We start from the raw sequence: 65,147 nt of genomic DNA, 5'->3' as shown, positions 1-65,147 counted from the left end.
CCTAAATAAGCCCGTTAAACTGCTCCTGTCTGCCCAATGCTGTGTTCCCAGCGCAGGGAAGTCAGATGTCTTGTGTCTGTAGGCGAGTTGCTTGATTTGGGTGAGCATGTGAGCGAGAGGAAGGTATTCACCCCACTGCTTCCCCAATTTTTGCCGTCTCCCCTCTCAGATGCTGAAAGTCAGGGTCTGCTTGATAAAACGAACAGCAGGCTTTCGTGGCAAGCATCATGGTATTTTTGCAACAAGTCTGAAGTTCTAATCCCTCCAGTCAGATACAACCATGACCGTTTCGAAATAATATTCTCTGTTAGAAAGTTGCGGACACCGTGAGCCTGCTCTACGTAAGTGAGACGTGGAAACAGAACACAGCCTACCTTTGTCTACCGTGTATTTTTAGCATCGTAAAGCCCCAGTATCATAATTAACCTTGTTTTTTTGTTTCTCACTGCCGCCCCCCCCCAAAAAAAAACACTAAAATATGTAGTGCCTCTCTGCTTAATCCTGTAAGTTTCATTTCACCTGGAAATGAAAGTGTTCTGAAGACGTCCTTGACAGGATATGCAAATTCATATAACAAAACCCTTCTTTCGTTTTTGAACTCTAATCCCCATGTATGTATTAGAGTTCGCCAGACGAGTCCAAAGGGGCGGGTGCTTTGAAAAAAGGCCCCGGATGCAAATAATGGAGGAGATGATGTGGTTAAAAAGAGAAAAGGCTATTTATGGAAGTTCTGTCTGCTGCCTTGGAAAATCAGCCCTAGTGGATTCGTTAGTAGCGAGGGACAGCAGAAAGACACTCGCTTGGCATTGGAGGGACAGCGCTAGCTCATAAAAATGCCAAGTCCCATCTGTACGTTCCTTCATCCTACTGATGATTCTGTTGGGTTAGGAGCACCGTCATTCACAACGCTTGAGAATAAAACCCCTGCGAGGTATGATTTGCCCACAAGGAAACTGACACCCGGGGGACGCGTACGTCTAGTAAGATGCGAAACTGGGTTACAATTCACATTTTGTGACTCTGCTGCCCATGTTCTGTCATCTGATCAGCCAGCATCTCATCAATTTAACCCAGATAACAACAAAACGTCCTTTTGGAGTTTATGATTCTAAAGATTTGTTTACCGTATCGATGATGATATTCATATTGATATTCATAGGAGATGCTGTCCCGTTTCGATTCTCTATTCCTGATAACAAACCGCTCCATAATGTGTTGGCTTACAAGAGCAACCGTTTCATTTGTTTACAGGTCTGTGCATTGGATGGGGCTCTGCTGGGCTATTCTGTCGGTCTCTATTGGGTCTCCCATGAGGTTGCAGTCAGATGGCTTTGTTCACATGTCTGGTGTCCCAGTGGGGAAGGTCGGGAGGCTGTGACCTTTGTCTCTCTCTCTCTCTCTCTTTTTTTTTTTTTTTCCACGTAGCTAGCTAGCATGGGCTTCTATTCATAGGGTTAGATCCTAAGAGTAGCATTTCAATAGAGCCAAGCTCTATTTTGGGGATGCCTGGGTGGCTCAGTCGGTTAAGTGTCCAACTCTTGAGTTGGGCTCAGATCATGATCTCACGATTTTGTGGGTTTGAGCCCCACATCGGGGTCTGTGCTGACAGTGCGGAGCCTGCTTGGGATTCCCTCTCTCTCCGCCCCTCCCTGGTCTCTCTCCCTCTCTCTCTGCCCTTTCCCCACTTGCACCATCTCTGGCTGTCTCAAAAATAAATAAATCAACTTTAAAACAAAAACAAAAAAACACACCCCATGCTCCATTCTAAGGCTGGAACTGTAAGAGGAAACTGACAAAGCCAATAACTTAGCGACCTACCCAAATCTCACCCAGCTCATGGCAGATGTAGGGGATCAGTGTTAATTTCATGTCCTACCAAAACACTGCCGCACAATTTTGGTGATTGCCATTGCCTTGTTCCCCTTGTTCCAGAACGCTTTTCTACTTGAAATTGGTCCAGAAGTCAGGAAAGAGGGTGAAGGAAGAAGGTCCTGGTTAGAATCAATCAGCGGTTCTCAACCAGGGATGACTTTCCCCCCAGGGACTATGTGGCAATGTTTGGAGACCCTTTTTTTGATTGTTACAACACATGCACAACACAGCCCCCGCCACAAAGAATGATTCAGCCCAAAATATCAATAGTGCTGAGGTGGAGAAACTCTGACATCGGTTCTCCTGGGGGAGCAAAAGAAAATGGCCAGAGGGACAAAAAGGAGGGAGCAGAGGGGTTGTGTCCCTGGGGAGAGGTGTGCGAGCCCAGGGACAGGCTGGTCCTCGATAGCTCAGAGAGCTTCCCTCCCCTCCCCTCGGCAACCCCCACCCTCTCCCTGCTTTCCTTCCTCACCTGTGGCCTTCCGTGCCCCATTCCAAAATGCCTCCATCAGGGACCTTGAGACACTTCTTGGGGATAAAACTGGCTCTGAGGAAAATATGTGATAAACAGAAGAAGCTAGTCATTGTAGGGAAAAAAGATTGCTTAACAGCAGAAGCACACCAGAAATGGCTACTAAAATAATCAAGTATATATTTTTAAGTTTATTTATTTATTTTGAGAGAGAGTGAGCAGGGGAGGGACAGAGAGAGGAAGACAGAATCCCAAGCAGGGTCCACACTGCCAGTGCAGAGCCCTACACCAGGCTCAAACCCACGAACCATGAGATCATGACCTAAGCTGAAATCAAGAGTCAGACACTTAAGCAACTGAGCCACTCGAATGTCCCTAAAACAATAAAGGATCCTAACACCTTCAGAGACTGCTCGGCAGCCCTGGTCCTAAACAGAGGCTATTCTGGGGCTTAAAGAAACTTGGGGTTTGTTCCTTGGTCACTCAGATGAGTGAGTACATATTGGTGGCACTTCCTGAGTTCATTCTATAGCAAATATACATCAAAATGTGCCCCCGACATCAGGGTAAGAGCATTTGACTGCAAAATGTGCCCCCAACGAATCACCCTGATGATTTTAAAGAGGAACACAAATTCAGTTTCAGTCCTTAATTTTTTTTTTTGTGATTCATAGTCTTGGTGTCAGTACAAGAAGATACTGAATCTAGGGGCGCCTGGGTGGCTCAGACGGTTAGGCGTCCGACTTCAGCTCAGGTCGTGATCTCATGGTTCATGAGTTCGAGCCCCGTGTCGGGCTCTGTGCTGACAGCTCGGAGCCTGGAGCCTGCTTCGGAATCTTGTGACTCCCCCTCTCTCTGTCCCCTCCCCAGCTCATGCTCTGTCTCTGTTTCTCAAAAAATAAATAAATGTTAAAAAAAAAAAAGATACTGAATCTATCGCTCCCTTGTCTAGGGACAACCAGAGAAGACTATCTTCAGACACGGCCAAGCGCTTACAGATCTCTGACCCCCTCCTCAATGCTCAGAAGGGCAATGTCCATCAACGAATGCTCAGGACACTCTGTCTTCTGCTTGGACTGTGCCCTGGGGTCTCTAAAGACCACTTAAAACAGCATTGAGGGCAGCTGTGCTAAAGGACTGGCCGTCAAGCCAGGTCTCGAATGCATTTTCTCAAAATGTCTCCCTATTTCCTCCTACAAGCCTTCAGCTTCTACAGTTCAGTGACAGCGTATTTAATAAGAACCATGATGCCACAGGTCACTCACTGGCACGTTGTTGGGCTTGTCACATAGCCTGCTTTCTGTTGCAGCACGAAATCAGAGCCATGCCCATGGGATACCTTAGCTAAGGCAGTGCTGGGGATCCAGAACCATCTACTTAGAAGACACAACGAGGGTGACCCAGCATCCTGGTCTGCTCAGGACTTGAGGGGCTTCCTGGAATGTAGGGCTTTCAGTGCTAAAATGGAGAAACTTCCGGCAAGCCAAAACAAGTGGTTCACCTGATGGGGCTGTAAACATCTTTGCCTCTTTGGAAGCACAACCTTCAGTTACTAGATACTCCAACTAAATCTAGAAGGGATAGCATAGCCTATTAAAACTGCTGGGGACTTCAGCAATCAGCTACCCTCTCATTTTTGTAGAGATACTCAGACCCAGAGTGGTGTAGACATTTTCCCAAGGTCACACAGCTTGCTAGTGGCATGTCAGGAACCAGACTCTAGGTTGCCACACTCCCGATTTAGGATTCTGTCCACTGCATGCCATCGTTCGTTTTCCCAGTCTCTTTTTATCGCCCCTTTAAAGTGCAAAATGCGTGAATCAGTCTCAGCAGCAGGAGCATTGGGCTTCACGTACCCACACTCCAGGTTTCGCAACCGACATCTCTTCAAAGACGAGGTGGTGCTGGACGTGGGCTCGGGCACAAGGACAAGTGGCTGGCATCTGACGTTCTCATCTTCCCGCACCGAGCCACACTGTACGTGACGACCACCGAAGATCGGCAGTACAAAGACTACAAGACCCACCGGTGGAAGAACGTGTACGGCTTTCACATGCTCGCATCAAAGACACGGCCATCAAGGAGCCCCTGGTGGAGGTGGTCATCCACACCGTCAAAGTGGCAGACTTGACCTTCACCCCTCCCTTCTGCCTGCAAGTGAAGCGGAATGACCACGTGCACGCTCTGGTGACCTACTTCCATACTGGCTCCCTCTCGGCCACAAGAGGACGGGCTTCTCCACCAGCCCCGAGTCCCAGTACCTGCTGAAGGGGCACCTGCCTCCTCCCACCTGGGCCAAACCGGCCCTGCACGGGCCCAGGGGCTGCGGTGTTCTTGGGCACTGTTGGGGCTCTCCCTTCTCCTCCTTCCCCCACTCAGAAGGGGGTCTTAGGGCCTGGGTTGGGGATGGCATTTACACCAATAAATCCTTAGCTGGGGGGAAAAAGTGTAGATGGCCCTCACGGTTTTGTTGTCGTTGCTGTTGTTTTTGCTGGGGGGGAGGGGAGAATCTTAAGCAGGCCCCACGCTTAGCACAGAGCCAGACCCAGGGCTCAATCTCGCGACTCTGGGATCATGACCTGAGCTGAAATCAAGAGTCAGACCCTCAACCGACCGAGCCACCCAGGGTCCCCGTGCCCTTACTGCTTGTATCGGGCACCACTTTTGGTTGTCGTTATGCTGAGGAGGTGAATCGAATCAGGTTGTTGTGAATGGCCTCGACTGATCCCTGTCTCCGTTATTGTATGGCATTCTTCCCCAGTTCACAGTGCCTTGGGTGAGGGGGTCACACTTATGACCAGATCACAGGCACGTGGCTTCACAGCTAGAAAATGCATGACAATCTTGCTTCTTCCCATCTACTTATATTCTTTCAAAGGGAACATGCAAGATGCCTGCTCTAAAAGTTGAAATTAATGTACAAAACGATCAGTTCTTTTTAATTTTTTTTAGTGTTTATTTATTTTTGAGAGAGAGACAGAGCATGAGTGGGGGAGGAGCAGAGAGAGAGAGGGAGATACAGAATCCGAAGCAGGCTCCAGGCTCCGAGCTGTCAGCACAGAGCCCGACGCGGGGCTCGAACTCATGAATCGTGAGATCAAGACCTGAGCCGAAGTCAGACACTTAAGTGACTGAGCCACCCAGGCGCCCCCAAAACAATCAGTTCTAAGCATGTCAGAGGCCTCATTTAATCCTCATCCCATACCTACGAGAGGCACTATTGTCCCATTTTGTGTCTGTGGAAACTGAGGCACAAGGGAGGTGAAGCAACCCTCCCAAAGAGCTTTTGTTGTTTTAACTCTACTAAGTGGTGAAGTCTGTTTCTGAGCATCACACGCTTTCAGGGGAGAAAATACAGCTCAGAGACTGCGGTACAGCCAACCGATTTACAATGCATCTCTGAGAAGCAAGGGCAAGGAGAAGGTGGAGGGATGCATTCCCAAGATACAGGGAAATAAATCATAAGGTGAAGATCTGTAGTGAAAAGGAGGGTTCTGTTGACTTCTCTGTGCAATATACGTGACGGATATGGGGATACGTTTCAGCCCTCACCTTCCCATCTTCGTTGGCCATCTTCACTCCAACATGTGGTGTACCAAATGCCCGATGCTGTCCTGCTTCAGCCCCTGCTGAAATACAGTGTAAGTTTGGTCTGCTCCAATCTATGGACACTGAACATGACTCCTTTAACATGTAAGCACACTGTGCGATCTCCAATTTTACAGGCAACATCTAGAATTATCAACTTGGATGCCTTACGTGGCACAGCTGTTAAACTATGGGACAAGGAGACTGCTGGTCAGCCCTGAAAGAAATACCTTCAACAGGGAGACAAGCTGAACTCCACCGAACTTCTGGCTTTACTGTAAGTTTAGACGCCAGGCTATCATCGTGAAGTAGCAAACACGTTGAGGTATCCCCATCGAAACACATCCCTCCTTCAAAACACAGCACTCCGCAATGACAATACAAACTACGGCAGAAAGTAGTAGCATGATTTTATTGATGTGGTTTAGTACAGTGTTGGGACAATCTTAAAACCCTATATTCTAAAAAAATACAAGCACTGCAAATGATCTTTTCTTGAATCTAGTTGACATCTAACAGAGGCAAGTTCTAATACGAGCATCCGTAAGCTGATTAATATAATTTAAGTTGGAAGATGAGCAGCTTTGGTATTTCTGTATTTCTCTGACTCCCCTTTTGGCTGGATATATGGGAGTCCAGCCCCGTTCAGCAGAGTTGGACAGAACCAATCTACTGGACTCATTCATTCATCACTTCAATTCATCCATCACTTCAATTCATCATCACTTCAATTCATCATCACTTCAATTCATCATCACTTCGATGTTTCCAGGCAAGCAGCAGGGGATACCCAAGTTCTGGGATCGGGCCACTCCTGAGGTCACCTTCGTCATCCTTCTTGAAGTGAAACCATCAAACAGTTAAGGACTACATTGCCACTGTGTGTGGCCAAGTCTAGCCTAATCAGTTAATGTACCAGAAGTACTTGAAAACAAAAAGTGAGGCTAAATGAGAGAAACAATCAGTTCATGATAATGACCATGCAGATTTTTTTTTTATGTGAAGATTTTAAAACTAGTTCTAGATCTTAGAGTCCATCTTAAGATGAAATGATTACCTTTGAATCAACTTTCTGCTGTCACGTCAACACGTCTACACTAGTATCCCAAGGCCGTCTACCCACGTGCACTCGTGGCTACATTTTCAGTTGCCTGTGCGTAGAAATTCCAAGAGACAGCACTCGTTTATTGAAACTAAAAGTCACATACATCGAAATAGGCTCTTTCCAGATCTCCAGTCAACTCTTCCTAGATAGAGCCAGTCCATATCGTAGGGCTGATGCTGTTTTCTCAGAAGCCATTTCAAGGTACAGCACAACGCAATGACCGAAATGATCCTTCTAAATCTCGACCTCTGCTGCAGTGAAGTCTGAAAGCTTAAAGACTGTGCTTCAAGTCTCTCGATGACTTAAAGATTGGATTTTCTCACCTGCAGAATTTAGAGCAGAGGGTCTCCTCTCTTTGAGTTTTGAGACTGAGCAGAGGGAGAGACTGTTACTATAACCAGGGCTTTGTCTCTGAGGCAGATTCTCCTCTTTCGGGGCTGAAAAATTCAGGTGGTTGTGCACCAAGGTGCATCTAGCAAAAGTCACAACATGCTCCGCGAGGCATCTGCCACCGCGTTGACATGATCTTAATAGGGCAACTAATGCTTACTTATTTGTGCTTTTTGTCGTCAGCCTTACCCACGTTTTTCATTTAACAGTTTTAGTTAAAATAATCAGTTGACTAGGAGACTTGCTACTTTTGAGGCAAAGGCATATGAAATTCAAACGAAGGATGGAATGTTCAACTACTCATTTGGTGGCTGTCACAAAAATTCACCTTTTTATTATGTTAAAAACGAAATAACAATCAGACTAGTGCGTGGGAGGGGGCTTAGGGGAGGCTGTGCTTTGGTGGAACCCCACAACATGAGATTCTCGCAAAAAAGGCAACGTGAAAGCCAGAGCTAACAACAGGCCGTAAAATAAGACGGCGGGACAGGAGCCACTCAAAGAGCTGTCCCCCTGGGATGGCCAGAGCACAGCGTGAGGGCCACCAGTCAGCCCACAGGGTCTATCTCGACACTTTCTCAATCAGATCTGTTGCCAAACACAAATTTTGCAATTTCAGAACGTGACACTGCAGGTAAGTGATAGTTATACCATGTTTTTCAGAAGTGGCAATCACAAAAAAGACACCAAACTACATTGCCTCTGATACGGCTAACGTTTATCAGAAGGTAAACGTGTCCGTGGCCATCTTAAGGCACATAAAATTTGGTCAAATTAAGCACAATAACCACAATGGTTCATCTGACATCTGGTTACTTAAAAAAAAAAAATCAAAATTCAGGGTATTATAAATTTTCTAAGATTCACTCCGAAGTAAAAGGCTAATTCTGTATACAGGGTTTTACCCAAATGTCCATAGGCATTATCATTATTTACACAGAAGGCTTTAATCTGAAGTCACCTTTGGCAACCTCAAAATATATAAACTATGAACTTACACAGTGGAATTATATATATTTTGAGTTGTGGCCTCAAAATACTGAAAAAAAAAAAAACAAAAAAAAACAAAGAAAGAGGTCACCTACTAGAACAAGTCGGGATGACAAAACATAGCTCACTAACGACAGTTCACTTAACAAGATGAAATAACCACCACCCTTACCCCAAACTGGAAATAAATGGTCTTGAGCTTGAGGAGGAGAAAAACCATGGCTCCTGCGGTATACAAAGATCGAATGCTTTTTGCATTATCCTATAATTGCTGAGTCCTAAAACTAAGAAGAGACAAATGCACACAAGCCAGCAGCCAGAACAGGCCTGCTCCGTACCCCACATCCGGGATCTATAGCGGGACGTGGCTGAACAGGTAAGACACAGATTCACCGTTGTGTGTTCTTCGGATCGCCTCTGCCAAGATCATCGAGATATCAATAACCTAAACGCCAAGAGAAAAGGGGAGAGGACAGTGGGACATCTCAGTCATATTTAATTAAAAACTTAAAAGCCAGAGAGCTGAGAAAGGATTTCTCCAGGCCACCAAGACATGCTACCATCAGTCTTCTATACCCATTTCTTCTGAGAGACAGTTTGGGTCTATCTTCAAATTACAAACACATATGGGATCCCAGAAGCGAGATTTTCAGTACAGATACTCAGAGGCTTTTCAGAGTCGCTGTAAATCAGAGACATCCTTTTCTTGGGGTGTTGATTGTTTTTAGATTCATTTTACTCAATCGTTACATGGATGGTTCTTTTGTCTCTTGGTTTCCAAAAGCACAGTGACTGTGTCCCTTAACAGCACGGCTGGGATCACCTAACTCGGGTCAGCGATCGGTAAAGGGCCCAGTAGTAAGTATTTTCAGCTTTGCGGGCCACACTGAACTCAGTCACTGTAGCGTGACGACAGCCACAGACCATCCACAGATGGATAAGTGTGGGTGTGTCCCAAAACGGGGACCCAAATCCTTTCAACTTCGCTCAGGGCAGTTGGTAGAACATGATTATCACCAATTCTCTAATGGCCTCCCAAGTCAGGAAGGACAGGAAGGAGGAAAGCTCTAAAGATCCTTAGCGCCGTGTGTTTTTTTCCCTCCATTTTTAAAAACTGTGGGGGCGCCTGGGTGGCTCAGTCGGTTAAGTGCCCGACTTCAGCTCGGGTCGTGATCTCACGGTTCGTGGGTTCGAGCCCCGCCTCGGGGTCTGTGCCGACAGCTCGGAGCCTGGAGCCTGTTTCAGATTCTGTGTCTCCCTCTCTCTGACCCTCCCCTGTTCATGCTCTGTCTTTCTCTCTCTCAATAATAAATACACATTAAAAAAAGTTGCGGTAAAATATATATAACCTAGAAATTGCCATTTTAACCACAGTGGCTTGAAGTGCATTCTCAATGTTGTGTAGCCATGGCTATTACCCATTTCCAAGCTGTTTTCATCATCCCCAACAGAAACCGTGCCCAGTAAACACTATATCCCCAGCCCCACCCCCCAGTCCTTGGCACCCACCACCCTAGTTTCTGCCTCCACACTGGACTGCTCTAGGCCCCTCAGAGAGGCGGGATCACACGACGTGTGTCCTGGTGAGTCTGGTCGCTTTCACTTAGCATAACGTTTTCCAAGTTCATCCACGTTGTCCCAACGTGTCAGAACGTCCCTCCTTTTTAAGGGAGAATACTATTCCACTGGACGGATGGACCACGCCTCGGTTGCCCATTCACCCGTGGATGGACATTTATTTGGCTGCTTCTAGCTTTCGGCTACTGCGAATAGCGTGGTTTATGAACGTGTGTGCACATGTTTCTGGATGCACGCCCATTTTCAAGTTTGGGGCTCCGGAGCCAGAGGCAGACTTACTGGGTCAGACGGTCATTCTGCTTAGCTTTGGCACGGCCCGTTTTTTACTGCTTTTCCAGGGTGGTCTGGCTGCCTGCCTACTTCTGACCTCGACCCCCGCCGGCCCCAGCCTTTCCCAGACCTCGCGTGAATCGCGCCCTGTGTTACAGGCAGCCGTGACCTCTGCCGGCTCCCCCTGCGCTCGCCGTCACACGCAGAAGGACTCAAAGCTATCTCGGGGGATCGGATGTAGGTTCCTCGCGGCTTCGTTCTGCCTACACTGTAGAAGTACCTGAATCTTGGGACAGTGTCTCATTTTGTCCTCTTGCGGAATGGTGTTTGTGACCACAACAGCTTCAAAGGCGGCATTATTTATTCTGGAAATAGCTGGCCCAGAGAAGATCCCGTGCGTCAGGATAGCATAAACTTTGGTGGCTCCAGCTGAGAGTAGCCTGTAGAACAGGAAACAGAAAAATTAAGGGTACACACATATTCTTGAAACATCCTCCGCTTAGGGTGAGTTAAGAAGCAAGAGGTGTGGGGCGCCTGGGTGGCTCAGTCAGTTAAGCGTCTGACTTTGGCTCAGGTCATGATCTCACGGTTCATGAGTTCGAGCCCCCCCATCAGGCTCTCTGGTGTCAGCACGGAGCCTGCTTCGGATCCTCTGGCCCCCGTCCCTCTCTGCTCCTTCCCCGCTTGCGCTCTCTTGCTCTCAAAAATAAACAAACATTAAACAAACAAACAAACAAAAAGCAAAAAGCGTGGGGGTGCCTGTGTAGCTCAGTCGGTTACATATCCGACTCTTGATTTCGGCTCAGGTCATGATCTCACGGTGGTGGGATCGAGCTGCATCGGGTTCCATGCTGGGTGCGGAGACTGCTTGAGATTCTCTCTCTCCCTCTCTCTCCCTGCCCCTCCTCTGCTTGCTCAAGCTCGCTCACTCTCTCTTTCTCTCTCAAAAAAAAAAAAAAAAGCAACAAGTGCGTTCCACAAAAACCAAAAACGAATTTCACTCACGTGTATTAGCCTAAAAAAGAATCTTTTAAGCTGTGTACTAGCAAGACACTTTGTATTCCATTAAATGAGGGATAATCAACCTTGGCCTTGGGCCCACACAATTCTTCACTGAGCAGCATCCCCGGCCTCACCCCACTAGCCACGCCCTCCCCTCAATTGTGACAACCAAAAAAGTCTGCTGACACCGTCGAATGTCCCCCAGAGAGCACAGATGCCCTTGGTTGAGAACCGCAGGTTTAACCTAATCAAGCCAGAATACCATCATTTTGACACACGTCACTATAAAATGATAACTGTGACAGTCTGCATTCTTTGTTTCGTGCTGTCTTTGAAACCTGGTGTGCACGCTGGCCGCACCCCAAGTGTTCCAGGGCCACACGTGGCTGGGGGGTGGGGTGGCCCCCACTCCCCACAACGCTGCTCTCAATCCTTCCGGAGCCAGCAGCTGAGGCAGCTGGAACGAAGGCGGAACAGAAGGGGCCAAGGCCCGGAGACGCCCGCAACACGGTCTCTTTTCTTCTGTGCTCGGTTTCAGGGGCAGCGCCCTCTCTGACCCTTTTTCAAATACACTGAAAGCGCATCCTTAAAAGTGAAAACCGGGCCATAAAGGCCTGTACTTTTTTTTTTTTTCCCACCAAGAAACAAAATAATAAATGGGCCTAGAACATCCTTTGGTCTGAAAGGCCACGCCCAAGCCACCGCAGCAAGAATTAGTAGAAACAGGCCCCCTTTTATCTTTTTTAAAGCTGCCACGTTTCCTTTCTTAATGACACGTTCTCCCGTTTGCTCAAACCATCCACGTACTTGTCCGCAGCGTGGCAGATGGTGCCACACGTGTCGGCCATGTCGTCCACGAGGATGGCCACGCGGTCCTTCACATCGCCCACCAGAACCATCCGGTCCACTTCATTTGCTTTCTTCCTCTCTTTGTGAATCAGGGCAAATTCCACATTCAGCCTGTCCGCAATCGAGGTGACCCTGCTCCGAGACACCGAGACGCCGACAGAGGACAGACGAGTTAAACCCTGTCAGTGTTAACAAAAGCTCTTACGGTTTCAAGCTGTAGTTTAGGAACCAACCACACCCAAGATCCGGAGATAATCAGCTCTCAGTAGAAAAGCCAGGCCCGGCCTGGGATGCACAGTAGGCAAACCACGGCGACAAGTGGGCCTTGTGTTTGTGGCAGCTGGGGATGAATGCCAGGTGCCTGGACCACTGGATAAAAGTACCAGATGAGAAAGTGGTGTGCCATTTGTTAGCGTTTGTGCGTACTTTTTAAAAATCACGCGCACAAGACTCTTCCGCCTTTTTTTTTCTTTTTTTTAATTTTTTTTTTTTTAACATTTATTTATTTTTCAGACAGAGAGAGAGACAGCATGAACAGGGGAGGGTCAGAGAGAGAGGGAGACACAGAATCGGAAGCAGGCTCCAGGCTCCACGCTGTCAGCACAGAGCCCGAGGCGGGGCTCGAACCCACAGACCACGAGATCATGACCTGAGCCGAAGTCGGACACTTAACCGACTGAGCCACCCAGGCGCCCCTCTTCCGCCTTTTAAAAATCAGCGTCCGACTCTTAATCTCGGTCCAGGTCAGGATCTCATGGGTCCGGAGTTCGAGCCCCACATCAGGCTCTGTGCTGATGGTGTGGAGCCTGCTTGGGGTTCTGCCTCTCCTTCTGACCCTCCCCTACTTGTGCTCTCTCGCTCTCTCTCTCTCTCTCAAATTAAGTCAATAAACTTTAAAAAAGAAAAAAGAGATCACGGGCATGTGTTGAATTACAAGGCTGTACACCTGAAACTAACATGACGCTGTATGTTAACTAACTGGAATTCAAATAACAACTTCAAAAAAAAAAAAAGGCCTAAGACAACAGCCGTGTGTTTACCAGCATGAAAACACAGTGTATGTGAAAACAAGAAATTACGGGCACAACGAAAATGCAGTTATTCAGAAACTGCCGTTTGCTCAGTCTGGGGTGCAGCCAGGGGGCTCACAAATCCGTGTTAACACGTCAGCTTATGCAAATGGCTTTCACTACACTCGGGGCCTTGAGATTTGTAAACCAGGAGTTTCTCTGCTCATCTATGGCAAATGCTCCAAAGTCATCCCCTCAGAAAGGGCAGAGCGGGCAAGAGAAAGGCAAGGTGGCAGGCCAGGCTTATCGGTGAGGCACCTGCTATACAACTCTTCTTTGCCTTGTATACGAGAGTTAAGACTTACTCCTAACAAATGATGTGGAGACAATGTATCGTGCAGAAATCTTAGGCAGAAAAAGCTAGAACAAAAATAACATACATATTTTCATTTCCACTTCTTCTAAACCCGTCTTTCCCTTCTTTCCCCCCAAATCTCAATTATTTCGTTTCACCAACATCCCACAGCAGTGTCAGGTGAACGCAGACTATCTCAGCGGCGGTGTTACCTTCTAAGGTTTCTTTTTCCTTAGCTGTCCGCCCAATCGAGCTTCAAAGACAATCCAAGAGTGACCTCTTGTGGCAATATTAAGTTTTACCTGCAACAAGTCAGGCTTTAAAGCTTTTACTAAGGCATTAAGTTCTAATTGATCAGATAATCAATTAGATTATTTTCTTCGATGAAATGGCTTTTTTGCATCACGCAAAGATGATGCCAGGTGGAGAACAGCTTAGTCCAGAATGGGAAGAAGAAAAGGAGAGGAGGTGGCAAAAAAATCTACAATGTGTGCCCCCCAAAAGCTGGACTTTTCCTGGCAGAGGTAAGAGGGGTGGTTTAAAGGGGATCTGAAAAAAACAGCTGGCCATGAACTCTGGTTAGTTGATTCTGGATTTTGAAAAGCAAGGGTTGGCAAGTGGATGGGGGGATTTGGTATATAAAATGGTGTCTCAAATCAACAGGGATTCTTCTTCACTCTTAGTTCCAAAACAAATACCAGATGGAAGAAAAACTGGAACGTTAAAAAGGAAAAGGGCAATTTACTTTCAAATATATGAATTCGTGGGAGAAGAAAGATCGACAGAAGGGTGAATTCTTCCTAAACCCAGAAGCCATAACGTGAAAAGGAGATAAATGAGTACAGAAGAATGTTCTAAAAGTGCTGCAGGGAATAAAAATGCACCAAGGCAAGAAATCCTGCCTCCACAAAACTCCTAATGAGTCAAAGGAAAAGGCCCTCAGCCAATAAGACAACACAGGAAGGTACGAATAGGCCGAATAGGCCATCTTGGAAAATAAACATGCCAGAAAGCGTGCTTGACCTTATCCACAGCAACCAGAATTAACAGGAAAAGAGACCATATTATCACTATCTGGTTAATAAAGTCACCGGCATTCATACTTGGGACTGTCGACCGGTCTATCTTTTGTGAAAGACTTGGCAACTGCCCTCGGAACATACCCTGCTTGCAAATGCGTACCCAAGGTAGGAAGTTCGTGCTGTAGGAGCGCGTGTCACAGTACAAAACAACAGTCCCTACGAGTGGGGGGGGGGGGGGGTCATGTGAAAGGAATTAGGGCACATGCACACAAAGGACGTACCCCTCAGCTATAAAGAACGATGAAGCATTTGGGGCGCCTGGGTGGCTCATCGTTTAAGTATCTGACTTTGGCTCAGGTCATGGTCTCATGTTCGCAAGTTCGAGCCCCGCGTCGGGGTCTGTGCTGGCAGCTCGGAGCCTGGAACCTGCTTCCGATTCTGTGTCTCCCTCTCTCTCTGCCCCTCCCCGCCTTGTGCTCTGTCTCTCTCTCTCTCAAAAATAAACAAACACTAAAAAAAAAAAAAAAAAAAAAAAAGAACGATGAAACACTGCTAAGACCGAACAAGGAAGTGGAGTGGAGACTGGAGACTGAAGAACTGTGCACAGCACATCACCCTTTGTGTCAAATAAGAAGGGAGACGTGTGCAAACAAAAGAATTCTGAAACTGGGAAGAACTGAGGTCTCTAAAGAAGGAAATGGGGGACGTTACCCAATTTGAAGGTTTGCTAACAGCACGTGTATTTTTAGACTCTCTATAAAAAACAGCATTGGGATAGGAAAGGCCACACAAATTTATGGAATCTATTCTTTTGGTTGATCAGCTGCCAAAGTCTTTTTTTCTCTGCTTAAGGAAAAGGAATACGCCAGACACAAAGACCACGTATTACACGATCCGTCCATACGAAATGTCCAGAGAGGCAACACAGGAAGGCAAGACAGAAAGTAGATCAGGGGTGGCTGGGGGGAGCGGGAACACGGAGTCACTGGCTGTGGGTACAGGTTTCTTTTTGGGGTGGTGAAAATGTTCTGGAATGTGACAGTAGTGAGGGATACCCTGAATACGCTGAAAACCACTGAGCTGTGCACTTTACATAGGTGGATTCTGGGGCACCTGGGGGGCTCAGTCGGTGAAGTGTCTGACTTCAGTTCAGGTCATGATCTCGCGGTCCGTGAGTTCGAGCCCCACATCGGGCTCTGTGCTGACAGCTCAGCGCCTGGAGCCTGCTTCGGATTCTGTGTCTCCCTCTGTCTCTGCCCTCCCCTGCTCATGCTGTCTCTCTGTCTCTCAAAAACAAATAAACATAAAAAAAAAACTTAAAAAAGCGGCCACTTGTTCAGCTCTGTAACCCTGTATCAGGCCGGAGGAGTCCCCGTATATGAACGCAGATTCCATGGCGGCACTTAATGGAAGTTTCCAAGGAAACCACAAGCGTTTCCAGCACGAGGAACTGCACAATGTCACTCCCGTTCCCCGGTGTTCTTAAGCTGACAACACTCGCTGAGCTTTGACCTGGAGGTCCCGGCTGAGGGCCCTGCTGCTGCCCGGCTGGGGTCTCTGCAAGATAACTTTCTGTTTCTGGCTTTTATGTATTTGTGTCTCCTTCCTGTCAACGGCCACTTCCTGCTGCTGTCGGAGGCCCAGCCCCACCTGGTCGTCCCCTTCTCCAGAGCGGGGAACCGAACTGTCAAGACAGCAGCTCGGCGCTCATCGAGGCTCTTCTGAGAATTAGGACCTTCGCTTCCCTGCGTGGCCTTTAGGACAGCTTCCCGGGCTCCTCATAAGCTTTTAGGTTTCATTCTAGGCCCCTCGCTGGGCTGCAGGTGGACGAGGGAGCCAAATGAGGCATCTGCATTTTAAAGACGTCCTGAAGGTCAACCGTCACAGGTCACTCTCCCGGCACATGTAGCAGCTGGTTGGCTTTTGCACTGGACTGATGGACAGAGCTCTTCTGCTCCTCTCCCTTCCTGATGGAGACCCCTACCTGGGCACTCAACCCCATGCCACCCTGTCTTCCTCTCCCAGTTGGCCGCCGCACACTTCTACAAGGTCAGCAAGCCTCAGGCCGCAGTAAAGCACCCCGTACCGAATCAACGTTCTATCATCGTCACCCTTCATCGTGAACTCGGTACCGACTGCTCCTTAACTCCCGGAGTCTGCAAAGCCCGCGAGATTTGCAGCTCCGTACCGTGCTTTTAGCACCACGTCAATTTCTGTCCAACTCAGTAATTTTACAGTCCGGTAATCGTTCCGTCACCCCCACGGTGCTGGCGGCCAGCCGCCGTGTTATCTGCACACGCTGGCTCTGGGTGGGCTGCACCCTCCCGGTTTTTGAACTTGGATCATCAGGCATGAGGTTGTCTTCAGTGCGGAGTGCTTACAGAGCAGCTGGGCTGGTGGGATTCTCCCACTGCAGGAGCTCTGTAGCCTGGGATCAATTTTTGTGTAAATTTTCTCAACGTAGGGACTCTCCTGCCCCACATGGTGCGGGGGTGGGGCGGGCACAGGGGCAGGATGCAGAGTTTGACGTGTATCTGCACACGGCACAGGCTCTCAGTTTGATTTCTCACGGGTGGCTAATTTGTCCCCCACCTCCAAAGGCCTGAGTGAAGACTGTCTCCCTCCCTTCTCTCTGGAGACCTCTATGGGGACAGCTAACACTTAAATTACCAGCCTCTTCCTGGATCTGATACCCGAACCCCCAGGCCACTCGAGCATGGTTTTCAGCCCTTCTTCACTTCCTGGTCCCGGATACTTCCTTTGTCCTCGGTGCTCGATAGACACAGTTTTCTTTTTTAAAATTCTGTTCTACTTTGGCTCCCACTGTCAAGTATTTGTAGTAGGAAGGACTAGCTTAGTCAATTGTGTTAATTAAAAGCCTTATTTTCCAATGAAGCTCATTACTTTCATAATCAGAAAAACGTAACTCAGGGCGCCCGGGGGGCTCAGTCGGTTAAGCCTCCGACCTCAGCTCAGGTCATGATCTCACGGTCCCGGAGTTCGAGCCCCGCATGGGGCTCTGTGCTGCCGGCTCGGAGCCTGGAGCCCGCCTGGGATTCTGTGTCTCCCTCTCTCTGCCCTTCCCCCGCTCACGCTCTGCCTCTCTCCGTCTCTCTCAACAATAAACCTTAAAAAGAAATTTGTTTAGGAAAACATAACTGAAAAAATACCTCAAGTAAAACATGTTCTTTGCTGGAAACAAATGTGTGTGCGTGCTTCTCTCATGAAGGAGGAAATGTTAAAGTTGACGGCACCCATCTCTGCAAGACTGTAGACCCCTTACTCATTCATTTACGAAAATAGAGCGTTAAGTAATTTAAAACACGTGCTTCCTTACCTAACACGTTAAAAAAAAAAAAAAAGGAAAAGAAAAACGACGCGCACTTGGCTACCTTTTGGCTCCCCCGGCGTCAGGTGAAACTATGATACAGTTCTTCCACTCGGCGATGTTCTCCCGGATCCACTGCAGGACCGCGGGCTCCGCGTACAAATTATCCACGGGGATGTCAAAGAATCCCTGCGGAGAGCAGTAAAACTTGAATTTTGCATTCAAAAGAAGCCTTTTCAGCAGACTCCCTTCTCTGAATTTTAACAGAATTAAATCAAAAGACAGATATGTTCCAGGAGCCTACTTCAGTCCCATCCATTATGTTTGGAGACACATTCTATTATATTATGACTGCCTGTATTTTTTTTTTTTTAACGTTTATTTATTTTTGAGACACAGAGAGAGACAGAGCATGAACGGGGGAGGGTCAGAGAGAAAGGGAGACACAGAATCTGAAACAGGCTCCAGGCTCCGAGCTGTCAGCACAGAGCCCGACGCGGGGCTCGAACTCACAAGCCGTGAGATCATGACCTGAGCCGAAGTCGGACGCTTAACCGACTGAGCCCCCCAGGTGCCCCCTGCCTGTATTCTAAGCAATAGGAGAATGGCTTTGCAAGGGAGTGAAGAGATTTGTTGTGCCTCAAGCACCTTATTATAAGCTAAATGTTTCACGTTTGCTGTATTACAGAGTAGGTACAGTACAATTTGGCCTGTTTCATAGATAAAGGAACTCAGTTATGAAGAGGTTAAAAAACATACATTACAACTCTGCCATTCTCATGATTGTTGAGAAGCTGAGATGGAATTATACAGTTTACTACCAAGAAGCCATTCCCACCACCCCAAAACTGTTTGGACAGAGGTTGGTGGCAGAGTCAGGTGATAACTACATTGAACTATAGTCCCAAGTTCAGTAAAGACGAAAATCCCAGAGAGCCACCGTATACAAACGCGACCACGAGTAACGTTACCTCCCTCGAAAACAGTTGAACAGAATCAGGATTTAACCACTTGCACTAAGCCCCCGATCACAACCGAGGGCAAGAAAGAAAAGGCGGGAACCTGGATCTGAGAGGCGTGCAGGTCCATGGTGATGATGTGATCTGCCCCAGCCACTGACAGCATATTGGCCACAAGTTTCGCAGAAATCGGAGCACGGCTCTAAAAAATAAAGGCATAGATTTTATAACAGCAGAAGAGAAGGGAAGAGATAATGTGAACAAAATCAGCATTAACCACTTAACGTCATTTAAGACTTTAATCATTTACATTAATTAATTCTTAATAACAAGGAAGAAACTTACATCATAACAACAAAAGTTCGTCATTCCATTTATTTCACCCAATGTTACCAGCTTGACACTGTGTAGCGAGAACAAGTATCAAAGAAGCAAACAATGAAACAGTCGGTTAAGCATCCAACCTTGATTTCAGCTCAGGTCATGATCTCACGAACGGTGGGATCGAGCCCCATGTCAGGCTCTGCACTGACCACGTGGAGCCTGCTTGGGATTTTTGCTGTACTTCTGTCTCTGCCTCTCTTCTCGCTTCCCTCTCTCTTCTCTTTGTGCTCTCTTTCTCTCTCTCAAAATAAATAAACATTCAAAAAAAGGAGAGAGAGACTGGTTATCATCAGAGGCCCCTTGGAGGAAACTGCTTTTAAGGTGTGGCCAGCAGAGGGGAGAAACCAGTGTTCCAGAAAGAGCAGCACGTGTGACGGCACCGAGGCCAGGAGGTCACATCTGGGGACTGAAAGCTGGGTGGCCACAGGCACTGGTCCAAGAGGGAGTGTAAGGGAATGCTGGCAAGGGAGGCAGGGGCCAGCTGAAAGCCAAGGTCCGGTCTTCAAGAAGACTTGATATACTGCAGCTGGAAGCCGAATGCTGTCACGAATTACTACACGAAAACCAGACTGAAGAAAGAACAACTTCAGGTGATTAAAACTTTGGTTTTTCAAGAAGGGATGCAAGGTGATTTATTGACACTGTATCCTCTTTAAAGTTACCTAACTTCTCCATAGCTGTAGTTCCGCCATCATAAATCCTGGCCAATAACTGTCTACATCAAAAATTATATAAAAGACTACACAGAGACTGAAGCTAGGAAAAGAGGTCAGCATTTTACTGTAAACAGGAATATGCTCATATACCAACCCCTCAAAAAAAAAAATGTATATATAAGCTTAAAAGATTTCATTCAGACTCACCCAATGTTATGTCAATTACACCTCAAACTGGCAACAAGAAAACATTTCAATCACAATAGTAACAAATGAACCATCCCTACAAAATACACAGAGTATAGAGTAGATTCATGTAAAAGCATACACAGGAAGGAATTACATCATAATGTCAACAGATCATGTGTACTTTCTCTGACACACCATACTCTTAAAAAGCAAACAAACATTACTTTATAATAACATACGGTGGACATTCGTAACGGGAATCCCCACAAAAATGGAGTCGGGAGATTTGGGAGGGGGAGCTTTCCCGCCCTCCCACTCCTAGTCAATTGCAGACACAACCAAAGGGGCGGATGTGACCTTGTACAGACTTGACCTTGCACATGGATACTGCTCTGCTACTCCAGAAGGAAGAGGTGCTTTCCCCGTGCCCAGGAAACAGTTCAGAAAATGAGAAGCCACCACTCTTTGAACCCCCAGTTTCCTCCAATGGACTTTTAGTTCCTAAGAGCCCCCCAACTCCCCCCTTGTCTCCTTCAAAAGCCTACCTTTCCTTTATGCCCCGGACTTGCCTACAATCTTGTCACAGCTTCTTTCTTCGCAATTCTCTTTTATTCCTGAATAAACCCATCTGTTGCTGGTAAAATAACTAGCAGTGTCTATTTTTTTTTTTTATATTTATTTATTTTTGAGAGAGCACAAGTGGGGGAGGGGAAGCCAGAGGGAGACACAGAATCTGAAGGAGGCTCCAGGCTCTGAGCTGTCGGCACAGAGCCCGACATGGGACATGAACCCATGAGCCGTGAGATCATGACCTGAGCCGAAGTCGGATGCTCAACTGACTGAGCCACCCAGGAGTCCCTGGCAGTGTCTATTTTTAAGGTTAACGTTACTTCGTGAGCAGAGGGGAGATCCAGAGAGGACCCCCGACAGCTGCGGGGCGGGTGAGCAAACAGGCGCACTACCCACGGAGCAGGTTCGGCCACTGGCCACCGACAAAATCCAAAGGCAGAGGGACGAGCGGTAGTGAAACAAGAAAGGGATTTAGTTGAGCGAAGCCACCACTGGGAAGACAGCGGACCAGCATCTCGGAGACTGTCTGCAAAGTGCCAGGAACACTTCTAGGTTTAAGTAAGGCAAACGCGGGGCAAAGGTGGGGGGTACATGCAGGTGGGTAGTGAAGGTCAGGGCAACCAATCATTTGTCTTGGGGTCCATCACGGGGGTCTTGCTGGCACAGGGAGGTCCTTACTGCTTGAGCGGTAAGTTTGGGTTCCCATCAGGGGATGCTGTGCCCTCAGGGCGTTCTGCCCGAGTTAAGAGAGAAGCTGGAGGGGCGCCTGGGTGGATCAGTTGGTTGAGCGTCAGACTTGGGCTCAGGTCACGATCTCCCGGTTTGTGAGTTCGAGCCCCGCGTCCGGCTTGCTGCTGCCAGCGCAGAGCCCGCTTTGGATCCTCTGTCTCCCCCCTTCTCGCTGCCCCTCCCCCACTGATGCCCTCTCAAAACTAAATAAAACATTAAAAAAATAATAAAACAAAAGAGACAAGCTGGAGAGGAGAACTTAATTAGAAAGTAGACTGAGGACAGAATACAGACGGTTGAAGTCCTCTTTCAGAACCAGGCTGGCCTTCGGTCTGATTTCATTTTCAAAATCAGACTTTCCACTGGAACTGCGCCTCCCAGAGCTGTGCGGGACTTTCATCCGATTCCTTCTGGAACCAGGCTGGCTCCCGAAAACCCTCTAAGAAATGGGATCCCAGTCACCGAAATGTTTTGAGCGCTTTGAGGACACCCACCGCCCCGCCACCCACTGGGACTCTGGCCGGTTTTATGTTTAAGCACTATGGGCCCTCCACACGCACATTGATAAATAAATGGACTGACTTAACCAGAAGTAATTTAGAACTTCAATGGCCACTATGGGGAACTTTCAATCTCCCCAAACTTAATTTTCTCAAAGCTGAATTGGACAACAACCATGGTTCGAAAATGACAAAACTGAATGGGATTTCTATTTTAATTGGTATTTTGAAGCTTCCAAACACTCTCGGGAATGTAAAATTGCCTCTCTCCAAGATACAATTTATAAACTGAAGGAGGCAAACAATTAAAAAGAAAAAAAGGCTTCTGAGGCCTCTTCTCCACCCCGCACCCTCCCACCACCAAATATTCAAACTTAGTTTCGTTGGGCGAAACTAGCCCAGTGGGAAAATCCTGAGCAGGATTTAGACAAACAGACCCCTACCCTTTGGCAAGATGCTAGAAAACTTGCTGGAAATCGCCAGTAAGCAATTATAATGGCTTTTCCTAAGCCTGTTGACTGGAACAAAATTCAGGCTTATACACAGAAGCTTGATGAATCCATTCACGATTATTATAATCGACTCCAAACTATCTTTAAAGAAAATTCTGGTCTTCCTTTAGGTGCTGAATCCATCGGGGTAACATTTAAGTCCATGTTTATGAATCACTGCTCCAGGATCTTTCCCCTTTCGTTAAGATGACCAGGATGGGATGGGCAACTGACCACTTCAGATTCGACTAGCCTGGCAAACTAGCTTGCCTAGGTGAGTCACCTACAAGAAAGAGGGCTAAAATTTTCAATGTTCAGCTCCAACAGATGAAGGCTCCTAAACAAAACCACAAGCGTAGTTTCTGCTACCGTTTCCTTTCCAACGTCCTAATTCCCCATGATGGGTGTAGACAGCAAGATGGAGTCACTCATGTCAAGCAGGAGCCTGTATCCAGCAATGATGCCAACAGTTAAGGGCACTGCAGCTACAAGATTGTCACCAAGACCAGCACCAGCTGACACCCCAAAGCCCCTAACCCGCAGAAGCAGAGTCTGATTTGATAGTCACCCCCCTAGGGGTCATCATGGTCTCCTGGATCCTCAAGATGGGGGTCCCGGGGTCCCAAGGGTGTTTCGTCCTTGAAACTTAAACTATTCATGGCTTTGTCCTTCCTTATTAGTCTATTAGCTAGCTCCTCACCCCTTTGCTGTTCCTAGTCTAACTGCGGGATGGTTCTCATCAGTAAGGTAGGTACCCGTGCAATGGGCGCCCGGGACACGAAGGGCTTTGCCCTTTTCACCATCGTTTTTAGGTATTTACCAGTGCCCGGACCTTTCTTTCTTTCTTTTTTGCAAGCTACTGGCTGCAATTCACAACTTCTGAACCGTGTGCGGCTCTATTTCCCACTTATACCTCGCATGCGTATACAGGTTTTTCCACATTTTCTGTTCGCGTCTTTCTGCCAAGTTCTAGGCTAACTTGGCCAGTAGTGGCATTTATCTTTGCAACGTCCCCAAACGGTTTAATCCTTCTTAACCTTCCAAGTGCCTTTCCGAGGCAATCTCCCCTGGTCTCGGCTGTGACTCAGTTCCCTGCCGACCACACCAACTGTCGCGAGCACGCCGTGAAGGCGCACGCACGAGTTGGGTCTTTGCGCAGCGCCAGCTGTGCTCGGTCCTAAAGCAAGGTGAACGTAATGAGAAAGCGGGTTCGGGATTCCAGACCCAGTGACATTGGAGCCCGTGATTAACTTGGCCTCTTCCCCGCACACGGCGCAGGACCTAGGACGAGGCACGCGACGATCGAGATAACACAGGCGGTAGGAAGTGAACGAGGCCGCCGCCAAGTCCGTGTGCGGGCGCGCAGCTGAGAGGAGGCCCCGGGCCCGGTCCGCGCTCGGCCCTCCCGCTCCTTCTGTTCAAGCGGTGGAGGCTCTCCGTTCTCTTCGGCCCGGAGCCTTCAGCGGCAGCTGCCTTTTCAGGCGCTCAGACGCAGAGGGTCACGTCTGTGGGGCCCGACCACTGCAAAAGCCCTCCCCCTTTTAAAGGGATTTGGTCAGTCCTGGGCGCCTGCACCCCTCCCCTGCTTCTGCTGCTGATCGGTTCTGGGGCGTCGTCAGCCGGTGCCGGTCTCGGGGAGAGCTCACCGTTGTTAGTACCCTCAGCCGTTCGTATCATTGCTCGACGCAGGCCCCTGCCGGACAGGAGTGACTCCGTCTTGCTGTCTACAGTGGGGCTGCCAGGAGCTCCAGGCGTTCTTCCCAATCATCCCTCTTGATCAGCTCGCAGCAACTGGGAAGAAGTCTGTCTCTGTCGTTCCCGACACAGCCGTAAATCAGCCCCTGCCCCGGAGCGCTAAAACACTTCCAACAGTGGGGGTCTCTGGTCAACCTCAACAGGCTCCCATCTCCGAACCGGCTCCCTTTTGTCGAGGCCCTTTTAGAGATATACACCCTTTCTTCCCTGGTTCCTCCACCCCTCCCTACTCATTCACTGGGCCCAGATTTCTTAGAAAAATATGCCGGAATTTCTCTCTCCCAAAAGAGGAAAATAATTCTAGAATTTGAGAGTAGTAACCAAAACAGCCAACGGGGGGAAATCGATGGCCCGTTGGCATCTTTTCCTATGCTCTGTCTCTGATGGCACTGTGGCAGAGGCTGGGGGTACCGATCGCTGATCATTTATTCCTACTGGCTCAGCTACCGTCCTCTTTATGGGCAAAGTCTTCAACGGACACCAGCAGAATCCACAGGGTACCTCCCATCAAGATTCAAACTGATCCCTAGAATTAATAGCCTACACACAAAGAAGCCTTTCAAGGCATCATGCCCACCGCAGAGGATTACAAGGCTCAGGGCCTCATTATCCCCTGCACTGGTCCCTGTAACACCCCAATTCTACCTGTGAGAAAACCCAACGGCCAAGGACAGAACTCTATCCAGGACCTCCGAGCACTGAACAGCACCGGGGTCCCGTGGCACCCCACTGTTCCCAACCCTCACGGGCTACTGACATCCATTCCCAGGGATCTGTTCCCATATGCCAGTTGATAAGGATAGCGAGTATCTTTTTACCTTCATTTGGGAAGGATGGAAACACACCCGGAAAGTAATGCCCCAGGGTTACACAGAGTCCTTAACCCTTCACAAACCTTAAAAAATGATTTGGATGACACAAAGTTTTCTGCCGGCTCTATCTTGTCACAATACACAGGCCCTTTGCTTCTGTCCCCGTTCTCAAACCTCTACCTGGGAAGACAACATCCACCTGTTAAAACCTTTGGCCTTAAAGGGACATGAAAGTCTCCGCAGACAAAAATGACAGTTTGTTCAAACTCAGGCTTTGATATTTAGGGTACACGATCTCAGAACACAGACCAGATTTGGATCCAGGTAGACTCTAAGGCATCCTCAATTTCTCCAAACCTAAAACTAAGTGCCAATCACAAGGCTTTCTTGCACTGGCTGGCTATTGTCGAAACTGGATTCCGAACGTCCCTCGCACGGCTCAGCCTCTGTGTGCTTTACTAAAAAATAACAAACCTAACCCTACTATTTGCAAAGAGGGGGATGACACAGCCCCTTGAGACTTGAAAGCGAAGTCCACCAAAAGCCCCTGCCCTCAGACATCCTAATTAGCAACCTGCCTTTCTGTGAGCAAGAGGTGAGGGGATGCCCTCGAGTCCTCCCCCAACATCACCCCAATGGGTATTACAGCCAACCAGCCCCTCTGGCTGGGGGACAGTCCCCTTGCCCCAGGGTCATTCCTGCCACTGTCCTCTTAGTCCAGGCCACTGATGAAATAGAAAGAGCAAACCTAATAGACACCCCTGCTAACTACTCCTCATCCAAGTAACTCTCACTGCGAGAGCCTTACCTGGGCCACCTTCTCCCCCCCTCCCCTGATGAAGCCCCTCCCAAGTGCCTAAGGCTGACAGATCGCCTTTGGACTCCGGGTGACAACTTATAGGAAACACCTCTCACCGATACACACTTTTCCCAGCTTACTAAGGGTTCTTAAAGAATAAAAATGGGAGGGGCACCTGGGTGGCTCAGCCAGTTAAGTGTCCGACTCTTGGTTTCGGCTCAGGTCGTGATCTCACAAGCCGTGGGTTCAAGCCCTGCATCGGGCTCTTTGCTCTCAGCACACAGCCTGCTTGGGATTCTCTGTCTCCCTCTCTCTCTCTCTGCCCCTTCCCTGCTCATGCTCTGTCTCAAAAATAAACATTAAAAAAAAAAAAAAAGAGTAAAAATGGTAAATACCATGCTGGACATGCTACTACAACTCCCTTTGAAGTCCCTGAGGCCTGTCACCTTTATCTTCAGCTACTTAGGCCAACAAGGCTCACTTACATGCTCTTACTCAAGCCTGTATTTTAGCCGAGGGCAAAACCACAAACATTTATACTGATAGTCAGTATGCCTTTGGGGTAGCTCATGATTCTGGAATGTGACGGCAGCAACAAGGTTTCCTTACCCCCAGCGGGGATGAGATTAAAAATGGCCCCTGCATCCAACCTCTATTGGGTACCATACTTTTGCCGGTAGCTCTGGCTACGAAGGTTCCCAGGGGTTCCAGACGCGACCCCCTGGGGGCCAAGGGATACCACCTTGCTGGTATTTCCACGTGCTGCTCTCAAGGAGACTGACACTCAGACCTCTGGCATGTTCCAAAGGGACGTTCTTTCAAATGACAAATGAGAAAAGTTGACCGGAGATGCCCAACAATTAGCCCCAGAGGAGAGTCAATATCTGGAAAACTAACAACTATCGGTTGAATAAAGAAAGCAAACTCGGGTTTGGACCAAATCACGATCCGGTCCTCCCGGAAATTCTAAAGCTCCCTCTATGTCCCGCCACGCACACATTCAACCATCGGCGTACTGACAGAATGATAGCATTCACGAACCCATATCGATGGGAACATATGAGGAAGGCCGCAAGAAGGGTCTGGTTTACTTGGCTTGTCTCAGTGGACCAACTGAGGTTTGGCAAATGGATTTCACGCAGCTCCCCCCATCTCATGGATAGAAGTATGTTTCAGTCACGGTTTGTATGTTTCCTCACTGGACCGAAGCGTCCCCTGTAGACAGGCCAGTGCCTCTTCTGCGGCTAAAATTTGGTGAGAAAAAATGACTGTGTCTCAGATCGTCCCCCTTTTGGAACTCATACATTGTCACCCTTGGAGACAGAGGAATGACCGTGCATTCTGGCCCCTCCCTCTTTGACCCACAGTTGATAAAAGGAGACATCGTCAGCACCGTAAAGGTCTGGTTGCTTCTATGAAACATACCCATGCTCTGCTAGAGCAATCTTTTCCTGGCGCACAGGAGACAATGATCTTATAACTCCTCACACTTTGCCACCTGGGGGATCTGTCTGTGGGGAAAGACACCGCCTCCACGAAGAGTCTTCAAACTCGTTGGAAAGGCCCTTATCAGGATCTGTTCACCGACCCCTGTGCCGACGCTTAGATCCATGTGACACATCTAAAGAAAGCCCCAAACCCTGACGGGACCTGCATGCCATCTGGTGACATGATTTCCTGGAATCGAAGCCGACAACATCTGGGGAGACTGCTTTCCCAAGCCGTCTGGCCCAGGCCTGTGTATTTTTTTCTCACTGTCACTTCTTTTGAAGAAAGCAAATGCCCTTTATCAGCATTTCCCAATCTCTTCCAAAGGGGGAAACCTCTTTTGATGATGACCTTTCCAGCAACCGCCTCATTTCGATCCAGTGAGCGTTTCCGAAGGGTTAGGAAGCTCAGAATCCACAAAAGCCATTCTTTTGTCTAAACTAGGAACGGACTCTGGATTCTTATCCAGATTCACGGTTTCTGAATCTACAACTTTACGGGCTGTTACTGACAACACACAAGGCTCTAAACAGCTCTTCTGAGAGAACAACAGGGTTTTAAAACGTCCTTAAAGTGTTGCTATTCTCGCAAAAGGGCTCATTGACTACTGCTTCATGGTTACAGGTGGGCCCTAGGTTCCCAAATGCACTCGGTTCTGTGTGCTCTGACAGTAGTTCACGATTTGGGTGCATAGCCACCTCAGCAGATGACTTTCGGGAGGCAACATGACCCCAGGATGGCCTTCACAGCGAGAAACCCTTCTTCCCTAAGTCCAAACAGGGCCTGTAAATATCTTCAGACCCAGGGTTCTGGTTTAGAACCAACATACACTTTGGAACGGTCACGTTGCTTCTGACCGTGCACTTGCTGTCTATCAATCCCCCGCAGAAAGGATGTGCCCCCTAAGCTGATGCTGGCTCAGTGCTGACCGTCTTGAGAAGGTACAGACTTCAGATGGGAAAATGCCTGAGGGCTGTCCCTCCCAACCCTCCCTGTTGCTCAATGTGGCTTAAGTGGTTTCCAACCGCTGTGTACTCGCCCGCCCTCCGAGGTGAGAACGTGACCACCAGAGAAGGTCCTTCCTGGCACCGAGAGATAAAACCACTAAATGCAGAGAACCTGACTGCTGATCTGCGATGCTTCCAAGGAAAGATCCTGATCAAAAGGGGGGAATGTGAACAGCAGTAATGGGAACCCCCACGAAAATGGACTCGGGAGGTTTCGGGAGGGGGAGCTCTCACGCCTTTCCATATGCCTTCTTCATTGCAGACTCAACGGGAAGAGGCAGACTCGACCTTGCACATGGACACTGATTATTCCACTACTCCAGCAGGAGGGAGAAATGTTTTCCTCATCCCTGACAACAGCTCCGCCGATGAAGAGCCACCATACTTCAAACCCCCAGTTTTCTCCAACTGACTTGAAGTTGTTAACTCATCACAACCCAACTACCCCCCTTTGCTCCTTCAAAAGCGTACCTTTCCTGTGTCCTCCAGAATTGCCTACTTTTGTTTGTTTAGTTGTTTAACGTTCATTTATTTTCGAGAGACGGAGAGAGACAGCGCATGAGCAGGGGAGGGGCAGAGAGAGAGGGAGACACAGAATCTGAAGCAGGCTCCGGGCTCCGAGCTGTCAGCACGGAGCCCGACACGGGGCTCGAACTCACAAACTGTGAGATCGTGACCTGGGCTGAAGTCAGACGCTTAACTGACTGAGCCACCAAGGTGCCCTGCCTACGTTTTTTTGTTTGTTTGTTTGTTTGTTTTTTAATTCTTGAATAAACCCACCTTTTGCAGTAAAATAACTGGTAGTTCTACTTTTAAGGTCAGCAATACATATATAACATGCACATACATTCTTTCCAACCTCAAAATGTGAACAGTGGAGGTTTCCAGAAAGTGAAAACATCTAATAACACAAACTCTACCACGTCCAGTTTTCAAGGCTTAGTTATCTGCCTCAATGACTGTGAGAATGATTTAGCTTAACACAATTTCAGGATAATTAGAAGAACAAATTGATCACCGGGACTTCTCTGTAATACAATCTGGTTCTCGATGCTAATCCAAGTGGGGCTCTTCCTACAATTTTATAATGGGCAAAAAAAAAATTCCTCCGTGGTATCTCGCATTTGCTACTTCTGAGATCCAAACCACAGGTCATTTCTAAACTCATACTTTCTGATTTCCTTCTCCAGACCTTGTTTACAAATTTGGGTTTTGTCCTATGAGTTTGGCTCAAGAGCCGACTAAATCTTGCAGGAAAGATTTGCGAGTTAACCGACTTTACAGCCACTATGAGAACAATCAGCATGGCATTTCAACAAAGGTAGCGTTAAGGAACAGCAACCAAAAGTAAAACGTTCAACTCCCCTGATGAAAAATGGAGAAAAGTCAAACATTTTGTGAGGCGGCCCAGCCATGACCAAGATTCTCTGGATGCTCCAGATCTTAATCAACGTATCAGACGCTGCCCTGCTAAAAGCATACATTTGACAAGCGGTAGAAATTTACAAGATTACAGAAACTAACATCAGGATAACTGTGCTCACTTTTTCCAGGTAAAAAAATCGAAACAATTTGATAATTGAAAAGAGAACATAACCTTGAAAATGATTTTGAAAAAAGCCTCAAGTCCTCTATCCTCTCAGATACTACACTTGATCTTAGCCAAAAGGCCAAGAAGCAATCTTCTGCCCTCTCAGATGTAATGATTTCCAGCTTTGCCCACGTCATACTGTTTTTACCAGGGAAGGAAACTAGCAATTATTGAGTGTCCACCACAGCAGGCGTCGGCCAAGTGCGGCCCAGGAGACAAACCCAGGCTGTGGTCTGTTTCTGCACAACCTATGAGCTGAGAATGGGTTTTACGTTCTTAACAGGTTGAAAAACAATCCAACGAAGAACACTTTGTGATGTCTGAAAGACACATGAAATTCATAGAGCAATGTCCAGCAACAAAATTTTATTGGAACACGGACACATAGCCCTTCATCTACATATCATATATGGCTGCTTTCATGCCAAAATGGTGGAGCTGACCAAGAGATCTGGTGGTCCACCGAGTGTAAAAATTTGACACCCGGCTCTTTTTGGAAAAAGTCTGTCTACCCACATGTTTATTATATGCTAAGTACTTCAGAAAAAGTAGCCAGTACTATCCTTAATATACAGGCGAGCTAAAAACTGAGAGTTTAAGCTACTGTTACAAAGGACGAAAGGAGTCAATGGTGGTACTGAAATTCAAACCTGAGTCCACTTGATTCCAAGGTTGTGACCCCAGAGCTCAGACTACAATACACCAGGCATTTTCCAATTACTACATCGGCTTCATTTCTCCGTGTTAGCAGCTCATTGTGCTGATGTGTAATGGCTTACGAAACCGTAAGTTTTCCTTCACTGTCTGAGCTAGTCCCTGGCTTTTTGCACATACAGATGAAACCAAAAATAAAATTTTACAGGTGTGTGGGCCTTGCTTCAAAAGAAGCAGGAAGATTAAACATCATGAAGCAGGTTTTGAATTAGGGTGAAAGGCTGGGGCGGGGCGCCTGGGTGGCTCAGTCGGTTAAGCGTCCGACTTTGGCTCAGGTCATGATCTCACGGTTCGCGAGTTCGAGCCCCATGTCGGGCTCTGTGCTGACAGCTCAGAGCCTGGAGCCTACTTCGAATTCTGTGTCTCTTTCTCTCTCTGCCCCTGCCCTGCTTGCACTCTGTCTCTGTTTCTCAAAAAGTGAACAAACATTTAAAATATATATATGTGTGTGTGTATACACACACACACATATATACACACACATATATATAAAGCTACAGCCTATATATATATATATATATATATATATATATATATATATAGGCTTCTTTGCACATAACTCTGAATAGGTCAATTACACAGAATTTCATCGTGTCTCAGACATCATGGGTAGCACAGTCCTATGGGAAGGAAAAGGACTAGAGAAACCCAGTGGGCTGGATGCAGCCCAGGGATCCCCCCGTGGCTGAGGAGAATTTTCTTTCTGAGCCCAGAAAGCAAAGGTGGCCCATGACTTCCCGTCACATTCAAACACTGTAGGGCCTCTAGCCGATCTAAGCAAAGCGAAAAGTGGGGAAAAGGGTTTTCCCACATTCGGGGTCTCATCGCTCAGCCCAGTTCCTGGTAAATGAAGTTTGCTCACGGGCTCAGGCCACTTCCCTCAGGCACTTCTGAATCCCTTGGTACGCTCCTTCTAAGGAGGTTTCATGGAGATCAGAGAAGCCAAGAAAAGACAGAGCAGAGGTTGGAGGGATGTGGCCTTGAGCCAAGGAGCGAGGCCACCCCCAGAAGCTGGAAGAGGCAGGCAGGATCCTTCCCTGGAGCCTGCAGCCGGCACAGCTCTGTCACACCTCGGTTCTTGACCTCCGGCCTCCAGGACGGCAGGAGAAAACATTTGGGTTGTTTTAAGCCCCCCAGTTTCTAGTAATTTATTACAGCAGCAAAAGAAACCGGACGCCAACAACCGTCCGCGATTCCTTCTTTTCTAGTAAGTTATCTCTAACAATAAGCCACACAATTTCTGAACTCAGGCCTCCCTCCGCTGCTCTCCGTGCAGTCTCTCAATGGCTATCCACATCCCTGCCTGTGCGTTGTTGACAATGAACGTCTTATCTCTTCCATCAGCAGTTAAGCTTGGCCAAGCGTGGAACTGTCCAATGGGGTTAAAAACTAAAAACAGCTTTTATAAAAACCTAAAAAAAAAAAAAAAAAAAAAAAAAGGGCGTCTGGCTGGTTCAGTCAGAAGAGCACGCGACTCTAGACCTCAGGGTTGTGAGTTCGAGTCCCACACGGGGTGCAAGATTACTTTAAAAATAAATTTAAAAAACACAAGGAAACACTAAAAATAGGTACCAGGTTGTTTCAAGACACACACTTACAACCATGTGATGCAGACGGCATGAAAGGAAACAGGTGTGCAAAATGGCCCCAAACGGAACACGCACCCAAGTGTCCCACACCAGGAGACAGGGTAAAGAGTGAGGCAGGTGCCACAGAAGAGGTAAACCCGCTAGTGTCTGAGCAACTCTGTAGGGCTGTCCTCGTCAGCACGGTGGGGGGATGGGGGGCACCACTGGCAGAGGCCGGAGGCCAGGAGTGTGGTCACACCCCCCGGAAAGCAGGAGACGGGCGCACACAAAGGACCAGGGCCAAGCAGTGCCGGTCTGTCTACACGACAAAGAGTTCATTATGAATGAACGTGAGCAACACAGTCTGAAAAACACAACCTTGGAAACAGAAGTACCGGCAAACTGGATGCTCGCAGGCAAAACGTGCCGCAGTCTCGACTGGTATCAGTGAAGGAAAAGTTAGGGCTATGTGCATGCGGGACAGGGGCCGCGTAACAATGAAAGCAATCATTTACCCAAGAAGATACAATGCACTGCTTATCTTAGCACTGAATGCCAAAGCAAAAGGAGAACCCGATTGCAAATCGCAGAATACCGAATTTACTAAACTTCTTGCTACACAGACGAGAAACAGCAGAACATCATTGGCTCCTTTGTGATATGGACAAAAGTGAAGACGCTAACAGTCCCATGGAAACGCACAAATGGGAGGAATACCTAAGACAAGAGATCATACTTAGGGGACAAAAATGAACGGAAGTTTAGTAGCTAAAGATGCAGACAGAGAAACTTCACAGCAGCACATGCGACTTAAGGTTCTCGCTGCCCTCAGCTAAAGCTACATCACAAAGTGATACAGACACACGGTCACGACGTCACACACACCCACTCTCATGACCAGCCACTTGTTTTTGTGCTGCTTGTGAGGTAGTAATGGTTTTTACAGGACTAAATGGCTGGATGAAAAGAAAAAAAAAAAAAACAAAAACAAAAGAAGAACGTTTTATGGCAAGTGACAATTATATGAAATTCACATTTCAGTCTCCATAAATAAAGGTTGCCCTGGAATCCAGCCACACCCGCCATTTACAACCCAAGTTCAGCTGCTGCCACAGAGACCAGACACCCCTTTACAGAAAAACGATGCTGACCCCTTCTAATCGATACAGGGTAAATCATATCTAACTGCAGAATCGAGTTCTGGAGATCAAATTTCTAGAGAGAAATTAACAGACAGCTGTATTCAGCATGGGGCCTGGGAACCACATCTGAAGAGGCATTATAATTTAGGGGGACCTCAGTATGGGAATTCAAATTTATAAAGGAATTTTGGGGGCACCTGGGTGGCTCAGCCGGGTAAGCCTCAGACTCTCGATTTCAGCTCAGGTCACGATCTCATGGTTCGTGGGATCAAGTCCCATGTCGTGTTCCATGCTGACAGTGCTGAGCCTGCTTGGGATTCATTCATTCATTCATTCATTCATTCATTCATTCTCTCTCTCTCTCTCTCTCTGTCTCGCAAAATAAATACATAAACATGAAAAACAACTTTATAAAGGGATTTTTTTCATATATGAGAGAATCTTGTATGCTGTTTGGAAATCTGTGTTGTTTCAGAAAATAAATTAGGGTGATAAATGGAGGTGTATCGGGGGAACCCTTCTCGTGATTAGTCACCGTATCACAGAACAGCCGTGTGTCTTGCAAAATGGAAGGATTCACACGGAACCCGAATGAACAGCTACCTATTCGTAAGATATAAAGCAGATAAATGCTTAGGGGTTGACCCCTATCGTGGTTTGAGTGATATCCCCCTAAAACTCGTCTACCCAGAGCCTCAGAATGTGACCTCATTTAAAAATAGGGTGTTTGCAGGGGCGCCTGGCTGGCTCAGTCAGAAGAGATTGCGACTCTTGAGCTCGGGGTCATGAGTTCGAGCCCCACCTTGGGTGTAGAGATTACTTAAAGAGAATTTAAAAATAACAATAAAAAAAAATAAAAATAAAAATAAAAATAGGGTGTTTGTAGATAGAAGTAAGGCAAAGATCAAAATGAGATCACTCTGGATCAGGATGGGTTCTAACCCAACGACTGTCCTTTTATAAAAGAGGAAAAGTACACACGGACACAGGGAAGAAGGCCATGTGAAGAAAGAGGCAGAGGTGAGAGTGACACTTCCAGAAGCCGAGGAATGCCAGGAGCCACCGGAAACCGGAAGAGGCAAAGAAGGCTTCCCGCACGGAGTATCCAGAAGGAGCGTGGCCCTGCCGACACCTTGTTCTCTGACGCTTGGCCTCCAGAATGGTGACAGAACACGTTTCTGTTGTTTTAGGCCACCCAGCGTGTGGTGATGTTACACGTGTGTTACAGCAGCCATGGGAAACTAATACAATCCCTTCTAAAGCTCGCCAGAAATTCCAACTTCTCTCTTTGTCCTCAAAGGCAAGGTCTAGATCTTTAATTTCTTCTAGAAAACCACAAAGCCTCCTCTAGTGCTAGTGTTGCTAAAAGAAAAATTCAACGATGTTAACCTTCGTTCTTCTTGAACGGTTACAAAGAGGTAACGGTGTATCTTTTTAAATTACATGTTTTATCTTGAGAGAGCTGTAGACTCACCTCAATTCAAAGGTCCCACTGTGCCCTTTACCCAGTTTGGGCTCATGGGAACATCTTGCAAAACTATAGTATAGAATCACAACCGAGATACTGGCGTTGATATGCTCCAGCGATGTGATTCCCGTTCCCCAGTTTTCTGTACTCAGTGGGTGGCATTATTTAGTTCTACCCACCACCATCGAGATAGACAACAATTTTGTCACCAGGGCTATATGGTATTGTAACACATGCAAAAATAGGCCTTATCTGTACGTAGATCTGTAAATATTAACGTAATGGCTGGTTCAAAGACAAACCTTTGAAAAGCCAGGATGAGATACCATATTTACACAGTCCTTAAAATAGAAAGCAAATGTTTCCCAGATACTCTGAGTTACTATGGGAGGGGAGGAAAAAAGGCTGATGTTCACCCAGAGCGGGTTCCTCCAACAGGACCCAAATCTCCTACCTTGTCCTTTTTGTCTTGTCGAGCATACGGAAAACACGGGATCACGGCAGTCACCCTGGAAGACGATGCGATCTTACAGGCGTTGATCATGATGAGAAGCTCCATGAGGTTGTCATTGATTTCTCCACAGCCACTCTGGATGATATAGACATCTTCGCCCCTCACGCTCTCACCGATCTCGACGCTGGGAAAAGAAAAATGCCATCTGTTAATAGCCAAGTATATTTGCTGTCTTCGAGGTCCCCTGGAGCTCCGTTAGGTATGATAAGTGGCCAGGATTCACCATACGCATCGGTGTCCAGGGTACGATCAGGGGGCTGGTCACACGGGCTCCATCTGCCCGGCACGTACCAAAGTTCCGGACCCCCAGGTGTTCCGCACTAACCACACTGTTCATACAGGTTAGTAGGGTGAGCTGTTCGTATCTGGGAATGGGGGGAGCCGTTTCCAAAATGAAGTTCCCAAAGGCTAGCTGAGGACCACCTTGTGAGCAGAACTTTTCATGTAGGAGAGGGTCCACTATGCTCGTTAGAAATAGGTCTCAGTCCTGTTACATGGACTTCTTTCTGCTAAATAGTATATTGAGTTTTTACTTTTATTAAAGTTACATATACACACTGCTTAAAAAATTCAAGTCATTCTGGGGGCGCCTGGGGGGCTCCGTCAGTTAAGCGTCTGACTCTTGATTTCAGCTCAGGTCATGATCTCAGGATCTCAGCTGACAGTGCGGAGACTGCTTGGGATTCTCTGTCTCTCTCTCTCAAAATAAATTAAAAAAACAACAACAACAACAAAACAAAGTGAAGTCATTCTGTAAGCCTTGTAACAAACATTCCAGAGGCAACCAATTTGGACTCTTGGTATGGTTTTTAGGCATTTCCCTTCAAGCCTCCAACTAGTAAGTTTGTATAGCTTCATTTTGATTTTTCATTTTAAGCATCACGTGTGGTCACCGTGCTATGAAGACGAGGACAGAAGTCTATCCCCACCCCCCCCCCCACCTCCCATTGCCTGTAACACCTGCAGCCTTCTGGTCCCACCATCCCAACGGAGATCAATACTCCAACCAAATACGACAGCTACTGTTAACTGTGTAAGTGCTACTCAGAGCCGAGCCACAAAGTAAACTTCAATCCAAGTTTCTATTTCCCTTTTACACACAACTTTCGGTGCTTTGTTCTCCCTGGAGTGTATTGTCCTACCTTTTCACCTGCTAAGTTTTCTGAGTAGTGAATCCAAATTCCGGCCTAAACGCTTGGCTGACAGTCTACATTCCCACCGTGTCAGAGGCCCCAAGAGTGACATCCATGTCACTGGCCCACCCGTGTTCGTCCCGTCGCCGGCTGAGCCAGGTTCTCTCTGCCCGTGCACAGATGCCACCCCCCCCGGGGGGGGGGGAATCCCACCACCCCTCTCCCACACATCATTGCCCTCTTTCTGTATCCTCTTTCTTGCTGCACTTTGGTTGGCATCCTCCAGTAGCTTCTGGAGAAAGAGTGAAGAGGGGCTTCAAAAGTCTTTGAAAGTTGCATGTTGGACAATTTCTGTTTTGTGGGCGGAGAATCCTGAGCGCTCAACACGCCCGCAGGCCAGCCCGTCCCTGGCACGTGCCGGGGCACGTCCTTCACAGCACTGCCAGGCGCCCGGGAGACCTTCAGCTCTGCTACGATGCTGGGTTTGAAAAGCCTAATCTTCTTCCAAGTGATACCTCAGGAACAATGCGAGCCGAACGCGAAGGCTGCGTTGGCTTGCCCACTGTCTTTCATCCCGAGATAAGACTGCAGCAAACTGGACGGCGCCCAGCTGGATGGAGAAGCCGCTCAAGAAATCCTCCCGCGATGCCGCCGCCGCCCCGCCTCCCCAGGACAACGGCCACACCCGCCCGCATCTGGTATCACCACTCGACATACCACTTCAGACTCCCTCCATCGCCTCACGAGAACCCCAAAGCTACAGCACCCCCCCCCCCGGACTCATTTCCCCAAGGAAAGGGCCATACTTGCGACAGCGCTTACGCTAAGCCTGTAATGTGTATAAAGTGCTTTACCATTTCTATGACATTTGCGTCTTTTTAAAACGTTGTTGAAGTTTTGATCACTGCACCCCCATCCAACCCCATTTCCCCCATAAGCCCTGTGGTCTTTATTGTAGGACTCTGCACAGCACGATGATTTTTAGGAAAGCATTCCAGTAAGACCAGCTGCAAAGGGGCTCCCTCTAAAAAGAAATATCGTGAATCTTATTTTAAATGACAACTAGACCCAATCATATTGTTTTCTCTAAAGAGCCGATTCTTTCTTAAAAATAAAAAAAAAATTTGGAATCCATGCAGTAGTCTATTGAGTCAACAGAAGCTTCTACCCAACCTCAACTAGAATAATCGGAACACAGGGGCGCCTGGGTGGCTCAGTCGTTTGAGCACCCGACTTCGGCTCAGGTCATGATCTCACGGTCTGTGAGTTCGAGTCCCACGTCAGGCTCTCGAAACACAAAAATGAAGGCTTTCAAGTTGAGCCGATCTGAAAATGACTTTTGGTAACAGTGGAAAATGATGACCCACTTCAAGTTGAACCAGTCTGACACCACCCCCAGGGTGAGAGAGACACAATTCTATGTGCTCCCTCCTATTTCGAGTTCTAAGGGGCTAAATGTAATTCCTGTGTGAGCATCCTCTCAACTGTGGAATCAAGTCAATTTGGAAATCGGCGCGGTAGGCAGAATGGCCCTGCAAAGAGGTCTATGTCCTAAGCCCCAGAATCCCTGAAAATGTTAGTTCCATGGCAAAGGGGAAACAAGTCGGCAGATGGAATTATGGTTACTCATCAGCGGACCTGAAAATAGGGGGATTTTCCTGGAGTATTCCAGCTGGCCCAATGCAATCACAAGGGTCCTTGAAGATGGGAGAGGGAGACACATGAGGACTGAAGCAGCATCAGAGAGATGCTACGTTGCTGGCTTTGGAAGACGGAAGAAGGAATCAAGGGCCACAGGCAGCCTCTAGAAGCTGAGAAAGGCAAGGGAACGGCTTCTCCCCTCGAGCTTCCAGAAAGGACTGCAGTGACCCGTGACAGACCTCTACCCCACACAACCGGAAGATGTGGCAGCGACCCAGAGGGCACAGGCCTGCAAAGCCTAAACCACTTACCGTCTGGCCTGTTACAGAAAAAACTTGCTACCCTCTGGTGTTACGATGCTTTATCCCAAAAGACCTGCTTCTTTGGCCTATTTTTCTTGGGGAACCTCAGGGCCCGCATGACCAGCAGTCCGGCAGAGGCTGAAAAAAATCCTATCACCATGGCAACTTTTCTTCCTGCTTCTACTCCTAAAGATGATCACGACCAATCTTTAGTGTAGGGGCTTAATTTCAAACACTTGTGGCCAGAAGGCAGCATCCGTTTGCCATTCAGATGGAGAATCTTCACCGATCCGCCAATAAGAAGGCAGATGAGTTTATCTGACTCAACAATGAGTGAGTGTGCTCATTGATGAAAAGGCGGCTGCAGAGATGCTTTGAAACTCTTCCCATCAAGAAGGGGATTGGCGCCTGGGTGGCTCAGTCGGTTAGGCAGCCGACTTCAGCTCAGGTCAGGATCTCACGGTCTGTGGGTTCGAGTCCTGCATCTGGCTCTGTGCTGACAGCTCGGAGCCTAGGGCCTGCTTCAGATTCTGTGTCTCCCTCTTTCTCTGCCCCTCCCCCCCCCCCACTTGCTCTCTCTTTCTCAAATAATAAACATTAAAAAAAATTCTAAAAAAAAAAAAAAAGGGGGGGGGGGACTGGATTTGGGAGGACTCTGCCCGACAACCGATTGTGACAGAGGTGACAATGCACTGACTTCAGAGTCCAGACCTTAAGAGACTGGCTGCGGCCACTTCCTGCCTCCCGTGCTGTGGGAAAGCTCAAGCAGCCGCGTGGAGAGGGACTGAGCTTTCGGCCCAAGCTCCCAGGCAAAAGCACCAAATCACCAGCCGTGTGAGCGAGCTGTCTTCAAAGTGGACCCGCCACCCCCAGTTAACTGCCCCAGATGCCAGCACACGGGGTGCTGCCCGGGCTGTGGGTGTGGGAGTGAAATAAACAATTGCTGTCTTAAGCTGTTGAATTCCGGGTGACTTGTGACACAGCAATAGATAACCAGAATGTGGGGTCTCTCGGTATCAGCGAACGACCCTGTGGGCAGGTTAAGTGACCGGGGCTAAAATGTTAGAACAGACCCGCAGACACCTTCACGGTGGAACTTCAGTGGTCTATAGCGAAGCTGGGGCGGGCATCTCTCTGCTGTACCTCAAATGATTCAGAGATGAGAAGGGAAAATCAGGAGGCCCTGTGTGTCCGATGAGGTGGGGGGTGGGGGTGGGCATGCCCAGCTGGCTCGGTTGGTGGAGTGGGCGACTCCTGATCTCAGGGTTGTGAGTTCGAGCCCCATGTAGAGACTCCTTACAAAAAAAAAATCGTAAAAAAAAAAAAAAAAGTGGGGAACGGAAGGAGTGATAAGCAGGACATCAAAGCAGATTTCTGGTCCCAGCTGAGGGGAGACGTTCAGGAAGGGGCGTCTTAGGTGAGCTGAATCATTTTTCTCTTCCTTTTACCCTGTGTCTCATCCCTGGGACCACACAGTAAAAACCAGATCACTAGTACAACAGCTAGTATAGACAGGACTGTTTGTACAAATCAACCCCTGGGCCTAGACAGTTTATGGGAAGGAGAAAAGTCAGGAAGCTAACGTTTTATATTCTAAGTACTAAAAACATATAATATTGAGGCACCTGGGTGGCTCAGTCGGTAGAGCGGGAGACTCTTGATCTCCGGGTCATGGGTCTGAGCCCCACCTTGGACGTAGAGATTACTTAAAAAACAAAACAAACAAAACAAAAAACATATAATCTGACTGTAGAAGCAATTCCCAGAGATCCTGTTTCGTGGTTTTCCAGACCTCACGATTTCTACTTATCAGGTGGTGGTGATAAAATACTGGAAAGCAAATAAAACGGAGTTAAAACAAACATACAAACAATCGTACTTCAATGCCTGAATGAGTTGCACCCAACAGTACATCCAGTATTTGGAACAGAAATCCAACAATGACTTCACGACGGACTTCCGAGCTAGATTTGCGGCTCTTCGGCGGCACAGGATCACGTTGCACGGAGATAACACAGGAGGGCAACAAATTTGCTTTCAAAATCTACTTCGCCCAGACATTTCTCCCCTACTTACACGACGCCAGCTCTTGAACAGAAACTATCACCCCAGTCTTCTTAGAGCTCCTGAGACCTAAATAGGACTGGCCAGACATCACAACATTCAAACCTAGCTACGCTCTCCTTTTCCAGAGCCCTCCAGGGCTTCTGTATGAAACTCCACAAAGCGGAAATCTTTGGCTGAAGGACTCCTGGCATTTATGCCACCTGTTACCCATTCCTAAACGTTTCTTCACTTACAGAATCAACAGGACTACGTGTTGCGATTTCCCACCCGCAAGAAGGGGCTTCATATAGCCTAAAAAGTTGACTCGACACACACCATTTTCCCCGTATGTATTAACAGAACTCCCCAGGAGCTCAGAAATTTTTGACTAAGCCAAAGGCCGTCAAGGTTTTCTCCCATGCTTTCTTCTAGAAATGCTTAGTTCCAGGTTTTACATTTTAAGTCTGCAATCCCTCTCAGGTTCATTTTTGACATGGTGGGAAGTATAGATGGGGGACTGTTGTTTTTTTTTTGCTTTTGTTTTTTGTTTGTTTGTTTGTTTCTGGCAGCCTGCATCAATTGTTCCAGAATCGCTTGCTGAAAGTGTTGGTTGAACTGGATCTTTGCCAAAGATACATGACTTAGTGTGTACAGGGCTAAGCATTTAAGGGGGAGAAGAAAAACAGAGCAATTTGAAATTGTTCAAAGAGCTGGGTGGACTCAGGCAGGTGGAAAACGGGGCCCCTGTCGCGCTTCCGAGGGTGGCCACCAGCCTGACGTCACTGAACAGAGGTGACCGCATCTCCTGGACCTGAGACACAGGTGGCAGTTACGCCCGAACCACGCGTGGCCTTGCTGCTGGAGACAGCAGAGTCCCAGGCCTACGCAGAGGATGAAAGTGTGTCGTGTTTGGGGCAGAAAACTGAAGAGGACGCTCAGGGGCACCAGCACGTGCCCTCTGGAGCTCTCACGCTCTCCAAGCCCTCCGCACAGACACCCCCTCTGGCTAACCCAGACTTCTGCACCCCGGCTGCTCCGGAGGGTCACCCGGGAGCTTTTACAACACCCACGCCCCCCCCCCGGCCCCGCCCGCCGCGGGGATCGGAGCTCCCGGGCAGGGAGGGGACGCGGCTTTCGGACGGGCCCCAGGTGGATGCAGGGCACAGGCGGGCAGAGGGCGTGGGCGGAGCCGGGTAGAGGACCGGCCAGGCGCGGATCCGGGAGCACCGGGCGAGCACACCCAGAGGCGTCCGTCGCCGCGTGCCCTGCACCCAGGCGGTTCCCGCCGGCTGCGCCCACCTCTCCTCGACGCTGGTGACCGCCCCGAGGTCGCCCTTCCGGGCCCCGGGCCGCCCTCCTCCGCGTCTCCTGGGCGCCGCAGCGGTGGCGCGGAGGCCGCGTCGTGGCCGTCCCGCCCCGGAAGGGGGAGCGGGCGGCCGCGGAGTGGTCCGGGGTGCGGAGCGGAGGGTGGGGGGCGGGGGGGCGGCGACGGGCCCGGCCCGGCCCCGCAGCCGCGCGCCCGGCGCCCTCCCCGGCCCGGCCCGGCCCGGCCGCCGGCGCGGCCCCCACCTGGTCTCCTGGTTGCTGAACTTCTTAGTGACCACCTTGCCCAGCTCCAGGCCCAGGCGGTCGGCCACGCGCTGGGACAGGTCCTGGTGCGAGCTGCCGCTGAAGAGCACGATGTTGGGCATGGCGGAGGCGGCAGTGGCACCGGAGGCTGCGACGCGAGCGGGAAAGCGCGGCTGTCGACCAAGGGAGGAGCGGAGTGGAAAGTAGCTGGAGGGGGCGGAGCTGCAGGGGCGGAGTCGGAGCCGGGCTCGCGGGGGCGGGGCTTGGTGGACCCGGAGCGGGGCGGCGGAGCCGGAACGCGCCGCGGCGGGACCCGGGGGGAGGAGGAGGAGCTGGGGGAGCTGGAGGGAGCGGAGCTGGGGAGGAGGGGCTGTAGAGGGAGAGCTCTCGGCCCCGTTCTAGACCTTCCCGTCCAGCCTCGAGAGGGAGGGCCAATGAGCCCGATTAACTGGGCACCGCGGGCGGGTGCGGGAAGAGGCTGTGGACGTACCTAGCAACCGGGAGCGAGCCCCCCAACACGGAGTACCCCCTTACCCATTGCAGACGACTGGTGTTCAGCTCCAGGGATCTGTAAAACTCTGACCCGCGGGGCCGGATCCCCCTCGCTGCCTATTTCTACCGGAGCGCTAAACATGGTAATTACACATGAACATTTGCAATCTGTGTGATCGTACCTGTCCTGCCATCGCACCCCAGTTAAGAAAAATAGTATCCCCTTAATAAATAAATAAATAAATAAATAAATAAATAAATCCTTTCCTCTCTTTAGTAGGTGCGTACTGCAAAAAGCTGTACTAAATTATTTTTATTTTTTGTATTTTGTCCATGAAACCACTGTGAAAATTTGTTGTCTCTCTTGTTGTGTGAGTACCTACGTAATAACCTCTCCATTTTGCCTCGTGGCCCGCAAAGCCTAAATTATGTACTATCTAGTCCTTAGTCAAAATTCGCTGGTGCCTCAACTGCTACAAAATTGCCCGCTGCCCTTGAAAAAAGCCGCCAATGCCAGTGGCCATCTGAGACCTGACCACACATGGAGGGGCAGGGTTACTCTGCATGCTGATGGTGAATGGGAGCAAACCGAGGCCCCTCTAGATTCCTCGTCTTTAGGTAAGTCCTCAGGCCAGTTTTGCAACGTCCAGCCAGTCGGTTCTCCTGGCCTGACCCCAGGAACCTCACCCTGCCCCCTGCCCGCTCCCGCCAGGTGGTCCCCAGCCACCCCTCTCCATAGCCCCTGAGCCTGCTCCTTCCCCTCTCCCCTTGCAGAAGGGAGCAAGAAAGGTTTTCTCAAGCAAATGCCAACCTCTGTGCACAAATCAAATGTAGAGGAAAGGAATGTATTACATGAGAATGTGGGCCCCACGTGCTAGTCCTGCTGGCCAATTTAATGCTTCTCAATGACAGCAGATTAAACAGGTCGGATAAATGGCTGGGTTTTCGCTGCCAACAATTGGCCCTCCGTCCACACAGAAGGCAGCTTGTAGCCCGCTGTAAACTGACCTCATATTATTGGGATTTGGGGGATTCTTGGGATTATTCATGTAATTGGGATGTTTCATCTGGGTCCATGTGCTTTTCTTTAAACTCCTGAATCCGCCTGTTTACCCAAAAGTTGTCCAAAGCACCCATTCTGGCAGCATTTTCCATTCTTCCTGGGGACGTGTATGTGCTCTATTATTAAAAAAGAAAAGAACAACCCAGCCCTCCTTGCAGTGAGTTGTTATCTCTGTGTTTTACAGTTAATTACCATGGCAATGAGATTTATGCTCATACTCAACCGTATGTCTAAAATTTTTACTGAATGAGTCTGCTAATGTAATTATTTTTAAACTCTCCTAATAACATTTTCTACTAACAATATTGCTGTAATTTTTAGGTCCTTAAACTTTTTTTCTCAGAGACAAGCTATATACATGTTCTTTTCAGCGGGAAAGTGGCCTCTTGTCAGCAGGGCAGGACCATGGTTCTTTGGTAACAAAACCGATGCACTCTCGAAGGCAGCAGAAGTGAGTGAAAGCCCCTGGTCTCTGAGTATGTTAATGGTCAGGGGTTTGGAAGCTAGGGTGGAGTCCTCACAAACTATGACTTCGATGCTGCCAGGGAGAAACAATATGTAGGCTGGGGCAACCAACAACATCGTGGTTGGCTCAGCCCTTTGATGAGTTACTAGGCTTAGATGCTGAGGGGAAACAAGGAGAAATGTAACATGGGGACCATGGAAAATCATCGTGAGTCGCAGACTGCCCGGAAAGCTGTCACTGGTAAATGTACAGGCTTCAAAGATCAGCTATAGACGATTTTATTGAAGTGTGAACACTTTGTCTCCCAAGCCCCTTTATCCTTGACCCAAAGGACCCAGGGTGTTGTGAGGAAACCTTGGTGTTTTGCAGGTTTCTCAACCTTGGCGCTCCTGACACGTGGGCTGGGTAAGCCTTTGTGACGGTGCCGTCCTGTTCACCGTAGGACGTTTAGCAACATCCCAGGCCTCTACCCACTAGATGCCAATAGCACCCATTCGCCAGTCGTGACAACCAAGTGTCTCCAGTCATTGCCAAGTGTCCCCTAAGGCGTAAAATCACACCAGACTGAGAACGGCTTGTCTGAACAAACCCCTGTTCCTTTCCTCTATGTGGGCCTCTCCTCAGGGCTTTTCCGGCTTCCTCACAGAATGGCTGTACAGTTCCAAGAAGGAGTGTTCCAAGAAGATAAGCCTCAATGAGCAAGACCTTCACAAGCCTCTAGTATTATCTTATTTGCTAATGTCCCATTGGCCAAAGCAAGTCACGTGGCCAAACTAGCATCAGTAGGGTATGGGACAGCATACAGGCATCAATACTAGGTCCAATGGTCCACCAGTGCTCAACCACAGTGCACTGCTTGGACAGAATGTGAACTTGAGAGAGCCTTCAGGAAAATGGGACACATATACAAAGACTCAAGACTCAGGATGAAGAGAACATATGCCATGTGTATATGTGGTCTCAGATTTGGGGCAGTTGGACGATATTCATTATTCTAACATAAAATGTTAGCGCAGAATATAAGAATGATAAGCGATTTCCATTGTTGGCTTCTACCTTCACTGACTCATCAGTAGGGCTGATATGAGCAAACACCGATTTGACTTTGCGAACCGTTTTCACATCCTGTATTCCACACATCATTTTGCCGAGATCTCTGAATATAGAAAGAGCTCTAAATATTTGCAGACATGAACAGACACTTCTCCAAGGAAGACATCCAGATGGCCAACCGACACATGAAAAAATGCTCAACATTACCCATCATCAGGAAAATACAAATCAAAACCACAATGAGATATCACCTTACACCTGTCAGAATGGCTAACATTCACAACTCAGGCAACAACAGATGTTGGCGAGGATGTGGAGAAAGAGGATTTCTTTTGCACTGCTGGTGGGAATGCAAACTGGTGCAGCCACTGTGGAAAACAGCATGGAGGTTCCTCAAAAAGCTAAAAATAGAACGACCCTACGACCCAGCAATGGCACTACTAGGCATTTATCCATGGGATACAGGTGTGCTGTTTCGAAGGGACACAGGCACCCCCATGTTTATAGCAGCACTATCCACAATAGCCAAAGTATGGAAAGAGCCCAAATGTCCATCGATGGATGAATGGATAAAGAAAATGTGGTATATATATACAATGGAGTATTACTCAGCAATCAAAAAGAATGAAATCTTGCCATTTGCAACTACGTGGATGGAACTGGAGGGTATTATGCTAAGTGAAATGAGTCAATCAGAGAAACACAAAAATCCTATGACTTCACTCATATGAGGACTTTAAGAAACAAAACAGATGAACATAAGGGAAGGGAAACAATATAAAAACAGGGAGGGGGACAAAACAGAAGAGACTCATAAATATGGAGAACAAACTGAGGGTTGCTGGAGGGGGGAGGGGGGACGGGCTTAATGGGTCAGGGGCATTAAAGATAGCTACTCCTGAAATCATTGTTTCACTATGTGCTAAATAATTTGGATGTAAATTTAAAAAAATAAAAAATAAAGTTAAAAAGAAGAAAAAATATATACATATATGTTTTTTCCATCTATTACCTATTTATGACCTTTGATTTTTTTCTATTAAATTATTGCATTTTAAATATATAAGCCTTCTTTGTATGTAAGGGCCAATTATCTCTTACCCATCATATAAGCTATGAATATGTAACCTTAGTCTGTCATTTAAAAAATTAGTTATGAAAAAAAAAAAGATAAGACAAATGTTGATGAGGATGTAGAGAACCTAGAACCTTCACACAATGCTGGCGGGAATTTAAAATGGCGCCCCTGCTTTGGAAAACCATCTGGCAGTTCCTCAAACAGTTAATCATAGAATTACCATGTGACCCAGCAACTTGACTCCTAGGGGCAGAGCCCAGAATCGAAAACAGGTACTCAAGTAAATAGTCTGCATGAACGTTCATAGAGTACAATTCGTGATAGTCAAAAGAAACAAACAACACCGATGTCCAAGAACCGACGAGTGGCCAAACAAAATGTGACCTGCCCACACAATAGAATATCACTCAGCCATGAGGTTCTACTGCAATGCTGTGACATGGGTGAACCTTAAAAACAGTACGCCGAGTGAAAGAGGCCGGTTACCACGAAGGACCACATGTCGCGTGATTCCGTTTTCGGAACAGGCAATACACTAAAAGCCATTGAATTTTACACTTTAAATGGGTGAACTGAACAGACGTAAGTGATATCACAGTAAGAGCTGCTAAATAAAAAAGATAAGGACATTTTTCTTCATGATTCCAACACTGTGATCATATCTGCCATATTAACATGTCAGACATTGTCTAACAAATTATTATGTCTAAGATATATTGAGATCGATCACTGCTTTAAGGTGGTGACAGCCTGATTTCTCCATAATAAGGCTTTCTACTCTGCAAAATGCCAGTTTTCTAGTTCTATCATCCGTTACTGTCTACAAACATTAGCTGGAGCTCCTCAGCAAAGAAAAGCTAAAAAAACGAAACATAAATAAATAATTAAAAAACAAAAAAAGAGCTTTCCTTCACCCTCTGGGGCTACTTTGTTATCCCAAAATACAGTTTGTACTGGAGAAGCAAGATAAAAATTTCATTTTCTTCCCTTTATCAATTTGCAACCATCCGTGGAATGATAATTGCCTAAAATGTACCAAATACATAGAAATCAATGAGTCTATGATGGTAGTCAACTAAATGAAAACCAGAACAAAACAAACAAAAGTAAATTGCCCTTGAATCCAGTGGTCATTAAGGAGTAAGCTTTCTGTTTTTTATATTTTTATTTTTATTTTTGAGACGGTGGAGAGAGGGGCAGAAAGAGAGAGAGAAAGAGAATCTAAAGCAGGCTCTACCCTCAGCGCGGAGCTAGACGCGGGGCTCGATCTCACGATTGACAGAGGTGAAATCAAGAGTTGGATGCTTACCTGACTGAGCCACCCAGGCGGCCCAAGAGTAAGTTTTCTTTAGAGGCAAGGTGAAGGTGGAATTAGCTGATTTCTTGAGTAATTGCACGGCATTTGATGCCTTCCAGAGGAATGCCCTTTCCATGTAGGTCGGATCCGTCACTTCTGGAAATTCGATCAGAGATAAAGACTCTGGTGTCCTCAGTGAGCTTAAGAGAGCTAGATCCAGCATACATTATTCAAGCAGCCAGGGTGGAGCTGGGAGCGTGAGGGAGTTTTACAACAGTGGAGCTAGAAGTTTCTTAAATGGGACACGGCATTTGCAATGTTGTGAGAAGGTGGGCTAATGTTCTGATGATAGGAGTAACATAAAGTAAGTTCAGTTAAACTGAGCTTCGTATCAGCATGAGCCAAAGTGACAGAGAAGTGGGGGGGGGGGGGGTCTAAATTAAGTAGGGCCCAGTAAGAGCACGTCGTGGCAAATCCTTTCTAGAATCAGGGAGCCACTGAGAGAAGGAATAATGATATTGTACCTGTCTGTAACACCACATGGCAGGCCTTCAAACTAAGGAACAGAGAGGTTAGGGAACTTGCCCAAGGCCACACAGCTACACAGTAGAGCCGGGCAGCTTTTCCTATTTATTGCCTCTTAAGTCACTCCATTGTGTAAATGGGAGCAGTTGAAGAAGGCTTTCCATTTTAGATCACTCGGTGCACAAAAAGAGTACTTCTTCTCCATGACCATGTTTTCCGCTCCTAAGTAATCTCAGTAACACCATTTTGATAAGGATTGTCCCACCCACCCGACATTTTTTGGAACGTTGTCGGAATGCCTTCCAAGCACGATCCTGGGCTTTCTTGTCCTCTTTGTCCTTTTTATAAGCTCTCCTTACGGTCATCTAGGTCCATGACCGAATCCTGATGATGACTTAACATGTTTATATCCCCAGCTCCGACCCCTCTCTCCAGGGCTAGACTTGAACATCCAAATCCACGGCACGGGTTGGCAAACTAATCCTGTTCATGGCCTGTTTTGTAAATAAAGTTTTGCACATTCACCCACTTACCCGTTGTCTACGGCTGCTCTGTGCCACCAGGACAGAGTTGAGGAGTTGGCCAGAAATCATGTGGCTCTAAAGGGTAAATATTTACTACTTGGCTCTTTACAGAAGAAGCTGGGCCTCTCCAATGAGAAGCATTTTTTTCCTCCAGTGCCACTGAGATATAATTGACCTAGAACTTCTGTATGTTTAAGGTGCACAAAGTGCTAACGCCTCTATCACGTCACGTAATTACCATTCTGTTTTGTGGTAACAACAATTAAGATCCACTCTCTTAGCCACTTTCAAGTATATAAGACAGTGTTATTAACTAGAATCACGATGCTGTACATTTGATTCCCAGGGCTCATTCATCTTATAATTGGAAGTCTGTACCCTTTGAGCAACATGTCTCCATTTCCCCCCACAGTCCCTGGTAACCACCACTCTACTCTGTGTCGTTCTGAGTTCGGCTCATTTAGTTAGTTAGTAAGCTCTTTGCCCAATGTGGGGTTTGAACTCACGACCCCGACATCAAGGGTCTCATGCTTTTCCAACTGAGCCGGCCATGTACCTCTTTCGGTTTTTTAGATTCCACATATAAGTGAGATCATACAGGGGCGCCTGGGTGGCTCGGTCGGTTGAGCACCCAACTCTTGATTTCGGCTCAGGTTATGATCCTAGGGTCATAGGATCAAGCCCCACATCGGGCTCTGAGCCAAGGGTGGAACCTGCTTGGGATTCGTTCTCTCTCTTCCTCTGGCCCTCTACCCTGCTCACACGTGCTTTCTCTCTCTCTCTCTCTCTAAAATAAATAATAATAATAGTAATAATAAGTGAGATTGCACAGTATTTGCCTTTCTCAGTGGCTTATTCCACTTCACATAATGCCCTCAAGATCCATCCATGTTGTGTGTGTGTGTGTGTGTGTGTGTGCTTTCCATTTAGCTGTTGACTCAATGCTTCTCCTCCCAACAACCCATTCTTCCCTCAGTACACAGCACCACTAACTATCCAGTTGAGTCAAAAATATGTAAATCATCCTTGATCCTGACCTTCCCGCTGCTTTGTATGTGCTGAGGCTGTTGGTTCCGTTTGCAAAGTCTCCATCCAAGCCTGTTCTCTTCTCTCCACCTCCATGGTCACCAGCCACCCTGGGCTTGGACCTCCTCTACAACATTTTCAGTATCTTAGCCTCCTCCCGTCCCTTTCCATACAGCAGTCAGAAAGAGTTTTTTTTTTTTTTTTAATCAAAGCTAATTGTATAATGTCACCCTCCTGCTTAAAACCCGCCTATGGCTTCCCACGGTACTTGGAACTGGCCCATGTCTAATCTGCCAGCTTCATATGCCCTTCCCTCCCTGACCGTCAGCCTCTCTAGTCTCCTGCCTAAAACGCAAACCTTCCGGCCACAGGACCTTTGCACATGCGCCTTCCTCTCTCAGAGAGCTCTTTCCACTGGCTCCTCCATCACAGGCTTGGCTCCTTTGATCTCTTGGTGCCAGCTTATAAATGTCATTTCTTTAATCTCCCCTCAAACCACAAGTCTCCTTCCTCCCCCCAGCCCAACTCCGGTGTCTCTTTTTCTCATCGCCGCCTGCGGTAACTGCCGTCATAGCGTTTATCTTAATCTGTAGCTGTCATTTGTTGCTTTTATGCGCATGTTGACTCCGTGTGCCCCTAGACTGTAAGCAGCACAGAGTCAGAGATTGGGTCCATCTTGGTCACAGCTTTGTCCTCAAAGTCCAGCATAGGAGTTGGCCAGATAGCAGCTGTGTGTCCACAGACCTTCAGTTACGGACACTGTCATGTAACTGTCATTTTATTCAATGTATCATGATATATTATTCTTTGGGGTGTTTTGTTTTGTTTTTTGTTTTTGTTTTTTGTTTTTTGTTTTTTGTTTTTGTTTTTGTTTTTTGTTTTTGGTTTTGGTTTTTTTTGCCTCCAACCACTTAAAAATGTAAGAACCATTCTTAGCTCCAAGGCCGTGCAGAGGCATTTGGTCATAAGTGGTTTGCAAGCCCCTCATCTAGCACATTCCTTGGCAGATTCTCACAACTTTTTCCTTCTTTCCTTTTTTTGGCAATAAAGAAGACGTGCCGGGCAGAACTTAAAAATGAGAAATGTTCTCCAACCAATACTCCTTAAATGTGCATCCCGAGAGGGCACAGCACCTGGTTAAATAAAAATGCGGTTCTCTTGCAGTTGACCCGTTCAGTATAGACAGAAACCAAAAGCCCCTTCAGAGTTTGGCATCTTCCTAAGGATCCACTTTCCTCTACGCTGTGCAGACACAGCCACTCTCATAAACACTCCAGTAATAAAATAGGAAGTAATATCAAGCGACCCCTAGAAACTTCTTAGATCGTAGACGACAAATAACAAAACACATCCATCTGATCATTGTATCATAAGGGACACACACCCCCCCCCCCAAAATCTTTCTAGTTCTACCATTGGCTTTCTGTCCCCCTGGATCCTGAATTGCCCCAACCTTTTCTTCTCTTTCTCCAGAACACTAAGATCCTTTTCCTTGGAGGAGTGGGTCGCGACCATGAGAACAGCACCCCCATCAGCAGTATACGTGTTCTTGCTGGTGCTGGTTTCATTCTTTTTTTAAATTGTTTTAAAGTTTATTTATTTATTTTGAGAGAGTGTGTGTATGTGCGCGGGGGAGGGGCAGAGCGAGAGAGAAGGCTATCAGTGAAGAGCCCGATGTGGGGCTTGAACTCACCAACCTGAGCTGAAACCAAGTCGGACCCTCAACCGACTGACCCCCCAGGTACTCTGTGCTTGTTGTACTCTTGCCTCGGTCCCTTACGCCACCATGGTCAGTTCCCACTGCCTTCCAAGTCATCAGGGCTGTGAAGGCAACACAATTTCTCTTTCTTGTCCCGTCCTAAAGCTCTTTTGTTCCTCGGGCTCAGAGGTGTCCGTTAAAAAGACACAAAGTGTTTATGCCACCTAATTAATTCGGCAAACGTAGTGGGGAAATGTTGAAATCCACGGTTCTTCATGTTTGCCAAAAAACATTATTTGAGGGGCCCCTGGGTGGCTTAGTCGTTTGAGCGTCCGACCCTTGGTTTCAGCTCCGGTGGTGATCTCACGGTTTCGTGAGTTCGAGCCCCACGACGGGTTCCGTGCTGGCATTGCGGAGCCTGCTTGGGATTCTCTCGCTCTCCCTCTCTCTCTGCCCCTCCTCCGCTCACACTGTCTCTCTCAAAATAAATAAATAAACTTGAAAAATTATTTTCAAAGATAGTGTTTCTTTTTTACAAAGAAAACGAATAATTTTTGAAACCTTTTTCTTTTTCTCCAGCATAGAACTCTAAAGGGGGAGAAAGAGTTCGGAATGTACTTTCTGAAGATTTATCATATGTAACAATTTGAATTACAAGGACAGCTTCTTAACAAAAATAAAACTGTTCATTTCTCTGAATGCCAACTCATGACAACTGTCTACATATCAGTTCTCCAAAACACGATGTGATTTTCTTGATCTTTTAAAAGAAGAATGATGTGACCTTCTTCAGCCTTGAAAAAAGCCTCAGCTCAAGTGTCTTTGGGGAAAAAGCCATGCTTAGTAAATTATTAACCCCACTGGCACTCCTTCAAGGTTACACGATCTTAGGTAAGAGACAGACTGTAGCCGCGACCAGGGATTTTAGTGCAAACACACTCCTCTGGAATATTTAGACCCTTATAAGGTGCTTGAATTCAGTCCATAACATACATTTAATAAACACTCCTATTGAGTGAAATACAAAGCATTAGGCATACATCATTTCAGTTTAATATAGAAAAAGGTTGCTCATTAATTCCTTCATTAATGGAAACCCCAGAGGGAACATGAGTCCCTACTGCGTGCAACATTCTTTCACCTGGAGACATTTAGCTCTTTCCCCAAGCCCACTGGCTCTGGCCAGACAGCACAGATGAGAAAACTGAGGCTCAGAGAAGGTTAGTAAGGCATCCGAGGTTAGTGGTGGGCAACACTTTGAACTCCTTTCTGTCTTCTGTTTCTACATTTGATTTTTAAATATTTTTTTAAGTCTATGTATTTGACAGAGAGAGACAGAGAGAGAGAGAGAGAGAGAGAGAGAGCAGGGGAGGGGCAGAGAGAGAGGGAGAGAGAGAATCCCAAGCAGGCTCCAAGCTGTCAGTGCAGAGCCCGACACGGGGCTTGATCCCACGAACCGTGAGATCGTGACCTGAGCCGAAATCAAGAGCCAGACACCCAGCCACCTGAGCCACCCAGGCGCCTCCTTTTTATATGTTGAAACACGGAAAATGATTGCTCAGTCTTCAATCTTGGATAGGGTGAGCTCGCCTTTGGGACCCAGTGGGACTCCAGACATCTGATAATAGCCACAGGTGAATAAATATATCTACAACTACAGTGGGAAGAAAATTAATATAAAAATCAATACATACATAAAATTATAAATGTGCTCCCTGTATACTCTGAATAAATGAAACTATACCAACCCCTAACTATTTACCCAGTCATCTAAGCGCTAGCATAATGCTCATTAGACATTCTAATAATTTCTAAATCATTCCTGATTTTTTTGTTTGTTTGACACAACTCTGACCAGCTAAATGATGCTTCTAGAGGTCTGAGTGGTGATTTCACACAAGGAACCACCTCGAACTCATCTAGTGCTGTTCCCCTTACATGGATGTTATTAGGGCCCCAATCCCAGATCTTGGATTCGTTGCAGCCCAGGGACCACCATGCTGGGTGCCCCGGATCTCAGGTGGCAGAGCCTGTGAATACCACAGCTTTCCACACGGCGTGGACCCGAACTCTGGCTCTGCAGACCACGGGGCCACCAATACCCCTTGCTGCAGCCTTCTGGGCACCCCCACCCCAATGCCATCACCAGGTACCCGATACCAGCACCGCCCCCACATCCCATTGCCCGCCTTCGAAACTGCCAATAAGCTCTGTTATCTGGTGACTCCTTATCTAATCAGCAGAAAATACATGTTAACGGCAGCCACATTCTTCTCGGCACTGAATTCACTCTCAGCTTCTGATGACCCAACAGCAAACGGATGAAAACATTTTTTCAGCTGCTGTTCCCAGTTGGGATATTAATACGTTTAATATCTCTACAATCTACAGAGTCACACCGCTGCTATGATGATGACCTTCCACTCACCAGTTTGTATTCGAAGGCCACTTATTCACTATTTTCACTACGACTAGCAGTCACTATTTTGCCATTTGCCAATCAGTAGACACATATGTCAATGTCAGGTTGAAACTTACGAAATTGCTGATATGCAACCATTTCGACCGGACGGTTCTAACAACTCGAATGGCAGTACTGGGTGTACCTGTGGGACACGTTCCCTGATTTAGATAAATTTGCTTGTCTCTTGGCCACTGGTTCTCGAACAGGGGCAGTTCAGTCCCCCCCGGGAGACGCGTGAAAATGTCTGGAGACGGTTCTGTTTCCTGCAACTTGCGGGCTATTACTGGCATCTAGCATCTGTTTCATCTTGACTAGGACCCACCTTACAGTTTTCATTAACTTGGCATGGAAAATCATAGGCTAGGAAATGGGTAGACCACAAACGGATAAAGAAATCTTACCGTGATTATAAAACGATATTTGGAACCCCTGGCTGGCTCAGTCGGTGGAGCATGTGACTCTTGATCTCAGGGTCATGAGTTCAAATCCCACATTAGCTGCGGAGACTACTTAAAAAAAACGGGGCACCTGGGGTGCCTGGGTGGCTCAGTCAGTTGAGCGTCCGACTTCAGCTGAGGTCATGATCTTGCAGCTTGTGAGTTCGAGCCCCGCGTCGGGCTCTGTGTTGACGGCTCAGAGCCTGGAGCCTGCTTCTGATTCTGTCTCCCTATCTCTCCGCTCCTCCCCTATTCACACTCTGTCTCTCTCTCTCTCTCAAAAATAAATAAACATTAAAAAAAAAAAAAACAGGGCACCTGGGTGGCTCCCTCAGTTAACCATCCGACTCTTGATTTCGGCTCAGGCCACGATCTCACAGTTGGTGAGTTTGACCCCTGCATCAGGCTCTGTGCTGACAGTGTGGAGCCTGCTTGGGATTCTCTCTCGCTGCCCCTCTTCTGCTTGTTCTCACTCTCTCTCTCTCAAAAATAAATCAGTAAACATTAAAAAAAAAAAACAACGATGTTTAAGTAAAGAGATAACAAATGAATGATGCCATTGTCTACTGTCCACACAGAATCCGGGTCTATAACAGCTGGCCTTCATGTTTTTTCAGACTTTTCACCAAAATCCTCCCCTAACAGACCCTCTGCCCCACCCACAATGGTTTACCTGCTTGTGTTAAGATATCTTGTTTTTTCTGGAATTTTTACCTTAGCCCATGCCTGAACTCGGCCGTGTTTTCACTCTTACTTCCTACTTACTTGCTACACTTACCACGGGTGATGTTCCCGGACACCGCGGTTGTTCAATCGGTGTATTACGAATGAACTAATCGAACATATTTCACACATGTTATTTTATGTAGTTTCTTTCAAAATGAAGTCTGGGGGCACCTGGGTGGCTCAGTTCAGCATCTGGCTCTCGATTTTGGCTCAGGTCACGATCTCAGCATCAGCAGGCTGAGCGTGGGGCCTGCTTAAGAGTCTCTCCCTCTGCGCTGTCTCTTAAAAAATAAAAATCCAGAGATCTGAAGCTCTGGTCCTACTCTGGCATCGACCCACAATTGTTTACCCCCTAGTCAAGGCTAGTGCCTTTCTGGTCCGTTTGTCATTATGCCATGCCCTAGTCGCACATTTCCATCCCTGTCTTGGCTCCCGCAGGCGGCTGGGCTGATTCTCCTTGTCTACCTCTAAGCCTTAGGACCCATTTAAATTAAAGGACAAATAGCTACCCGGCTCCGATTATCCTGGACCTGCAGCTCGGGACGCGCGTGCATCTGGAGAATTTAATCATCGTCCCGGGGAGGCAGTGTGCTTTTACTGTTGAAGGAAAAACAACAACAACAAAGAGTGTTTTGAATAGGTCTGTATAAATGTTGCCTTAATGTGGAGGCGATTGTTAAGTAGGTGATTCTGCACCGTCTGAACCGACCTTGGCAGCTGGGCTGAGGTGGGGGGCATGGAGATCCACGCTGACGAGTAGATGTGCTCCCGATGACACAGGATCTGTTCCCACCCGCCTTGCACTTTCAGGGCGTTAAATGTAATCGCAATTTCGAAACAAATAACGCATCGCTAAGAACAAAAGTAACAGAATTGTCTCCATTTCGGTTTTTGCTTCAGATAACCTTGGTTGGCTATCTTTCTTTCCCTTCCGACTCAAGGCAGGTTTAGCTCCACTCCCCAAGTAGCAGTTACTTCGGAAATATATTTTCATTTTTTAATTTAGGAAAGAAACCCCCAGGAAAGCATTTCATGATCTTGAATTAAATTTTTTTTTTTAACGTTTATTTATTTTTGAGACAGAGAGAGACAGAGCATGAACGGGGGAGGGCCAGAGAGAGGGAGACACAGAATCCGAAACAGGCTCCAGGCTCCGAGCTGTCAGCACAGAGCCCGACGCAGGGCTTGAACTCACAGACCGCGAGATGATGACCTGACCTGAAGTTGGCCGCTTAACCGACTGAGCCACCCAGGCGCCCCTCATGATCTTGAACTAAAGATCACTATATGCGAATCACACCTTTAACTGTCTTATTAAACTAGGGCTTTAGTCCAGTTACGTTATGAGATACCAGAATTCAGAAAAAAACACCGGGGAAACTCCTCAAGAGGGAAATAAGGTTTTCCTAGAAGTTCTTCTTTCCATAGCCTCCACACCTTTTCACGAAGGAGAACAATTTTAATCATTCCTTCTATTAGAATGATGAATAATAAAACAGCCGGTCACGTTGTGCTGTCCAGCTTCCTGCGGGAAACAAAACGATCAACCTCTTATTTATCGTATTTGACTATAATATATATTAAGCCCAGATTATGCTTTCTCCAAGCACTGGGCTAAGTGTTTGCGTTTCTTATTCCAATTAATCTTCACAAAGCCGAAGAAGTAGGAGTCCCTATCCCCATTTTGCAGATGAATAAGGGAGGAAGACACTGACAGATGACACGTGGCAGAGCTTGGGTTTGAACTCGGGTGCATCCGGTCTCCCAAGCCTGGCAACTGAAGCATCGCGTGCACTGTCCCTGCCTGCTGCTCCGGCTTGGTGTCCCGCAATTCCCACGCGCGAAGAGAAAAGCCAGCAAAAGCATGTTTCTGTCCCCGTTTCCATGAGCAGGAAGCGGGGGTCTCTTGCTTCCCCAGTGTCTGGCTCATAACCAGGTCGCAGAGGCTCGGAGTTAGAAATGCGCAAAACCGAACCTACGAGATTCCAAAGACCCGGGGGATTTGGAAGAACTTACGTTAGCATGGAGTGGGTATGATTCCCCAGAGACGCGTGATGGGGGGGACCCCCAGACTTCGGATTCGACAAGACAGCTTTTGACGTTTACCGAACATCTAGTGGCCAGAGGAACCACTGGCTAGAAGCTGTGATTCCCAGCTGAGAGAGGCTCACACTTACAGGTAAACCCATTTCAAAGGCCACTTGAGACACAAAACTGATAATATTTTTGAGAGAAGACTTTAAACTTGTATTCGGATATGGGGGGGTGTGGGGAGGATCGGTATTTGCTCAGAAGAAGAAAGGCAAGATCGACGCTGAAGGTTGACAAGGAGTCATGGTGTCTGTTGCGGGGAGTAAAGATCTGTTAGCTGAGGTTTTCATGTTTAGAGCACAAGGCACAAAGTTCTCTTGAATATGGATGAGCTGGAACGGGTCTTTTAAAAACATGTTCTCAGAGAAAGTAGTTTTTAGAAGGAGAAAAAGAAAAGAGACGTTCTTCCTCTACCTGGAGAAACGGCCTGAACCAGCCTGAAGCCATCCCGGGAGAAACGGTACTTGAAGTGACAGCCTTGAAGTGACGGCCCCTGGGTTGGGCTGTGGGGTCTTGCAAAAGTGAGCTGGTGGTGCGTCAGCTCTCGTGTAAGAAACGCAAGTCAACACAGGCATGCCCGCCACCCCGCCCCGCTTCTTCCTTCTGTGACACCTGCCATCAGAGCAGCCCCACCATGTTGTACAAAGAAAGGGGACTGTGATTCACATCGCCGTCCATGTGCCACGGGCTGCCTGGAGTTGTGCAGTGCACAACCTGTGTACCCATACATAGCAGCCCTGAGGGAGGGGAGCCTCTCTGGGTTTTGGAAAGTTCCTCTTTCTGTTTGCTTGTCTGCTGGATGGACAAGTACAAACCTAAAGAGCCAATGACTCGGACAAATATTTTGATGTGCCTAGCTTTAACCTAAAGAAGGGTTACAAGGTAGGTGAATATACAACTGTTTTTTTTTTTTAACTGACTAATTTACAATATAGAAAAGGAGTCAGTTATCTTAAGAAATCTTGTGGTGAATTTTTCATAAAAGAGAGGAAGCCTTTCACAAAGTAAATAATCGTACCTCATATAATTAGAAAAATTTGGATTTTCCTGCCTTTGTTTTGCTTTAAATAAAGTACATTTTTGTGTGTGTGTAAATGCAGGACATTGCTCTGGGATGTGGCCTGGGCTTTGGGATTTTTAAAAGGTCCCAGGTGATGGTAATATGCAGACAGATGTCAAAGCCGCTGGGGTAGTCCAGTCCTCCCCCCGCCCCTCCACCCGGGTCTCCAGACAAACCTCTCCGAGCAGAGATCTTTACTGGACTAGAACACAGACAAGAGCTTAGCCACCAATTCCGTCCACTTTCTTTCACATTCTTGTGTGTTTCATACACCATATCTTGAAACTTTTGGTTGAACTACGCTTCGCATCAAATAGTTTCGAGCATCTACCGTGCATTAGGCAGTAGTTAAAAACCAGCTCACATTTCAAGGATCGGATCGTTGTTCCAAAGAGACGATGGGTTCTTAACGTGGCCACTAGATGGCAGGAACTTGTAAATCAAAGCGAACATCTCCCCGAAGCCGATGATGAATCAAAGCATTTTTACTACAAAAGCGAGTGAATGGCCCCTGGATGAGGACAGGACAGGCTCAGGCAGTATTTTAAGGCAAGTGCCATTTATCTGTGATGCCTGTAGGGAACCGCCCGACCGCACCCCGCACTGGGGTCATCAGCAAGGCCTGGGAGAGCAAACCAAGTAGCAGACACGGCACGTGGATCCCGCCCCTCCCCGGCCAGTTTATGCAAGACGGAGGTGACAGCGAGTTTTCTGCTGCAGGATCCAGGACGCATATGCTCACGTGAGCAGTGGAGGCAGCCACATGCGCGTTACCTGGGGTCAGGGTTGTCTCCACGTCTGAACTATGGCAGGTGTGGAAGAGAAAAGTAGTTCGCTTCATCCCCGGCCATTCCCTGTCAGGGCTAGCGGGTGAATATGGCTTTTGATGCTTTAGTGTTTTAGCCTCCGATCAGGTCGGGTCCTTGGACAGACTATGTCCTTTTCAAGTCTCGACGAAAAGCCCCACCTGCTAATTTTCAGCCCCCAAGTTGTCGAGTGAAACTGCCCTTCTAAGGCAACGACTCAGTGTCTTTGACAGTTAAGGCGGGACAAAAGGCACCTGCAGAACACCCCCGTGACTCATTTCCACTTTCCGGTGGAGGAAGGAGGTAGGTGATACCAAGGCCATGCTGCTTTACCAGCGTTGGTGGCTAATGTCATCTTTAGCAACAAGAATGGGGAAGACCGGTGTTTGCAAGTCGGAGAAAACATATCGAGCGTGTTATTTGAAAATGTATACAAAATATTGTTTTAAAGTAAGCCCTTCCTGGGGCGCTGGGTGGCTCAGTCGGTTGAGCGTCCAACTTCAGCTCAGGGCATCGTCTCCCAGTTCGTGGGTTCGAGCCCCGCATCAGGCTCTCTGCTGTCAGCACAGAGCCTGCGGGGGATCCTCTGTCCTGCTCTCTGTCTGCCCCACCCCTGCTTGTGCATTCTCTCTCTCTCTCTCTCTCTCTCAAAAATAAATAAACATTTAAACAATGAATGAATAAAGTAAGCCCGTCCTATGTTCCCTGGTTTTTCAGATATGCACAAATTTCCCAGTTGCCTTTGCCCCAGGTGTGGGCATGTGGCCAAGTTCTAGCCACTGGAACTGGAGCAGAAGTGACATTGAGCATCACATACTCCCCCACGGCCCTCCTCACTTCCTACTGGCGGGAACCGTGGCAGCTGCCGTGGGGCTGGAAGCCACATGCTGAAGATGACCGCGCGGCCATCAGCGCGGCCCCCCCCCCCCGCCCCCGTGACTGCGCAGAGCACAGCCCCTCCCTCCCCTGTCCCCACCAACCTTGCACGCTGCACCCCCTCCCGTCCCTCCACTCCTACCCCTTCAAAGTGTTCTGGGAATGAGAAACAAAGTGTTCTGGGAATCTGCACGAGCCGTTACATTCTGGATCCACTCGTTGCAGCGGTTCGCCTATAACAGAGCATTGATTGCGCATCCTCCATGATCTTGAAGTTTGGAATGGTCAGTTCTGCGTGACTTTCAGGGCTCTGGGCTTGCGTCGTGGAACGCTGAATTACAGTGCCCCGCGACCCCAGTCACACACCAAGTTGCATTCCCGAAACCTTACTCTAGCGACTTCTTATGACCCGCCTAGATGGAAAGCCACTGAAACACAGCGCTAGATGGGGGGGGGGGGGGTAGATAGCAGTGGCCTGGTGAAGACAGAGCTGCGGGGGCGCGCCCCAAGGTCCCCCACCATCCCTGGACCTGGGACCAGTGTCGGGGCGCGCCCCCCAGTCTCCTCCTGTGTAAAACAATGCAGTCGCGGGTGATCTCTTCCAGGACTGAGATTTTAGGACTCTGCAGTCATTCAGTTTTTGGTCTTTGCATTTTCTTTACTTTAGTTTTCAGTTTGATGAACACCGACTTTCTAATTATTCTTGTTCAATCATTGTCAGAAATATTGTATTGGTTTCAGGTATAGACATGCTGGCCAGAGGGTAGGGTCACCTGGGTGAGTCTGTCAAACCTCTGACTTCAGCTCAGGTCATGATCTCGCAGTTCGTGAGTTCAAGCCCCGCGCCGGGCTCTGTGCCGACAGCTCGGAGCCTGAAGCCTGCTTCGGATTCTGTGTCTCCTTCTCTTTCTGCCTCTCCCATGCTCGTGCTCTGTCTCTATCTCTCAATAATCATCGTTAAAAAAATTTTTTTAAAAAGCTTTAAAATGTATGTCCCTGTGCTCATGATGGAGAAGAAATGAAGGAATGTTTAAGAAATGAAGAAATGTTTAAGAAATATTCAAAATGGGGGCGCCTGGGTGGCTCAGTCGGTTAAGCAGTAGACTTTGGCTCGGGTCATGATCTCGCGGTTGGTGAGTTTGAGCCCCACGTCGGGCTCTGTGCCAACAGCTTGGAGCCTGGACCCTGCTTCGGATTCTGTGTCTCCTTTTCTCTCTGCCCCTCCCCTGCTTGGGCTCTGTCTCTCTCTCAAAAATACATAAAGATTAATTTAAGAGCCAGATGGTGAATATTTTAGGCTCTGCAGGCCACAGGGACCCTCCCAACGACCAAAGTCTACCCTCATGGTGGAAAAACGACCAGAGACAATACGCAAACAAATGGGTGTGGCTGTGTGCCAGGAAAACTGCATTCCCAACAATAGGCAGCTGGCTCACCCGCCATAGCATTGCTGACCAAGGGTTTAAAGGGCCAGATATTTTTCTGGCAGGGCCGGCTTTGGTGATTATCAGAGTTTCTTCTGCAGATACAACCACTTTCAACCTTTCCGTTTCTTCCCCCAGTGAACCTCCGAATCTCTCCACAACATGTACACAGAACGATTACTGCCCAGGAAGGGTGGGCTGCTTCAACAGACCCTCCAGGCAATTTGCGTGCAAGTATGAGACCCCCCCGCTCCAGAGGGTTTTCTCTGTTACGTTATTTACAACGTATTGTAAAACCTTGTTTTAAGATATGTTTGCTTTTCCCTTAAGCCCAGTCCTCCTGCTACTAGCCGCACCTTTATCGCCAGTTCCAGAATTTTCCTGGACCCATCTTTCTTTCTTTCTTTGGGACCCACTCCCTCAGTTGGAGCGGGGGGCGGGGGGCGGTGGGAGCCTGTCTTCCAGTAACTTCCTGAGAAATAACGCATAGGAAAGAAGTTTTTGCGGTTCTGCCAGTCTGAAAATGTCTTCAGCATACATCATTCACACTTAACTCCAAACTTGGCTGGCTGCAGAACTGTTAATTGGCAATTGTTTTCTCCCAACATTTGAAAGGCTTCGTTCCTGAAACAGTAGTTCCCCTTTATCCGCAGGGGATTCGTTCCAAGACCTCTGGTGGATGCCTGACACCACACCGAGTACCGAACGCTAGACGCTAGACGCGCTTTGTTTTGTCCTATACATACATACCTGGATAGAGTTTAATTTCTAAGTTAGGCACAGTAAGAGATGAGCAGCAAGAATAATAAAATGGAACAATTCTAACAATATACCGTAACCAAAGCACATTCCCGTGAATGCGCTGTACTCACCCTTTTCCTTGTGATGAGGTGACATAATAAAACAACTGCGTGAGGCGATGAAGCCAGGTGAACGTCGCGGGCGCTGGGACGCAGCCTTAGGCTCCTGTTGACTTTCTGCCGATAGATCAGAAGGAGGAGGATCTGTTTCCAGAGCGGAGTTGACTTTGGGTAACCCAGACCGCGGATAGCGAAACTGCGGATAAGAGGGGACTGCTTAGTACTTCCAGCTTTTGTGGTTTCTGTTGAGAAGCTCCAAGCATTTCAACTTCTGATCTTTGGCATGAGGTTGTTTCTACCCCCACTTTTCCTCTCGAAGCTCCTGTGAGCATCTCTTTGACCTCATCTGTTGGACCTCGTGGAGAGATGCTTTTTACATCATTTCTATTTTCCACGTCTTTACCTTCCTGTTCTACTGCGAAATTTTCTCAGCGTTTTCTTCTATTGAGCTTTTGGTTTCTGTGTTCATGTTAGATTGAACCATATGAAATGGCTAATATTTGATGGCTCTCGATCTCAAAAAGTGGCAATTTCATATGCTTCAGATATTTTGAATTTCTGAAAGCACACACTTATTTTCTGGCTGTTTCCCTTCATTTTGATAGTGTCCAGTTCTCATTTCATAGATAGGATTTCTTTCTTTCTTTTTTAAAAATTTTTAGAGAGGGGCGCCTGGGTGGCGCAGTCGGTTAAGCGTCCGACTTCAGCCAGGTCACGATCTCGCGGTCTGTGAGTTCGAGCCCCACGTCAGGCTCTGGGCTGATGGCTCGGAGCCTGGAGCCTGTTTCCGATTCTGTGTCTCCCTCTCTCTCTGCCCCTCCCCCGTTCATGCTCTGTCTCTCTCTGTCCCAAAAATAAATTAAAAACGTTGAAAAAAAAAATTAAAAAAAAAAAAAATAATAAAAAAAAAAAATAAAAATTTTTAGAGAGAGAAAAAGTACACATGCAAGCAGGGGAGAGGGGCAGAGGGAGAGAATCTCATGCAGGCTCCACACTCAGTGAGGAGCCCAACACGGGGCTCAGTACGATTCTGGGATCATGACCTGAGCTGAAATCAAGAGTCTGACGTTCAAGTGACTGAGCCACCCAGGTGCCCCGGATACGATTTCTTTCTTCTCTCTGAGGAAATGTTAATGGCAGATTTTTTTTTTGGTATGTTTTCATCTTCCTACGCAGTCTTTTCCCCCCAGTTTTTTCCCTCTGCCTTATTGCTTTGTTCTTGAATTTTCACATTAGAAGGTTTCCTTTGATGATCATAATATCCAATCATAAAAGCTAACATTTTTATAGCACTTACTGTCTGGCAGAAAGTCTTTCAAGTACTTTACACATATTAACTGTCTTTAGAGATCTAAACTGTCTGCTGATATTTAAGACACGGCGGCAAAGAGAGGAGCAAAAGTCGTGAGCCAGTGAGTGGGGCTTGTCAACCGAGGGTTTCACTGAGAGTGATGAGACATGGCTGATAAGCAGAATAATGGCTCCCAAAGGTGTCCTCACCCTCCGCTCTGGAGCCTGAGAATATGTCACTTTTACACAGCAAAAGGGTACTCGGCACACGTGGCTAAGGACCTTGAGACGGAGAGATGACCCCGGACACTCAGGTGAGCCCAGTGTATTCCCAAGGGTCCTTACAGATGAAAGAGGAAGGCAGGAGAGAGAGAGAGTCAGAGAGCCAAGGAATGCGGTGACATAAATCATCGTGTCACACACCTTAAACTCACACAACGTTGCGTGTCAATTGTATCTCAATGCAACTGAAAACAAAATCCCTATTCTTAGCCTAGGGGGCTTTGGAACGGAAGCGAGTAAAGTGCTGAATTTTAATGCACCGTCTTTAGCTGGAAACCTGGTTCCTTAAATTGATATTTGTGTGTTTCAGCAGAGATCAAAAGAGAGTGCAAATTCAAAAATGTGATTTTTTTTCAAAACGTACCCAGGGTCCTTTGAAAAGGAGTCACATTCGCCCTAGTGGTCCCTTTCAAGCATTTTCATAAATACACTCACAGATTTTTGAATTAGCACCAAATCTCTGTATTTCAACGAACTGCTTTGAGGTCTGCATAGCAAATGATGGATTCGTGAGAATTACCTGGAGAATGTGTGCTAAGGAAGCACTGGAATGTTTTAACCTCCCATCAAATGACCGCAGGAGTGCATTTTGCACTTAATTCATCCCCACACGTCCATCAAGGTGACATTGTTCATAAAGCTAGAACATTCTTAGAGGCAGCAGTGGGGTTCTCGTGCGGACTAAGCTACGAAGGAAACAGATGTTTCAAACGATTTTCAGCCTAAATACTTCTCTTCCATGCTGTGTGGCAGCAACTTTAGGACCTTATACATTTTTTAAAAAGATCCCAAGTTCTCGGCTGAGAAAAACCACCGCTCGTCCTGTAACGGGCCCCACTATTTCCCACACTGCTCATGAAGTGAATTCATTTTCCACGTAGCTAGAAACCAAGCCCGCCTTTTAATTTTCCTCGGATGCACGTGCATTCTTCCACTCCTCCTCTCTCAAATCTCACATCCAAAGTGTTTAACAAACTTCAAACCGCGTCTTAGCATACATACCTTCACAGGTGACTTCAGAGTAGTGGTTCTCGGGGCACCTTGGCTGCCTCAGTCAGTGGAGCGTACGACTCTTGATCTTGGGGTTGTGAGTTTGAGCCCCGTGTTTAGTGTGGAGAGAGGACCTAAAAACAAAATCTTAAAAAAAAAAAAAAAAAAAAAGAGGAATGGTTCTCAAAGTGTGGGCCCTGGACCCAGCATTAATATCACCTGGGAACATGTTGGAAATGCAAATGCTTGGGCCCGATCCAGACCTAGCAAACCAGAAACCCTAGAGATGGGCCCAGAGTTTTAACAAGCTCCCCAGGGGATCGCTTTGTGCACTCAAGTTTGAGAGGTACTGTCTTAGAGGGCTCCAGGATGAACTGACTGCTATTTTAGCAGCCGGCACAGTGTCTAACATACTGAAGATACTCAATAAATTTTTCAGAGAAGGAACCTAAGCAAGACTCACTTAAGACACATAATATTGGCAGAGACAGCCTAATGGGCATAGTGTATCTTTAATCTTTATAAAGGGTCAATTCAAGAATCCATCATGCAGACAGTCAATGACTGTTACATAACTGGAGTTAAACGTGTGTCGACTGTTGTGATAAACGAGCTTACTTTCGGCAAAAAGTTTGCTTCCGAAGAGGAATAAAAAAAAAAAAAAAAAAAAGAAAAGAAAAATGTAAACCAAGCTCTGCCTTTTTGGTGTCCCTGCCTGGAAGCTTAGAGCTGCACAATAATTCTCGGTTTCCTTTGTCAC

General features: G+C 47.6%; 1 protein-coding gene and 1 pseudogene across 1 annotated transcript; both read right to left on the bottom strand.

Moving 5' to 3' along the window:
- Positions 1-6,325: 6,325 nt before the first annotated feature.
- On the bottom strand, positions 6,326-42,049 carry PRPS2 (phosphoribosyl pyrophosphate synthetase 2). Its single transcript, XM_042974167.1, has 7 exons — positions 41,859-42,049; positions 35,108-35,291; positions 18,894-18,992; positions 17,896-18,020; positions 12,075-12,248; positions 10,546-10,705; positions 6,326-8,862 (listed from the first exon to the last, which is right to left on the bottom strand). Exons 1-7 carry the CDS (start codon positions 41,978-41,980, stop codon positions 8,770-8,772), a joined length of 957 nt encoding a protein of 318 aa, XP_042830101.1. The 5' UTR covers positions 41,981-42,049; the 3' UTR covers positions 6,326-8,769.
- Positions 29,700-29,852, bottom strand: LOC122235641 (annotated as a pseudogene).
- Positions 42,050-65,147: the final 23,098 nt, after the last annotated feature.

The sequence above is a fragment of the Panthera tigris genome, chromosome X (assembly GCF_018350195.1).
Source record: "Panthera tigris isolate Pti1 chromosome X, P.tigris_Pti1_mat1.1, whole genome shotgun sequence".
Taxonomy (NCBI): domain Eukaryota; kingdom Metazoa; phylum Chordata; class Mammalia; order Carnivora; family Felidae; genus Panthera; species Panthera tigris.
The sequence above is the reverse complement of the archived record's forward strand: the minus strand, read 5'-3'. Positions and strand labels throughout refer to the sequence as shown.

What these genes read in the sequence shown, in the direction of transcription:
- PRPS2 (XM_042974167.1), bottom strand. Translation starts at nt 41,980, where the DNA reads ATGCCCAACATCGTGCTCTTCAGCGGCAGCTCGCACCAGGACCTGTCC. An exon ending in TTCAGCAACCAGGAGACCAG is followed by an intron (nt 35,292 to 41,858) that starts GTGGGGGCCGCG and finishes TTCTTTTCCCAG; the next exon opens with CGTCGAGATCGGTGAGAGCG. An exon ending in GACGCCGGGGGAGCCAAAAG is followed by an intron (nt 12,249 to 17,895) that starts GTAGCCAAGTGC and finishes GTCTCGGAGCAG; the next exon opens with GGTCACCTCGATTGCGGACA.